At 39.4% G+C, this 72,089-nt stretch overlaps 2 protein-coding genes across 2 annotated transcripts; one reads left to right on the forward strand and one right to left on the reverse strand.

Moving 5' to 3' along the window:
• The first annotated feature begins 12,939 nt into the window (after window positions 1-12,939).
• Window positions 12,940-29,375, forward strand: LOC142160663 (pancreatic lipase-related protein 2-like). The gene is made up of 13 exons (XM_075215522.1): window positions 12,940-13,082; window positions 14,928-15,031; window positions 16,984-17,135; window positions 17,404-17,529; window positions 19,080-19,214; window positions 19,807-19,915; window positions 20,760-20,879; window positions 22,122-22,241; window positions 22,577-22,695; window positions 25,604-25,727; window positions 26,326-26,437; window positions 28,672-28,839; window positions 29,303-29,375. Exons 1-13 carry the CDS (start codon window positions 12,940-12,942, stop codon window positions 29,373-29,375), a joined length of 1,605 nt encoding a protein of 534 aa, XP_075071623.1.
• Window positions 29,376-37,778: 8,403 nt separating this feature from the next.
• On the reverse strand, window positions 37,779-58,297 carry LOC142160709 (pancreatic lipase-related protein 2-like). The gene is made up of 13 exons (XM_075215589.1): window positions 58,269-58,297; window positions 56,454-56,502; window positions 55,279-55,430; window positions 54,407-54,532; window positions 54,191-54,325; window positions 46,747-46,855; window positions 45,971-46,090; window positions 45,104-45,232; window positions 43,169-43,287; window positions 42,869-42,995; window positions 41,205-41,316; window positions 38,562-38,723; window positions 37,779-37,948 (listed from the first exon to the last, which is right to left on the reverse strand). Exons 1-13 carry the CDS (start codon window positions 58,287-58,289, stop codon window positions 37,867-37,869), a joined length of 1,443 nt encoding a protein of 480 aa, XP_075071690.1. The 5' UTR covers window positions 58,290-58,297; the 3' UTR covers window positions 37,779-37,866.
• Window positions 58,298-72,089: the final 13,792 nt, after the last annotated feature.

The raw sequence follows: 72,089 nt of genomic DNA on the forward strand, positions 1-72,089 counted from the left end.
CAGGGAGCAGGTTCACAGGAGTCAGGACACAGGAACTGTAGCCAGGAACAGGAAACACATTGCTCTGACACAGGCAGCGTGTCAGAGCAGGGGAGATATAGGATTTTGAATTCCCCGCCCAGGAGTCACATGATCAGCAGCAGAGAGAACCCGGAAGTGCGGCAGCGCTAACAGAAGAAGCGCTGAAGAGATGGACACCGCTGTCAGCTCCCGCTGACAGCGCAGCGGAACGGGAACAAGGTAAGTTCCTAACATTCAAAAAATATAGAACGGCTTCCCTCCCTTGGTTATGATCTATAACGGTGTACAGGGAACTCACATCTGCTGTAACCAACTTATAGTTAGTTTCCCAAGTAATATCATTAAGTTTATTAAGTAAATCCATTGTATCTCTCAAATACGATGGAATAAACTTCATATAACCTTGCAGATGATGATCTATATATTGGGAGAGGTTTGATGTTACGGACTCCGTACCAGCAACAATGGGTCTCCCTGGGGGATGTGATCTATCCTTATGAATCTTGGATAGGGTATAAAAAACAGGAATAGAGGGATTTGGAACAATAATAAAATCTTTGATGTCTTTAGATATAACTCCCTCCTCCATATATGTACTTAGCAGATTCTTCAACTTGTTCTCAATTTGGATGGAGGGATCTCCTTTTAGTACTTTATATGTATTAATATCCCTCAATTGTCTCATAATCTTATCGTTATATTGATCCTTCCCCTGAATGACCACACTCCCCCCTTTATCTGCTGGTTTTATAACTATACATTTATTTTCTTTCAAATTCTTCAATGCTATCCGTTCCTTTTTATTTAAATTCAACCCTTGCTTGCCCTTTTTTAATTTGATTTTTTTCAAATCATCTTTGACAAGATTTTCAAAAGTCTCCACTAGGTGACCCTTACAAAACGTGGGAAAAAATGTTGATTTAGATTTAAAAAAATCCCTTTCTTTCTCACTCTCTCGGCAGATACTTCCTTATTATTCTTTTTAAAAAACTTTTTAAGGGCTATCTTTCTTATGAACTTTTGGAGGTCTATGAATATATCAAAACCATCCGGTTTACTGGAGGGGGCAAATTTAAGGCCCCTTTGTAGTACACACTCCTCATCTTTTGACAACTGATGTGTGCTCAAATTATATATTTTGACTCCCTTTTCAGTAATGGATTCTTTATCCCTTAAAGGAACCTTCCTTTTCTTTCTATCTTCACCCCTCCTATTCCCATTGTTTAGTCCTCCCCTCTTTCCCCGCTTTCTTTTACGGTTGGTAAATTTATTTAATAATCAAATTTTCCTAAAAAAAATTCCTGTCTCTCCTGACTCCTTCTTTGATATCCTCTTCTTCTTACATGATTCCTTGGAGTAAAGTTCTTTCTTTTATACACCTCCTCTTCTCCCCATCTTCTCCTCTCTCTATCAAAACATCTCTTTCTTTATTCCGAAAATCATATCTCTCTCCCCTATATTTATCAGACTGAGTGTTTCTATCTTCAAAATCTCTCCTTCCTCTATTACGTACATTCTCCCGAAATCTTTCTTCCTCCCTATTTTCCTTCCAACTTTCCCTCCTTTGTTTCTTTCCCTGTTTTTTTTCCTTCTTAAATTTATCCCCTTTTACATCTCTCTTATCATTTGTCGTTGGCGGAAGCATCCTACCCATCTGGGAGTCTTGTTTGTCCCTCAGGTATTTTTTCTGTTTCTTTTCCTGAATCGTTTTTTCTTGTTTCCTTAATTTAACGACAGCCAATTCGTCTAATTGTCTAAAATCCTCCAACTCGCTAAAAGGGGAGATTAAAGATTTCAAAACCTCAATTTCCTGACTAATCTCCTTCAAATCCTTTCTCCTTTCATTCACCAACAACTCCATCAAAGAAAATGAGCAATTTTCCAAAATTCTTTGCCACTTTTCCATGAAATCCCTTGAATATGTCTTTAATGATGGGCCTTTAATAATCCTCAAGCCCCTAGGGATTACATTTTCTGCTAAATATTTTTCTAATGTGGCCTTTAATAATCCTCAAGCCCCTAGGGATTAAATTAAATTTTCTGCTAAATATTTTTCTAATGTGGCAATTTCCCACCAGAGTTTACTTTCTTTGATTCATTTTCTTTCCAATCTCACCATAATTCCCTCCAAATCATCTTCAAAGAAATCAAAATTTTCTCTACTTTCCAAACCTTTAAATACTCGATCTAATTGGGACTGACGATTGTCCCTGTATCTAAACATATTGTTTGCAGCAGACTACACCCCAGATGGAAATATACAAAATACACAATAGGATGGGGTTAAGCCAGCGCTGACTATAGACAGCAGCCACCTATGATCCTACATACACTCCACCCAGGTAGGTAAACATATAAATCACACACACTATGGACAATAGGAACGGCGCTATCTAAAAAATACCAATCAATTTCTATTACCAAATGGAGTGGACCTCAATAAATGTCTTTAAACATGTAGTCCATAAATCCCAAATTTGAACATAAAATCCTCTCCTTGGGAATAGTTCAAAACAGTATGTTGAATGTTGAGATTTCTAAATACTATGTAGTTTTTAAGGAAATGATCTATAATGTATTGTTCCGGATTCGGGGCGGTATCCGTGGCAACCATATGCTAATTTGAAGAATCTGATTGGTTGGAGGAAGTTTAAAACAACGGAGATGTGCTTGTGACCGCTATGCCTTGATAAAGATATGCAATATTGAAACGCGTTGCCTAATATAACCTTTTCAGAGGTTACAAATTAGTTTAGTGATTTTATTTAATTAAGAGGAAAAAGAGTTAAGAGGATTACAGTATGTGTTAGTTGGTATTGATATGTTTTGGTGGGATGAGGCCTAGTTAACTGCCTCAGACATAGTGCAACTTATTGCTAAGAAAATTTTGCCAGAATTTGTATGTAGATGTAGTTCACCCAGAGAGTGAACTCATTTCAGAGAAAAAGTGTTTTAAAGAATGTGTAATATGAAGGGAATATATTCAAAACTATATACACTATATCATTCTCAAGCTTCAGAGAAAGTTGAAATAATAAATGGAGTAATTAAAGAATAACTAAGCTTACTAAAGAAACAGGAATGACACTTCTTTAGTTTATCATGGTATTAGAATCACTTCTAAACCTCTTTTTAATCTCTCTCCATATGAACTGTTATTGGACTTCAGCCAAGATATGTTTTTAATCCATAAACTGACTTGAAGCTGCATCATGATCTAACTGTTCAATATGTCATACAGTTGTCTGAACAGTTGCAGAAGCTTCAGAAGGCCCAGAAGAACACTTGAACTAGGACATTTAAACAGAAGCAGCTCTTGGGCCTGTGCACAGAAGATACAACCTAGAGACTATGTTATGGTAAGAAATCTCTTACATTCTGGTTCCCTTACAGATCGATGGGATGGTCCTACTAAAGACAAGTTCTATAACGACTGATACTGCCATAGAGGTTGCAGAGAAAGACACTTGGATCCACAGTTCCCATTGCAAACAGGTCAAAGACCCAAGCTTAAAGAAACCAAAGGACTCAGAACTGAACACAGATAAAGAGACAGAGTTATGTTTAAAAGAACTCTTCAATCAAGATGGAAGTGATGATGTATAATCAGCTACAAGGCTATCGACTTATGACGCAAAGAAAATTGAGCCTTGTTGCCTTTCTTATAGGAACAACGATATTTGAAGCCTCAACACGTTATTTATATATTTTGGAAAGGAATTGAGGAGAAGTTGGTAAGGTGATAGCCCATCTGAAATAGTAGATGAGGATGATTTTAATAAGACCATTTCTGCTTCTTTTCTTAACAGGAAAGCCAGGAAATTGAGAAATTGTAAAGGATTACCACCAATTCCAAAATGTATTTGTGAGTATTGTGGTATTCCACCAAGAGAAAGGTGTTTAATATGGTGGTCTGATAATAATGAATATTGCTAGAGAGAATATCCAGTTGACCGATTGCGTGTTATGCTAAGTGAAATGTTAGGAGTAACAAATTGTTGGATGTGAACTAAAACTCCTTTATTGAGTAAAAATATGCCAATGTTACCATTTCCAGTACCTTATGAGGAATGACACATATTAGTCCTGATATAATATGTCAAGAACAAAATTGAGATCTTAGTGATTATGGTCGAATTGTTGAAAGTACATAAAACTTATCTAAACCTCCGGTTATAGGTTTAGCACCGCATATAACTGAATAAATGTCTTTTTTGTTTACTAAAGCAATAAATGAGATTAAAACGATAACTCCTCAGATAAAGGACAGCATCAGGTATATACATTGCTGCCGTAAAACAATAAGTACTTCAAGTTGTAAGAGTAGCATGAATAAGTGTGACACAGTGGTTACAGTGCTTAAAACATATGGGCCAGAATATAAAGAACATTGTACGTTTGATGTAGACAGAAATTTAGAAAATTACATAAAATGAGAAAGCTAAACTAAAGATAGAACTTCAAACAGATGTAACGAAGTGTTAAATATATGTCATCATATCTCTTAAGAGTAAAATATGTACACAATGCACTTTGTATTAGTATAATCGACTTTTTAAGTATACACTACCAGAACCAGACTCATACGAGGAGAACACAATACCAGATACAAAAAAATAAATGTCACGTGGGTATGATAATCTCAATAATGCTGTTAGAATATTGTGGTTCATTTCTTTTACCAGGAAAACATATATACATATATGGAAAATATGCATTTAAATTAATTATGAATTATGTTGTTTAGGAAAAATGGTTCCTCAGTTTTATACAGTGTAGTACGATGAGTTGAAAAATATATTATTAATAAAAATATGTTCTACTCCTTAATAAGTCAGTAACACATACATTGGGTATAAATATTGATAATATGTTTACTTATGGAAATTATGAATTTATGACTAATCAATATGAAATTGTCAGGATTTAATTGATAAAGTGCCTGAAATTTATCATGATACTTTTCATTATGTTGGACTTGAATTGCAGGTATTTAAATATGAACTTTTACAACATTGAGTTAGTTTTGGACTATTGAACGACTCAAATAGGAGGATAAAGTTTAATCCTTGAGACTGAACTTGGAATCCATTGTTTATTACCTAATCAACGACACTTCCAATCCAGAAGCTATAATTACACGTTATATAAACAACGCCCATAATATGAAGAAGGATTTTGATGACAAAATTATTATAAAGACTTTTAAAATGATTCATCATGGACATGGTTATAGCCAAAGCATATGGTTCTTTGGACTTGAAAAGTGGAGATTTAACCTAATGTATATTTACATGAAATTTATTGTGATAATAATTGGGGCAATATTGTTTCTGTACACTTGTTTAAAGTATGGTTTGTATTGTATACAAATATTTGCGAGAGTCAAACCAATCCGAGAACATCAGAGCTGATAGAAATATATACTTCCATTCAATTAATTATAGTCTTATAGTCACATGAAAAAGTACCTTTTTATGTGTATATAAAAGGGTGGGAAACTGTTGAAGTAAATATTAACAAAAAAAACCCTATATTACCAATTAGTTCAATAGAATGAACCAATGAACTTGAATTTTGTTTCTGTGCTTTAAGAGAATGGAAAAACACATATTGTACAATACTTAAATTACATAACAAGAGACATGTTTTTAGTAAATTTCCATTATTGCACAATATCTGGATATGGCCAAAGAAATATTGGCTCAAAATATAGGGTCAAGATGACCGTCCAAGATGAACATGTCATTTTAATTATAGAGACTTAAATTGGCAGCAGTGATGTAAGCTGGGAAGGTGTGTTTTAAACTAAGGAGTAACATATTCTATAAAAGAATGAGTTAATCAAATATAGAGTGTCAATTGGCATTTGATACCCCGGGCGTATGCCTGGTTCGTCCAGTATGGCTGTATCTATGTATAGTATCATTTTAATAATAAACTATAAAAATATTATATATTTTGGAAACCTGCTCATCTCATTTATTATTTAAAGAGATGAAAAGAGAATATCTTATACAGTACGTAAGTGTATATATATATATATATATATATATATATATATATATATATATATATATATGTCTATATCTATATCAGAGCTTTGAATACTGCTGATCTCCTGGCATGATGCTTTGTAAGTTAAATTGTGGTTTACAATTTGCTAAGTTTGATGGTAGTGACTACTTTGGATATATTTCTGTCATTATTTCCATCCTAATGCTCTCTATCTTTTACTGTAGTAATAGTTTTACTATTAATGGGTAAAGATTTAGAGAAGAGGCAAATTTCACGGTTTTATGAATATCAGCGTTTTGCAGTTTGCTGAGATCACATTTCGGAATTAGGAACAAATGTTTTTTTAAGATTGGATTTTTAACTTAGATTTTCCATTCCATCACTAATAAAATTTCCACTTCAAGCCCTGTATATAAATATAGATAAAACTTGTACCAAGCCATCTCCTACTCCGCAGAGTTGTCTGTGTTGTGTGAACTGGAAGGAGTTTTAACAGATAAACAAGTCTCTCTAATAGGTTTTTTCATTATATGTGGAACGTCTCAGTTTGTCTGTCTTGAAAAACCACTTTTTCCCCAGCGAGACAACGATTATTACAGTCTAAGAGTAAAGGTCATTGATCTGGTTTAGCTGCTCACATTTTCACATGTAAATTAAGGCTGAATTTGCACGTATATAATTAATTGGATGAATTAGTATTGTGTGAGGATGATGTACACACTGATGAGGGCGAATATGATGACAGTGTAGATTGCAGGTGCTGAGATCTAGCTGAGAGAAGGGAGCTAGCTGATGTTGGTATGCTTGGTAATATTTTGGGTAGAATGACATGTTGGCAATTTTATGTTTTTCGACAGTAAACTTTCACATTTATTAGAGAGGTGTTTTTTTTTTATCAATGTAAAAGCTTGTTTTATGGATTTCAGTTTCCCTGATTTAAACCCACTGTGTCCTTGAGCAGAGGCTTTATTAGATGACGAAGAAGGACGAGTATCATCATGACTGGTGCCAGCAGCTGGTTGCCATATTGATGCCGCTGAGCTGTGGCACTGGAGACTGACAAGAACACTGCTACCAATCCTGTTTCTCTATGAGCAATGGCACAGAGCAATGTCAGCGGAGACTTATAAGAACACTACCACCCTCCTGTTTCTGTGTGAGCTATGTCACAATAAAATGTCACTGGAGACTGCCAAGAACACTGCCACCCCTGCTCTTTCTCTTTCATTAATGACACTGGCCAACTCCACTGGAGACTGCCAACAACTCTGCTACCCCTTCTGTGTCTCTCTGTGAGATGGCGCTGGATCTCCATGGAGGGCGGTACTTTTAGGATCCAAAAGTTGCGAGATCCGATGACACAACAATGACATTTTGCCTCGTTTACAGTTCAGAGGGCGTGAAATTACCGAGCCGGCTTGGCTCGGTATTTGGATCTGTGATGTTCGGGTGGCAAGACATATTGTTAGGTTTATTGGCTTCTGATAAAAGAGACCCTAATGTGTACGGTAATTTACAATGTAAGTTACAATGGGGCAGAGTGATGTGAGTGATTATTTTCTGTACAGTGTTGCGTAATATGATTGGAGCTAAATAAACAGAAAGAGCCGGCAGCCCCTTGGACAGGTAAACTGTCTGTAGATGCTGTGTGACTGTGTCTATCAGACCACTGTACACTCATGTGAGCTCTGTCTTTGTTTTCTTAAATGAAGTACATTTTTTTTTCAAACAAGCAGACAACAAAGCAAAATACAAAAACATAGGAATCACCTTACAAATACAAAGTAATAACTTGATATACAAGATGTATTACATTATAAAATAATACAATATAAGTATTATAACAGCAAACACATCTTTACAAGAACTTATAGATCATAAGTATTGTAGAAATATTAAAAGAATCACATTAACATGTTCTTAATGGAATACAATAAGTAAACACCTATAGGTCTGAGCACTCAGTAGAATGACCAGAAGAAACAAAGCTTGTAACATAATTTTAACATTTCCAAATCAGGTGCCAAAAAGTACCCAAAACCCACTCTACACTTAGGACAAGTTAAGCTTCAGCACTCTCCAAATCTCAGTCTGTGTAAAATATATATCTGAATTATACTGCTGATACTTTGCTCATAACATCGAAACATGAGCTAAACCCAAGATATCGGTCTGCACTTGGTCTAAAACAGATCCTATATCATCTTCCCTTTTCATCCAAAACAATTGAAGTTTTTCCACATCCAAGTCCCTCAGCAAAACTATATATATATATATAATCATTTATTGTCTTTTGACTTATACTTTAGAGACTAATTTTCATTGGCGATGCCATGAACTTGGGTTTACCATTTTCAAATTGAATTTTTATGTGTGGAAGTTGGAGACATTTGAAAAATTCTGTTTTGGAGCATTGAATTCCAACTGTATTTCTATAAAAAATATATATATATTTTGCATATAAAGCTAATATAATTGCTAGACAGACTCTCCAAATTGTAATAGTTTCTTCATTTTCCCTTTGTTCCCAATAGGATGGTCCTGATCCACACCTAGACCACCTAAACGTGTATGTACTGTACCCCAAATACAGAGTTGAACAATAAGAGGGGCCTTGTGGCTTCAGTTTCCTACTAAATGAGCCTGTAGTGGTGTATGACGGAGTCCTGCCTGGTCCAATAACAAATGTTTTAATAGACTAACTCAGTCTCACAATGTGATGCTCAATATTATAATTTAAAACATGGAATGGATGACCCTCCAAAAGCACAAGGTCTATGTAAGATTTTTTATTTCATTCTCACCCTTTTATCTGCCAATGATAAAGAGAAGGTATGTTGGTCAAGTGTAATAAACATCTGCCCTGTTATATAGCTAGGTGAATATTATAATACATACATCCAATACACAAATACATACAAGTAACATATAATATACACATTTTAGTTGGATGAACTTCTTGACTAAGTAAAATCTACATGTTACTATAGGAGGCAATTTCTTCCATATGGGATTAACACATAAGTGATCAATTAATGCAACAGAATTGTCAGTAATATAATCTGTCAGAGTTTTTGAGATCCAAATACCTAAGTACTTGAATTTGGTCAGCCATGGTGGAGAATAAAGTGTAAGATATCTTGCGGACAATTACTATGAATAGGCAGCATAGTTAATTAAGACCAATTGTTTTTGAAGCCTGAATAAAATCTAAATTTCAGGCAGGTTTCTGAAAGAGTAATTTGCATCCGGAAAAAATAATAAAATGTCATTTGAAAATATAAGAATGACATTTTATAATTATACACACCAGAGGTTCTATTGCCAGTGCCAATAACGTTGATGATAATGGGCAGCCTTGACGTACCCCTACCTAAAGAAAATGTATTGGTAACATAGCCATTTATACTGACTAGCAATATTAGGACCAATAACAAAGTTTTGTAAAACCTTCCAAAGATAAGGCCACGCCCCTGGATCAAAATCTGAAGGCGTTTCAAGAGATTCAACCACTTCATGGTCACTCTCATGTTTCAATTGAAATTTGTAAATAAACACCTAATGTTTGTAGAAGTGGAGCTACCAGGTATAATACCACATTGATCAGGGCTTACAATTTCATTAGTTATATTATTTAAACAAGGAGCTAATTATTTTGCTCATATCTTAACATCCATTGCCAACAAAGATTGTGGTCTGCATGAGTCTGGATATACCAGATTTGTACCAGTCTTGGGAAGGACGATTATAAGAGCTTCCGACATGGATGAAGTCAGAGCTTTCTCATTATAAAACAAATTGAATGTTTCTAGCAATTTACTGAGAACAATCTGTTGATGCTTCTTGTAAATCTCTGTTGCTATCGAGTCCTGGGGCCTTACCATTTGGTAATGAATCCTTCCCCGCTAATGCCAACCAAAAACAGATTGAGTTTCCAAAATGTATTACCCTTTGTTAATGTGCAGTCTAATGTAAATATAATGAAAGAGGGATCAGAATTTCCTCTAGGCAAATATTCTATAGATTGATTTTCCTTGCAACCTGTGTTTTTTACAATTCTCTAGAAACGGTTAAGTTATCCTAGATGAAATTACCACTAATGCTAACTAAATACTAACTAATGCAAAGCTTACCCTCACCCGGTATACATAACCCCAACTCAAGTGTACGTTATTATCCCCGACCAGAGCTCTTATTAATCCTTGTAAAAAAAACAAAACAAAAAATAACACTGCTCCGAAACCTGACTCTAAAGAGGGGATGATCTTTAATTAATTAATGTGCTTCATGCTTTAAATAAGTTGAACTTTGTTTTAATTAGACAAATAACTAATGAATAAATCCCATTTAAAGATATTGGTATATAGTCCACAATCGTGCTGAAAACATCATAAAATAGGTTATTTGAAGGTCACTTTCTCTGCATGGAATATGTACAATATCTTTGCACTTCTCAAAATTGTATTCCTGTAACAAAAATTTTAAGCAATTATAGTGCGTAGAGATGCTTCTGGCTGTGGAGCGTGGAACGGAATGTAAAGTGCTCTTTGGTTTGCAAAATCTGTTACTTACCTGTGTAGACCTCATAGCACCAATACCTGAGTTACCTTATCCCTTTTTTTTCTTTTACAAAATACTATTATGTTTTGTACTTGTCATTTGTGCTATTAGCTATCTAGTTGCAGAAATACCCAGGTCATTCGTTGCATTCACCAGCAGTATATTATTTCCAAAACACTGACTGTTTCCAAACACATTTTTCGGTACTTACCATTAATGCCAGTGCCCTAGCTATGTGATAGTATACACAGGAATTTAGTTGTGATATAAACCAGTGTATTTATGAAAATGTTATAAATGGAAAACATTTTTGCCAGGAGTAAATGGTCGCACATTACCAAGAAACATTTACTCAAAGTCTTTAGTGATTCTTACAGCGATAACATAATGTCCGAGAGAAAAATGTGTCAGAACTTGTACAGCAACCTCATGTCGGTGCTAATGAATGTAATTATTAAATCAGCAAACTGACACCGAAAACCCTCCATGGAAAGAGAAAATATGTTCACAACAAGTCCTAAAAATGTTTCTTACATGAAGAGCCGACCAGTTCTACCATTTTTGAGCAGATAACCATGGAAGCACCCGTATTACAATGTAGTATCTCCAACTGACTGAGATCGGCTGGAGTCTTGGAAAAACCTTGACCAGTGGGTAAAATGATCAAACTCTATCAGCTAAAATCTTTTCCAGCTCAAGTTTAGTTCAATTACTCTCACAAAACACAGTCAAATACCCCATAAAAATTGCATAAGTGCTGACATTGCTAAAAATGTAGCAACAATGGATAATCCCAAAGTTTTAGGATTAAGTTAAACAGTAAATCAGTTATAAGAGAAATATTCTGTACTATGTTAAGTGTATTTTTATAAGGATTTAGAACACAGATAAATTCAGTGACAAATATAAAAAGGTTTCATAATATATTAAACATCAATAATATGTCATTAATTATTCATTTTTCAGTTTGCGGTAATGCGTCTTGTTCTCAGCCAGAATACGTGAGTTTCCGAGGAAAGTTGGTGACATTTGTAAAGCTGTTACCTTTGGTATCGGCCAATGGGAGGAGATGTGCAGAGCACAGTCAGTCCTTGGTAAGAGCATTGGTTCGTCTAAACCACACAGCTGACCACTGCCAAATGCATTCATTTATAAATCTGCAAGTGCTGCTTTTTCTGCCTTCGTATAGAACAGAACCCTGCGCTGTATTTGTACATTCATAACCCACATTTCACAGAATCTATAGTGTATAGAGAGGGGACAATGATGGTGGTGATTCTGTCTGTGGTGTGTTTGGGGTATAACAGGGGAGAAGTCCAAACAGAACATAAATTATGAGGGGAAATGTGTGCAGAACACTGATGGACAATGTGCCAAAAAAATTGCAGCCAACTCATTTTATAATTTCATAGTCTGTGGAACAGTTTTCAAAATTTTGCCAGGGACAGAGACAATCTATTAACCAATCCAAAAATAAATCAGAATTGATGGGAACAGTGTCTAAAATACTTGTCTGTTGACTTTATCGGGTAAGTCTATAAACACAACTACATGTGTTCATATTGTTACTATGTTATACTTTTTGATACAATTTCAAAAATTGCATTGTCATTTTTAAACAATTTTTTTTTTTTAATTCAGAACTTTTTTTGTGTCGTTGAGATCGTTTACGGCAACCAAACCCAATATGTATTTCTGCCATCTCCTGCCCTCCTGTTTCCCAATTATCTACTTCAGAAACTCCTGGATTCCCTCAATAGAAATCTTCTGAAACACTCATGGATCCTGTGAGTTACGTGATTCAGTGAAACACGATCATATAAATATTACAGAGTTTTATTTCCTCTGCTGAGTCTCTCTGTCAGTCTCTACACTGGTTGCCTCTTGTTCAAGGAATCCAATATAAAATTCTGCTACTAACATTCAAGGCCATTGTTTGTTGCACCAACATACATCTCCTCACTTGTCTCAAAATATCTTCCAACTCGGCACTGAATATGTTTTACCTTTGTATTCTAGCTGGACCAATGTACAATATGATGTAGCACGTACCTTTGTGTATCAAACCATTGTCCCATAGATTGTAAGCTGTGAGCAGGGCCCTCTTACCTCTCTGGCTGTATTTATCACCCAGTAGTGTTTTATTACTGTTTGTTCCCAATTGTACAGCGCTACGGAATCTGCTGGCGCTATATAAATAAATGTTGATGATGATGATTGGCAAAATAAAGAATGTAGTTTACAGTGTGATCCAACTGCATGGATCTCTGTTCTTTAATAAACAAATTATCCTACAAACATATAGCAGATGCAGGCATATTAGTCCAGACCGAATAGGTGATGACTCCTGATGTGCGAGAGCGTCTTAATCTCCTTGGTTCAAACGAACGTTCGGTGACCGTCCCTCAGTTTGTTGGAGTGATGTCGGTAATATATGCGTACTATACGCTTACCTCCGTGGACGAACAGATGCCTAGCGGATGGTAAAGACCGATCGGTGGATCCACTCTGAGCCCTCCTGGTTTGCGGGAACTTCTCTCTCCTTCTGGTTACAGGTTGAAGCTTGACAAAGATTGGCAGTGGTCCCGTCGTGAGGGGGCGTGTACAGGCTGTGAGCTGGTCTCCATAGAGCAGTGTCTGTGATTGGTTATAAGATATAGATGTTCTAGCATGGAGACCGTGGAGAGGTGGAGACTATATCTCCCTCATCTCGAAAGAAGAAGCCAGATGGACTTTCAACCTCAAGACTTTGACCCCAATAGGACTAAATGTAGATTTTGATTTGGGCAACTTTTTAAACTCCTAGTATACACAGGATTTCATTCTGCTTCCCCAACTTGATACATTGGGATCAATATGTTAGTTTTAATTATACCCCTGTCCATAGTGACACCACCACCTGCCCTGACACATGTATTTTAGATTTGTTTAGTTCAGTTTATTTGTGAATCTCATTCACTGATTCGCTGCCATTTATGTCCATCTATATTTATGTATATCATTTTTTTTACGCACAATCCAATCAGATCATTGCTCATGATATATTGTTCCATTTTACCATTTGTCCTAGCTGTGTCTATACATTCAACAATACAGCTGCCGGATTACTCAGACAATCAGTATGATTATTTGGACAATCAGCAGCGTTCAACTGTTTGATCGTTTGATTGTTTAAGTGTTTAATTGTCCAATTGGGATATCTGGACCTCATAAATACTGGTTAGAAAGACCAGTTGGACTTTATTAATCCCTGAGGAAGCCCACTGGCTGTAGCCACGGGCGAAACGCGTTGGAATACTGGCCGATTACCACCACTGCCTCTTATCATCTCCACGCAGTTAGTGCACTGTTTGCACTATCTAGCATGCTAGAACATCTATATCTTATGACCAATCACAGACACTGCTCTACGGAGACCAGCTCACAGCGTGTACACGCCCCCTCACGACGGGACCGCCACCAATCATTGTCAAGCTCCAACCTGTAACCAGAAGGAGAGAGAAGTTCCCACAAACCAGGAGGGTTCAGAGTGGATCCACCCACTGGTATCTACCATCCGCTAGGCATCTGTTCATCCACGGAGGTAAGCGTATAGTACGCATACATCACCAGCATCACTCCAACAGGCTGCGGGACGGTCACCGAGCGTTCGTTTGAACCAAGGGGATTAAGACGCTCTCGCACATCAAGAGTCATGACCTATTCGGTCTGGACTAATATGCCTGCATCTGTCATGTAAGTCTCTTTTGGACTTCTCTTATATATTTGCATTTTTGAACATTCATTTCAACTGGACATTAGCACCCTCTTGTGCATCTACACTATACGTTGCATCCCGTTGTTATACCAAGTGAACTTCACAGCCCCGCAGTGGGTTATAGCACACACTTGTGTGCACTTTGCTCGGTGTATCCCACACCTTGTTCTATTGTTGCATTTTTCTTTATACACAATCACAAGCGCCCGGAACCTGCATATATCTATGCATAAATCTAGTCTTCGGCTGGGAGTTTAGGGATCTCCCCACACTCCTTTTCAGGTTCCCATTTGGCTGCTGTATATATTTGGAAGACGCGCAACCCATCCCATTTTTATAATCTATAAACATATAGCAGATAAGATGGGGCCTCAGACATAGGTCATGCGGGTTACTGAATGTTTGCTAAAAATGAGGTGTAAAATGAAATGAGGCTCTGACACACCTTATATACAGTAAGATTTACCCTGGTGCAGTGTAGCGGGTTCAGAGCCGTCTGTTTTAGGCACTAGAACGGTTAATGGAGCTCAACCAGCTTATCCTGTTTCAGCATTTGAAGATCTTTTGACAGCTGTCAGTTACAGCTGAGGACACTCCCACTCACAGGAGTAACTGAGTCTGATCACCTCTATCTGGGAGCATCCTACAAGATTCAGATGTGGAATCAGCTACAAGGTGAGTAGAACAGAAACCACCGAACTTCTGCCTGATTGTGAAAAGAATTGAAGAGTAGGAAAGGAAATATTTCTTTATTCCACATATGATCAATATTTGGGGACACATTGGAGGTTATTTAAATGTCCGTCAGTTTAAAAGAAACTTTGGACTTGCCCAAGTGTGCCTAGGAGTGTGGGTTTATGGTGGAATATTGGGGTTTGACCCATTTTGCATTTCCTTTTGTGAAGTGATATTATTGCAGCAGCTTATGGGGATGGAGATGGGGCATTTGTGGGGTGTTCCATGTCACGTGGAGGGCATGTAGTCATTTTTGCTCCACAAAGTAAATTTATTTTGCACCATCTCAGAGCCAGCCGTCTTCATGCTCTGAGCTATACTTTTAATGCCTCCCATTATATACCTCTGTTTTGGGAGAATAGTTTCAGGTGCTCTCTGAATAATGTAAGTAAAAGAATCACACACAACCAGCAACCTAGTCCTGGTGACCACTCGCTCTCTGATTATTTTGAGCCATTAATGAAGTTAAACTGAGGAGTAAAAAGAGAAAAGTTTTAATTAATGAAAGTTCTGATTTTAAAGTATTTGGAGGTTGGAGGGAACTCTACACTTTTACCCTTCTTGGTCGCTCCAGCACACCCCCCGAGAGGAGAGCAGGCTCCCATACTTATACAACACGTCTCACTGTGCACATTAATTACCTCCATAACTACACACAGACCAATGACATCTAACTCTTTATATGTAAATTACAGTTTTCAAATATCTTGTAATAATCTTTATAAATGTGGTGACCTGATGTCTGGATTAATAACAATGTCTTAAATATTTCGAGCCCTAATAATAAAATAGATCTGTGAAAAATGATGATGATCGGGGAAGATCTTGGAAACATTTTGTATGGATATAACGGCTTGGACAAGAAAGTTGGCCACTTAGCATTATATTATTATTAGGCTAAGGTTGGTATGTTAGGTAGATAACACCCGATTTGCAATGTGTTCATGTTACATGGTACTTTGAACAGCAAATTACAGAACATACGATGCAACATGTATATTACATCACTCACCATGTGATATGTCTGTTCCCAGATGCTGGACAGTTTGGTCTCCATCTTCTCCATGTTATCATTTCTACAAGGTAAGAGATCTTGTCTTACAGCCAGATAGGTCATCATCATATCAAATATTGTAATACAAACCTGTAGATTCACTTAAGAAAGACATTTTCTCGGTACATGAGACTCTTCAAATGTGATCATTTTATTTAGATTAATGTTCTTACATTGCTGTAGACCTCTGTATCAATATAATATTTTTTCAAGAAGAAGGGACAGTGCAGTGTGAAATGCTGATATAAATGAGATTATTACATGTGACGAGTTGGACTCATGGTGCATTTGTGCTCCTTACATAAATATCTCAGGCTGCAGTTATCCCTATTTTACCAGACCCTGCTGTGAGTGTATTTTCAGTGTATTACATATACAATATTTTCAATATAATAATGTTTTGAGAAAAAGGGACTGTGCCATTGTGAGCCGCATTCTGGGCACTTTTTGTTCCTTACGTAAGTTGATCAGGCTGAATTAGTCCCTGTCTTTACTAGGCCCTGGTGCGAATGTGTTTTCAGAGTATTATATATCACCCTCTCCTGTGATTTATTATGGAGTACATGGTATAACCAGAGTTACGGAAAATCAAAAATCAAATACAACATTCTCAGTGTTATAATATTGGATAATTAATCTTTGTGCACTTCAGTAAAGAGTGACCCTTCAACAGCTAAATGACCCTATATATATATATATATACATGTACTGCAATGTATATGATCACTATAAACACATCTTCCAAATCCTCAGACTCTCCATACCTAGAGGACATGTAGATAGGACCTGCTCTATACATTCATAGAAACATACTGTATATTTTGTATCGTCTTTTTAGGAGAGGTCTGTTACGACAGGCTGGGGTGCTTCACAAATAAAGCTCCGTGGTCTGCGACACTACAGAGGCCAATAAGCTTCTTACCATGGACCCCTGAGCATATTAATACACGCTTCCTGCTGTACACTCGAGAAAGTAATAACTATTTTCAAGTAAGTTCAATAAATAACTTGCCTCCCCCATCCCTGCCCCATCCCACCTCTCTAAACAGAAGGAGTCACAAGTGTAAGATGCGCACAGATCTGAACATGGAAATATACAGCATTATAGACGCATGCGCAGAACGGAACTGCGCATTCTACTATAGAAGATGGACATAGTTCCCATTCTGCATTAGCCCCAACTTATTCAATCATTTTCTTTGCCATACAGAATATTGAAGAGTGAACAGTACTTAGTCCTGATCATTGTTTTATTTAGGAAGTCAGCGCTACTGAACTTGACACGATCTCTGCATCACATTTCCAAACCACCCGGAAATCTCGATTCATTATCCATGGATTTGCTGGCAGTGGGGAGAGGACCTGGCTGGCTGACATGTGTCAGGTGAGCGTGTTACTAGGAATTGTAACATGAGTAAAACATATTTTGCTATTAGATAAAGACAGGGTCCAAAATACCATGAAGTCCAAAATAACATTTTATGTAGAGAACATATTTTGCACAATAAATACACAATGGAAATATGGACTTTTTGTGATTTTGTGCTTCATCATGAAGTTTAAAATCAGAAAGTTAATGGTTTTCTGCAGCTTAAAGCATTAAACATTAAACCTTGTGATTTACTCCACCTACCTCATCTCAGCTGATGGTCTCCTCCGAGGTCTCCTGATTCTATGAACAGCTGCTGCTGTCCCCATACTGACCTCCCGCCTGAACACTGAGACCCAGATTTGGTCCCCCATCCTATCTTGTATTGCTACTAAGGCACTGACGGGGAGAGAGGGAACAGCACTAACTCTCCGGGCATCAGGTTTACGGAGAAGAGGACGGTTCATGGACTGGAGAGGCAGTGGGATCAGTTAGGGACAGTAAAACTGGATGAAGGTAGGTAGTCCAGGTGGTGACTGACCTTAGGTACTTTAGTACTTGGGGCAGCAGCAGTTGATGTTCGGTCCAGGAGTACAGTCATTGAGGTTAGTAGTCCTGCAGGTGGGGGGAGAAGGGCAAATGATAACGTTTGCCTCCTCAATCCAAGGTAAACACGTTACTATTATTCTTTATTTATAAATTGTCTCATATTGTGCAGCTCTGTACACTGAAGGAATCATGATACAAATAAATATTAAACAACTTAAAATAAAACAAAAGATACAAGTGGCCCTGCCCAGAGGAGCTTACAATCTAAGTGATGCGGGGAACAACTGATCCAATGTAGCTGTTGGTGAGTAAAGTGGGTGCTGTAAGTCAGCAGCGTTATCAGACCCCAATATTAAACCAGCGTTTGACAACACATCTGTCTGTGCAGCTATCGGTGGGTTGGGACGGTTGGAATGAGAGACAGTGGAGGGTGGGAAGAAGATATTAAAGTGTCTTCAACTTTCTATGTATGTTTTCTGCTTAAGGCCGTGCAACATTTATCTTCCTGTGAATATTCTGCAGTTTGATCATCTTCTGGAGATGAGGGGTCTGATTCATTAAGGAAAGTTAAGTAAAAAAAAATTGAGTAAGTAGTCTCCTGGACAAAACCATGTTACAATGCAAGGGGTGCAAATTAGTTTTCTATTTTGCACATAAGTGAAATACTGACTGTTTTTCATGTAGCACACAAATACTTGATAGCTTATTTGGACACTGAAATTTAAAGATGATATTTGTGTGCTACATGAAAAAACAGTCAGTATTTCACTTATGTGCAAAATAGAAAACTAATTTGCACCCCTTGCATTGTAACATGGTTTTGTCCAGGAGACTACTTACTCAATTTTTTTTACTTAACTTTCCTTAATGAATCAGGGCCGTGGCCTTTAGATTTAAACATGGAAACACCTGTGTTGTCCTAACTAGATCTGTATTGTGGAATGTCGGGCTCCCTACCTTACTAATGGTAATGATACAAGAAGTTGTATGTTCCCCTTTACTCCCCCTGTTTCTAGGCCATGTTACAGGTGGAAGACGTGAATTGTTTCTGTGTGGATTGGAAAGGTGGTTCCCAGACGTTATACACTCAGGCAACTAATAATGTTCGTGTTGTAGGGGCAGAAGTTGCCTATTTCATCAACACTCTCTTGGTATGTAACAATGGAATATATCTCTCTCTTTCAGAATAATGTCTGTTTTACCCAGTTTGTTTATTAGTTTACTGTGTTTGTCCCCAATTGTAAAGTGCAACGGAATATGTTGGCGCTATATAAATAAATGATGATAATGATGATGATGATGAAGTAAAGGAGACACAGATTTATCTCTCTCTCTTCTCATTGACCCAAATACATTCTGGATTTCCTTTCTCCAGTCACATAATTACATTTTATGGTCTTATTTATAAGAATTTTCATAAGTTTATTTTGTGTGAGAACGAATTTAAAGTGTTACAGGAGACAATTGTTTTTACAAACTGTTCCAGGCTCCAACTTCTACATTAATAAAGAAAAGAAAATGTCTGTTGTGTAATCTGCTGTTATACACAGAGCACTGAAGTCACTCGAACTTTTTACACTAAAGAGAAATTGTGTTTATTCCTGTGTGTGAAATCTGTCACCTTTAAATTATTAAAATACTCAATATTTTTATTTATTCATTAACTACTTAAAGTGTTAATTTTTTTTTTCAGATTGGCATAGAATGTAACATTTTTGGATTTATTCTTTCTTATTTTTAAAGGAGAAGTTTGACTACCCTCTGTCTAATTTGCACCTCATCGGACACAGTCTGGGGGCTCACGTAGCTGGGGAGGCTGGGAAGAGACGACCCGGAATTGCCAGAATAACCGGTAGGTCCTGGTCAGTCTACAGATATTTGAGTATTATTCTGTCATTGAGAGATTTATGCAAAAAAATAACCAAGTGTGACAATTTCTATTTAGGCCTCACAGGAGGGGGCCGGGGGTTGGGAAATTCCTTCCTGGCCCCAAAATAGTAATAAGATAAATGCTTTCGATCAATCATAAACCCCATAATGTCCTCTATTGATAGCTACATAATCCATTCTTGTAGGAATGGCATCAAATCCATTTTTACATGATGTTAGTGAATCTCCCATCACTGTCTCATGAGATCAGGAATTCCACAACTTAATCACTCTTACAGTGTAGAATCCTTCCTATCGCTCTTACAGTAAAGAACCCTTCCTAGGCTGAAGGTGGAACCATCTTTCTTTCATTTGAAATTGAAAACCCCTTTTAATCTGTATGGCCCTCATATGAAAAGTTGACTAGACAAATCTTTGCATTGACTTATTATATTGATTATATTTATATACAGTATATTAGGTCACATTTAGACTCCTTTGTTCCAAAGTAAACAGACCTCGTTATTCTCACCTCTTTATTTAATGTAATTTTCCATTCCCTTTATTGATGATGTTTGTCATCTCTGAACCCTAATATGTCCTTCATACTGTGAGGTGCTCAAAACCGTACCCCATATTCACCATGTGGTCTAACCAGTGAAGTTTATGATACTATCGTTGCGTCACTTCTTTAACCATTTTTGTGCATCCCAGGATTTATTTTGCTCTTCCTGCCACTGCCTGACACTAGGATTGTACGTACGATGGTGCGGAGTCCTATACATAGGAATCATAACTATTTACCCATGTCATGAATCTGTATACAGGACTGGATCCAGCTCAGCCGTACTTCCAGGACACCCCCGCGGAGGTCAGACTGGACCCGTCGGACGCTCTTTTTGTTGACGCCATTCACACAGATGGATCTTCAACAATTGCAAACCTAGGTAATGTGGCCAATAAACTGTACGGTTTGGTGTAATATTTATGTGTATATATGTAATGTGATGATACCGGACAAATAGCTCGTTAAATTCTATAGTAAATTATTATTTTATTCACTTAAATCATCAACATTCCAGGTATTCCTATGATACAAATATATAAATACAGTCTGCTTTCTATACACTGTTTTATACCATCAGGTTTGTATACTATGAATGTAGCAGTGGTTTCTTATCTCCACATTACTTGCAAATAAAGACGTATATTGTACATTTGTATCTGTAAAGGCAGCGCAACCATTCATATGTGTAATATGTGCAAGCATGTGTAATATGTCTACCTCAGGTACTCCAGACGTCCTAGAGAAAGTAATAAACATCTCTTGTTACGGACCAGGCAGAATTCCGAGACATCCATCTTAACGGAAAAGCGGGAATGGACTTATGCTGTCCGACGGATATCCCTCAATATGCTAGCATATAAAGAATACAAAATAATGGTCATAAACTAGTAAAAACCATATTAGTATTAGCAAAGCTGTTAAAAAGGGAACTCAACAGCACAACCAATATACACAGTTCATATAACATTCCCCCCTGATTAGCAGCAGTTCCCTATGTCCCATGAGAGTTTTCATTGTCCCAACAAAGTTGAGGCTTTAAATAAACACTGAAAAGGGTGATATGTGGATTATGGACATAAGTCAGTATAAGAATGGGTCCAGATAATAGCAGTAACTGGAAGGATGAAGCTGCTCCTTAGTGTAACGTCCCCAACAAGGCCCAATCATGGATAGCGAATAGTGATGTTGATGTCTGCCTATATAATCTTGGCTGGAGAACAATTTTCATCATCATCTGGTTCTTTGTGATGACTTCAAAGGAGAACAGGGCATGATTATCTTGAGACTTACAATTCAATCCCAACCCTCTAACAAGCATGAATACACATGGAGGAGTTATGGCAACAGAAACGTTTAGTAAGATACATATATGATTCACACAGTTCCTGGGTGGTGGTGACAGGAACCAGGTGAGAAGTAGATCGAAGATAATCATCTCACGTGCCCCCAACTAGCCAGATCCATGACCTGTGTAAGTTATATTTGACTCTTTTTAAACTGATGAAGTGACAACATATTGCATGAAGTCCTACTGACATTAAAACAATTTCCAATGAAACCAGAGAAAAGTTCCTAACCTACATAAATATAATATCTTTTTCTATCTATGTAGGTTTGGGAGGCTATGGAATGAGCCACTCAGTCGGGCACCTAGATTTCTATCCAAATGGAGGAGAACAAATGCCAGGATGCCAAAAAACTCAAGTTTTGGCACATGGAAATATTGATGAAATTATGGATGGTAATTATGATTCATTATAAAGCAATTATGAAATAATGTTTGAGATCTTCAGCCAACAATAACACTAAGATTAATGAATTTCATGTAGTATATATATTAGGTTGGATGTGGAAAAATGTATCCCGTGGTGTAAATTATATGGATTTATAAATTGGCCACCTAATTACACTTGGCCTTGTCTACGTAATTCTCAATGAATGCTTTGTTAGTAACTAATATATTACTTTTATTATACTAAGAATTTGCAACGTTTTTGCATAAATATGTTATACAGGTATTATGCACAGGCTTTATACACTTGTTTATTATAAGCATATTATTTAAACTGTTCTTAGTTCCTGGAGACTTAGCTGCCTGCAATCATCTCAGAAGCTACAAGTATTACACAGAAAGTATCCTTATCCATGACGGATTCATCGGGTACCCAGCAACATCATATAGAGCTTTTTTGGGAGTAAGTTACAAGCAATATCTTCAGCACATTGGAAATAAAATAGTCCTATTTAAGAAGTTACCTTCTACCATCTGTTACGGGTGTTTTTTGGACATACATGCAGGGGAGGGCTGACAGACTTCAACCTGGGGGGCAAGCGCACAGCACTGGCCAATAAGTGGCGGCCCATCCTTAAAGGGTGTTTTTTGGTACAGTATATATTTATCTATATAAAAAGAGGCTATTTTAATGTTGCTTAATCCATATATATATATATATATATATATATATATATATATATATATATATATATATTTATGACCAGACCAAGAGCTGGATTAAGGCTCTGGGGGGCCTGGGCATTTTAGACAGGGTAACCCCCTATGATGTTGCATGGTTATCATTTTAGACACATAAACAGGCAATACTGTGTGCACTACTGTTAGGTGCACACAGTTCTCCCTTCACGAGCAGTACACGGTGAAGCGGGACATACCTCCCAAATGTCCTAAGTAAAACAGTCACCCAAATTCGGGACTGTCTCACCAGATTCAGGACAGTTGGCAGACTGTCCTGCTCTCTCCTACCTGTCTTGTCACTGTGACCACTTGTGGCTGCTGGTTACTTTAGCTCATTTGCTGGTTTTCTGGATCCTGGAATGTTGGAGGACCTATTTGAAAAACAAATGGGTATATGAAATTTAGAAAACTCCAACCAGTTCCAGTGTTAAATCAATAGCACTCACGTTTTATAATTAGGCCTCCCTCCAGCCACAACATTAAAATAATATTCACATTTGCTAAATAGATCTCTTTCTCTCAAACCAACCCTGACATTGGATAGCAAACACATTTAATATACAAACCTATTTCCCTCCCTCCAAACATCCCCAACAATAATTTAAATATCATTTACATTTAACAAATATTACCATTTCCCACAACAATCGCAGGCATTAAAAAAAACAATCACATTTAAAAAATAGACCTCATTTCCACAACCAGCCCACAATTAATAAATAGCTCCCAAGCCACCCAGCATTAAATTAAAGGTCTAATTACCCCATTATAAATTCATAGGCCCAACTATTAAATGAAATTGCCCCACCATCACCCCACAAATAAAATAGCACCCAATAATTAGCCCCCACCTGCACGCCACAATTATATTAATAGCCTACCTCCCACATTATATTAAGATGCCCCCTCCCTCCCACACTACAGTCATTTACTGACCCCCCCCCTCCCCACACACAAACACAAGATTCATTTACTGGCCCCTCACTTTCTCTCTCACACACAACACACAATATACTGGCCCCATACTCATATATATATATATACACACACACACACAACATGCTGACACACACACACATACAAGATGCTGCTGACTCACACACACGATGCTACTGACACACATACATACATACATACACACACACATACAAGATGCTGCTGACTCACACACACACACGATGCTACTGACACACATACATACATACATACATACAAGATGCTACTGACACTGACACACACACACATACATGATGCTACTGACACACATACATACATACAAATTGCTACTGACATACATACATACATACAAGATGCTACTGACACTGACTCACACACACACACACAAGATGCTGCTGAGACTGACACACATACATACATACATACATACATACATGCATACAAGAGGCTACGGACACAAACACACACAGCCCCGCACTTACCTTGTTCTATCCGCGCTGCACGCTCTGCTCTGCAGTCTTCTGACATGGGACGGCACCTATCACGTGGTGCGCGTCCCATGTCACAACAGAATCCGGCTTATTGGGAGGGAGGATGTGCTTTCGGCAGCCGGCCAATGAGAAGGTGGCTGGTCCTGGAGAAGGGGCCAGCCACGGAGCACCAAGTAAGTGAAATTAGGGCCGGCCCAAAATAGTGTTTTTGGGTCCGGCCCGGGGGACATCTGCCCCCCCCCCGCCCCCGCCCCTGCATACATGTATTTATGTGCTATTTCGGGATATATGGCTTCCACATAGGTTTACACGGTTTCATGGATGTAACATTCCATTGATGGGCCCATAACAAAACTTGTGGGATGTGATGGCGATCTATCCCCCGGGGGCCCCTGCTTGGCTCTTCTGAGTGTGCATAGGGGTCAGTGTACACCCAGTGAAGTGTTTGGGCTTTCAGTTCACAGCAGTGGCCCAAGAGCAGATGGACTTATTGTGCCCTAACCTACAGGCCCAATAATCACCACACAACGACTATAGTTCCTCCACTAGTAGTGTGGATGAAGATAAAAACTTATTGTGTACATATTGTAGCAAAGGGAGGTATTTATCTGACAATCTGCGGAGAAAGAATGCAAACAGTGTTACACATTTATGCAGCAGTGCACTTAGGTTGAAGATAAACAGAAGAAGGACATATGTGTGACAAAATAAAAGTATACAGTCTGAATAACTTACATGCTTTGGAAGTGTCTTTTCATACAGCTACATGATATGTCTGTAGTAAGAGTAATCAAACAGAGCAGGTGATAAGAACTCCCTTTTAATGGGAAGGTGTCATCTGCCCATCAAGCTAGGGCTGTAGGAGGAGTGTCAAGTATAAAAACCTGTTTGTTTCGGTGTTCAGGGTGACCGATGCTAGAATAGCTAGCTGGTGTCTAGAGAGCTGGTCTCTGATCATTTAGTGTTTAGGGCCACAAGAAACTGTATAGAATCTTTATGGTGTCAAGTACTTTAACATCCTAACATTAAAAAAGTAGAAAGCAAGAAGTTGTTGGCGTGTGTTTCACCAGAAGGGTGCTCTTGCCACAATACATGCAGTTACCGGTGTAGATATGAAGTGGTGAGAACGGTATAAGGTCCATTCTGCAGTATTATGATTGAAAATGTCTTGTTTTTCCCCAGGGTGCTGGATTCCCCTGCCCTAGTGGATGCCCACTGATGGGACATTATGCTGATATGTATTCTGGAGTCACATCGACCAGTCAGACGTTTTACTTAAACACTGGAGATGTACCAACCTTTTCACGTAAGTTAAAACATATTTTTTGGCCTGTTGTATATACATAATACTAGACTTCCTAAAAACGTGACCAAACACGTAGATTTGTATGTCAGGCAAATGCCGGACCGCATTCAACAAGAAGCGGATGTGAAGATACGTCTGGTGATGAATACAGGTCTAGGTCCACAATACACTGCAGGATACATCTAATATATATATATGAGGAATATAAAGTCCCAAAACGCATAGGAAAAAAAACTATTAAATGTTTGTCACTTGGTAATATAGTCATTAATGACAAGACATTATAACTTTTTTTCCATTTTTTTATTCCATTGAAAACATTTATTAGGATGTTATGACTGTACATAAAATGCATTTGTTTATACAAAGTGGATGTTTTTCTCCCATTGAATTCAAGGTTGAGTTCATAGAGACCGGTCAATAGGATGTAATGAGATTATTTGTTATCATAACATTGGGTGGACGGATGAGCTCTGAGCCTACTTCATGGCTCTGAAGCTGGACATTCCCCTTGCGGGCAGTGTCTACGGACATCTACGGACACACTTTGGCCATTAGCTCCACAATAAATCTTATAACTATTGTAATCTCTCTGCAGGCTGGAGATACAAGGTGACCGTACAAACAGCCGGTACTGGGAATGTTCTTGGATCGTTTGCTATATCTTTGCAAGGATCGAATCAAAAGACTCTTGATCACAAAATAAAGAAGTACGTAAAAATAGACAAAATAATAAAAGAGTAACTTATAGCTGAAACACGACATGCACCTGGTAAATCCACAATTTGTTGACGTGTTCTATTTGGAGACCCTAAATAACTTCTAGATTATGATTTCTGTTATTTTGGAAAGAAAAACTGGGTCACCCATATGTCCTGAAGTTTGTTTAAACCACAACATACACCAGGGGTGGGCAAACCAGTCCTCAAGGGCCAACAACAGTTCATGTTTTTAGGATTTCTGTCTGTAGAAACAGCTGGGATAATTACTGACCCAGCCAAATAGATTAACTCAGCTGTGCATGATTAAAGAAATCCTAAAAACATGAACTGTTGATGGCCCTTGAGGACTGGTTTGCCCACCCCTGACATACACCCTATATGTCCTCTTAGGTCCTGAGAGTTTTATGAACTTATTCTCCATGCAACATAATAAATTGGATGCATGAGGAATTAAGCATTATGAGTTGCAGATTTTGGGTGTAAAAAAGAGGACCCTACAGGGAGAACATGGAAGCTGTATTCTAGATGGGTGTAAAGGGTGATCCTAGGGTGTCTGATCTCTCTAATAGTCTGGTAAATGTATGGATTACAATGTAATAACGTTACTTAGGACTATTACCATCGACCCACTCCTCACAAAGGTAATTCTGATTTAACCTAACAAATATAATCCTTATTTTCCTTTATATCCACAAGACCAATATTCATATAATAACTGATGCTTATCTCTTTAAGAAAAATGGCACAAGATGTTGCTTCATTTAAAACGTTCTGTATTATTAACATTCTAATTGTAAAACCTCATATATATTATAATACAGTATAACAGTGTAGTATTTTATACAAATTTAAGAGATTTTGTTTAATTTTCTAACATAGGTGGTATAGCATAGATTTACGTACATTACATTCATTGTCTGTTTTATGAATATAGAAGTCATTGTGTGTGTTTTGACTAACTATTGTGTAGTATATCAGATAGTGTATGGCTATGGGTGTATGAGCTTCACCTATTGTCTAAAGGTGTGTGACTATTGTGTGTGGGGAGGACCTGTGTGCTGTGTTGTGGGGGGGGGAAGGGACAGACAGGCCAGTGTCCATTTTAAAACCCACTTTTCAGCCTTCCAAATATTCTCACATTTATCTCACATATAAACGTCCACCATTTATTATTCTATTATTTCATTTCACTTATCTCAAAGTCCAAAATGTGTAGTATAAATGTCATCATGCTTTGCACCAGTCATTATTCACATTCACATGATCCTACTAGATGGCAGCCATTTTACAAGCATGGTTGCTTCTAAATCACCTCCATGTTCTGTATTGTCTATAAACTCAGCCTGTTCTAAACACATTGTATCAATGAACAGGGCCCAGTTCTTAAACCTCTAGCAATATACTTGTAAGTTCACCACAAATATCTATTTTACACCAAAGTCATCTATTTAGTGAGAGCCAGCGAGGCATATTACTCAAAACACATCTGTTCCAAATAACTTTTGCAACAAAACACAAATGCTACCATATACAATCTATATATACACTGACAAAAATCTCATTAACTCCATTTTATCTGAATTCAGACAATTCCATTCAAATAACCTTAATACAAACTCTCATAGACACATATACACTTACACATCTTTACAGTTACACATTTTAACTATATTCCATTCAATCCATTCACAACTCCATTATAGCATTCATTTTCACATATATCCAGTTTTTATATAAAATTGCCTTCCCGGCCACATATACGGACCTCCATGACATTAAGCTTACAGTCTCCATCAGCTAAATCCTCTCACCTTGGGAGCAGGACAGGAAAAGGACCTTTCTGCCTCGTCATACAGGATATCAAAAACGTTTCTTCTGGGTGGAGTTTACCTTTGTACAGGAAATCAATCTCAGCATTTGATGTGCTAATCCTGAGCAGCTAAACAGACGTGCGCAAGCATTCACCAACCTCATGTTTGTATTGGGGGAGGAGAGTTTGGTTCAGAGCCACTTCTCTGATTCAAGCGTGGCAGAATTCTGATATATTATGTTAGAAAATGGAATATCCTTATCATTGGGAGTGTAAGAAACAAGCATTCTGGGAACTACCAGTTGAAGAAGACTTGTACGGTCTTGCTCATGTATGCATTATCGTCAATAGGACATGTAGACAGATACTGTAAATGTACTTTTAAGGCCTAATATGTATTTTCATTATCCAGAGGAATAATTAAAACAGACAGATCATACACAGAGTTTATGGATGCAGAGATCTTTGTCGGAGATATTGAGCAAGTGACATTTGTCTGGCACAGTGATATACCCAACATTTTCCATAGAAAGCTGGGTGCCTCCGCCATAACCGTACAGTATGGGAAGGATGGATCAATGTATGTATTTTATCTATTGTTTCTACCATTGAAAATAGATTGGAAGACATCAATGTACACGTTACTAACATTTATTAATTAAACTGACCGTAAAATATGTCTTCAAATATTTGTATTTAGTATAAAACAGACTTTACCACATTATTACTTTTCTACAGTACATTTAATACATTTGTATTATATCTTGCTCACATTTTGTGCTGTTTAACTTATTGGAAAATTTAGCAGATTCTAATTTCAGCTTGTGATTACTGCCACACATTGCACAAATTTGATTGGTCAGCTTAAGTCAACTTGACCACATGACCCACCAGTTATGTGGGTAACAATCTAAATATGCCATCAAAATCCCTCCCTGAGAAATAAGATGTATTTTGTCATTTGAATGTGTTGTATATTATACTTTCTAGGTATTAGTGTGACACATATTAGAAGTAATTAATAAACCCGTTATTCTTTTTAGGTACTCATTCTGTGACCGTACAACCGTGGCGGACAACATCCATCAGTTTCTCAGCCCCTGTTCCTCTCATTGACCTGTGTAACTGAGAAGATAATATACATGTACACATTCATACTGCTAATGATGTGAATAGTTTACCACCATACCTATGTACATAGTACTACTGTACAATATAAGGATATCTGTGACTCTATAAAAGCACAAGGCCATAGGGTGAATGCTTTAATACAGATCCCAAGGTGACTTACTATCCTCATATTGTACATCAAGGAAAATATTCAAACATACAACACAAGTGACATCTCTCCTTACCTAATATAAGAGTATAATTCATACCAGTGACATCACTACTCACCAAATATAAGAATATGTTTTACAGACGCTTTTACATATATTCTTGGCACTTGTGTATTATAATGGAATAAAATAAATCACTTTTTGAGAAACAATCTTTGTTGAGTGTTACGGCTATCGGCTATTGACATGAGCTGTCACAACAGGAGACAGAGGTCTTCGCCTATAGCAGCCGCCTTTCCCATAGGGCTTGTCGCGCTCACAGGTACTCGGATGCCCCGAGGTCTTAACTCTTAGCGGAATGAAAGCTTATATACTATAACACAGCAGGTAGGTAGCAGGCAGGAGCCAAGACAGGAGCAAGTGGTCAGAAACTGTCTGGGGTCAGGAGTCTATAGCTAGTAGATTAATTATGGACAGGCCAAAGGGTCACGGCAATCAAAGTACAAGCAGGGTCCAGAAACAAGCCAGGGGTCACAACAGAGGTCAACAGTTCAGCAGAGTATCCACACAGCAGGTCAGCAGAGCACAGCATACATAGTAACACTGACCAATCAGGAGTCATTGCTCCAGCGAGTAATAATTAGCCCCAGGAATTAGTTAATTAATACACTACTAATGTGCCGTGGCCCACGGCGCTGATTAAGATGAGGCAGGAGGAAGTGATGTCCCGGCTGTTGCCATGACAGCAGGAACGCGGGCAGAGGAAGGGAGACGCAGACCGCCGCAGCTCGTAACATTGAGTATTTCTTGACCCATGTTGAGATCTCCCATTGGTTGGATCCCAATCTTCCCTCCGTTCTATGTTAGCATCTCCTCATATATCGCTATTTTTTATTATTTACAAAGTAATTTGTTGTCTGTATTTAAGTAGTGGAAATAAAATAGTTATTATTAGTAATAGTACCATTAGTAAATAATAGTCAAATACTTAAAAATACTACAAATTACTTGAAAGAGTGAAAACCTGATCAGTATAAGGAAACAAAAAGTAATTAGATAATAAATTAGGACACTTATTAGCAAGGGAGGGCTGGCAGCTTTTGGCCTGGGGGGCAAACACAAGCAAGTGGGCTTTTCTACCAGCGTGTCTCAATGGAAAAATGGGAGTGGCTTTTTTCCTTATGTGGGTGTAGTTTTGCATAGCCAATAATATATATAAAAAAAGTCATGTTAAAGTTATATAATCCTATAGAACAAAGCACCATTTTACTAATTTCCAATACAGAGAGCATTCTAGTGACATCTACACAACATTTGTAATGACTGACATACAATATAGAGAGCATCTTAGTAAACATTATATAATACAGAGAACATTATTATTATTATTAGTCTTTATTTATAAATCACCAACATATTATATAGCTCTATATATTGAGAGGTCACCTTCAATCTAAGAGGTATAGGAAACAATTGTAGCTGCAGATAGAGAACAGTTCATGTAGTTATTGTAAGGCAGCCGCATTATCAGCCATGTATGTTAAAGCAATAATTTGTGTCTGGCACTTCTCTGTGGCTACCGGTGGTGTGACATTGTTAGAAAGAGAAGAGACAGAACAAGATGGAGACACGAAACATGAACCAGTCACTGCAGAAATCTGTAAACAGACATCTGCTGATAACCATAACTGGCCCTCAACATTCATCTGAACTGAACCCCCCTCCTCTTATGGTTGTAGAGAAGGCTCTCGTGGTTATCTGTGGCCTGGTGTTTGTGGTAGTCTCGTACTCACAGAGGACATCTTCACAATGTTTGTCAGCAGCAGAGATAACCAAAGGGGGGACAGAGATGGCAACACCAATGGCAGATATTCTCACTGCGTCCATCACCTGAACTGTGATGTTATTCCAGAAGATCTTCAACCAACCCTGTGCTGAGTGTGGTGACTCTGATATGTACAGACATTTGTCACTGTATCACAAGTGTCTCTCTCCCATATTCAAAGGGCCAATATGTAATTTATATCTACTTCTAATTTATATCTACCAACAATCCACTTAACCCTTACCTCGTTGCACCTTCGCAAACATCCTTCTCTTGTTCTCCCCTCTCTCCACCAGCCCCACCCTTCTCTCCCTTACTTTAATGGCTCCCTCCTGTACCTGTTTGTCCACCCTCCCTTAGGATGTGAGCTCGTATGAGCAGGGCCCCTCTCCCCTCCTGTCTCCATACCTGTTCTTCTACTCCATCTTCACTCATATGTCTGCCCGGAGTTCTGAAGTATTGGTACTTTGTGTTTATTGCTGTGTACTATGTCACCCTGTATGGTCTCCTGTTTGTATTATGTACGGCGCTGCGGAAACCTTGTGGCGCCTAACAAATAAATGATAATAATAATAATACTTTGATGATATTTAATAATAAGATGTGTTTTAATTAAGATTGATGTATTCTTCTTCATGTTTTGTCATGATGCCCCCTTCCATATTCTGTTCCCTTATTAAACATGAATGGAATAAAATAAAATGGCATTGCATATTTGGGGAAAAGGTCTATTTATTTACTCTGAATGCTATTTATTTTATGTCAGGTTGGTTGCCGGGAGAGAGGCCTAATTATTAAGTTCAGGTTCTATTGATTGAACATCAGGCCTGGCTGGAGGACTACAGGGCTCTCTCATTGTTAGACTTTACATATTTCATGTATTTATCCTTTTTTTTTCCCCCCAGACAGGGACCCAGGATCCAGACAAGCAGCAAATAAGCAGAGTTAGGGGAGCAGCACAATCTGCCAACTGTCCTGATGCTGGTGAGACAGTCCCAATTTTGGGTGAGTGTCCCATTCAGTCTGGACGTTGTCCTCACTACAAGGATAGTTGGAAGGTATGCCCCACTTCACACTGCACTGTCCTCGTATATGAATTGGATGGGAAGGGATGGAAGCCCCCCCTCCTTTAGAAATCCTAAAACAAGTTAAAAGGGAAAGAAATGTCACCACTCTAAAACATAGTAAAAAAAAAATAATTGAAACATAACACCGAAGACTAAAAAAGGTCCTTGTCATCCACGTAGTGGTACTTTAGAGCAAGTGAGGGGCACGTGGTAGGATTTTGGGATGAATGACGTGGTTCTACCAAAGTCATTTGCGGAGGGGGGGGGGGGGGGGGGGAGGTACTGCTTACCAGTTATACAGTACATACCACTGACTTCATACATTAGCCTGACGCTCTCTATTTTGTTTCAGCTTGGAAAATTGGTGTTGCTAAAAATATGGCAGGAATCCATCGTTATGAAATAATGATGCCTCACATATTGCTTAAATGTGACATCTGGTGGTAGAAAAAGTGTTCTGCATGCAAAAAAAGTTAGTGATTTGTGCTATGCCATGTGCTTCCATTAAATGTAGAAAAAAGCTCCAGGTATCCTATTAACACCCCCTATATCTATGGATAGATAGACGCTAAGGTAACGGTGGGCCAGACGTGGAAGGAAGGATGTGACTGCAGCAGCAGACATGAGTATAACAATTGACTGACATTAAAAAAACAAAAAAAACATGTAAAGCGGACATAATAAATGAAACAGGAAAACTTCTCCAGCAAATAGATCATTTTCGAAAACAGGACCGCAGAAGAAGAGCCCAGAGGACCAGGAGAGTAGAAGCTGGACACAAGGACGCTGCAGGAGTAATAAATGTGGGACGAGTGAAGGAAAAGTTGCAGAAGAAGCGCAGTGAGGTGACAAATCATCATCATCTTAGTTTATTGATAAAGCGCCACAGAATCCGCAATAACAGAACAATATGCAAATTCGTAAGAGATGAGATAAACAAGTGCCTAGTTAGCCTAGTGGTAAATCTGGGCCTGAGTATAAGGTGGAGATAGGAGAGGAGATAACAGAGTAGTTGGATTGGGAGGAGATAAGGGTTCGGTGGTAAGGGCAACTTTAATTGTTTTCTGGAGGGAATGGGAAGCCAATGGGGGAGTTGCAGGGAGGCACATTGAAAGAGGAACAGAAGGAGGAGAAGATTAGTTGCAATGCCACATTCAGGAAAAAGAAAAATATTGATAAAGTAGAGACAGCTGACTAAAGTCCAGAGTTTATTCACACAAGAGAGTTATATTTTTATTGCTCTGTTGCCTACAGAATCCATTTCAGATTTTGCTGAATGTCAGAGTTGTTGTGTTTCTTTGCTGGAGGTTTCTAAGCCATCCTACTCGCCCGGCTTCCTGAGCTGCTAACAGGGATTCCACATAACAGCTGATTTATCAACTCTTGCAGGCTCATCCCTGCTCACTACTTAGCAGATGATCATGCAACACTTTCTGCGCACATGATTTCTACCCAGCTGCTGATTGGCCAGGACTTACATAAACACACTTATTGCCATATGGCGTCAGGTTTACTTAATAGTTTCTGCATGTGTCCTATATAGGTTGGTTTACATTAGTAAATACTTCAACAGATATGAAAGAAAGCAATATCAGAGAACCTGGAATTAAAAAGTTACAAAATTGAGATCACAGAATCCACAGACCACAAATACAGGAAACGATAGACCATCATCCAGCACAGGATAAGTATTTATATCCACAATGTAAGTCACACACCCTATTTCTATAACCCTCTTATTTTATTCTCCAGCCCCCATTTTATTCACGAGTTTCTCCTTAATATTATATTAACTCTTCCCACACCATTAGCATACAGAGCATAAAGAGTCACCATCAGTGCAGTAAGGAGAGAGTAAGAGCTATAAGCACCCACATTGTGTTTGGGAAATATTCTACAGCATTTGGTAAAAGCAAAAGCGCTATAACACAGTGAATACGTTCAGAGGCCGCACCTGACGGTGCCTTGACGTTCCTCAAGATCTTAGAGATGGTTGGTTCCTCTACCTGTTCCAAAACACAGCAGATGAAGACACAAGAAACTGCACAATAATGCAGGTGGTCCACACTCATTCACCGGATTCTAAATTGAATATACATAAATACACCGATTACTGTCAGGTGAGATTCAGATGTAGCAAAGGTAGAAGTGATTGGAGATCTATACTTGGAGACGAAAGAGGAAAGATGGGTAGATACAAATCTATTTGTGTAGTTGTTCAAGAAGTTGATCGACTTCTAGAAAAATTGTAAGTGCTCAAATGTTACTGTGACTAAACCAATTTTATAAAACATTGTAACTAATATCGGTTGTTCAAACAACCTGATACTCTTACAACATATTTCGCTGACCCAGCAGCAAAATCTTTGTGAATTGTTACAATTGAAAATATCACAAACTGAAAAGTGGGCGATTAAGTTGTTGCTAATCAGGTTCTCTTGGCCAAGATGAGCCTTAAAGCAATGAAACAATCACTGTATTTATACGTTTATATGAATGTATACAAACAATTTTCAGATGTATCATGCAAACAGTTGAAGTCATTTCTTTTTATAATAACTAGAGATATCTAGATAACCATTTTATTCTTTCCTTAATAAAAATTCATATATCCACGCTTTAGTCTTATTTTGTAAAGATGTTGCCTTTTCTGGATGGAGATCAATTTAAATATTTAAGGACAGTTGTAAGAAACGTAACTCTACTGTTCTGTTTGTTTCACAGACTGAGTGAGCGATTTGGAACCTCAGAGAACGGACCCATTTCATAGTAATAATTTGAGCGATTAGGGTCATTTCCTCTTTAAAAGTCATGTTTTACTTTTCTACATTATAGAAAGTGACCAGAATCCTACTGGGGTCAGGTTATGTAAAACATGTACTAAACCTTCTTCTATTCCAGTAGCTTTTTTCCCCCAGGAAACTGGAACATGAGTAGAGTTAATTTGTCCTGAAAAAAAACACTTTAAATCCCATAAAGTCAACTTTTATTAGAGTCTGGGCGTAGGGGTCACTGATCTGGTTAAACTGCTCACATTTATACCTACACATTAAGGTTCACATCAAACCATTTGCTTTACTTCCTTTTTATATTTGTTTTCTTATATAACTTGCTCTGCAGCCTAATTATCTTGCTGGATTTCATGGCTTCAAAAGAGCAGAATAAAGATATTTACACAGGGTGATGGGGACTTGTGAGAGGAGCATTGTTATACTCTGCCCTTGAGCAGACTACAACCTTACTGTATGATATAATAGACATCAGAGGTTTGAGCGGTGTCACTTTATTGATCTAAAATGTAGTATAAATAAATATGGGTACAAGATTCTTGAACATATTGTCCATTATGTTAATCAAACTCTTGTATTTTCCTCTGGTAGTCTCTATAAACCAGGTGGAATAAAAATCTCAGCATGACCAAAACATCGTATTAGTTGCATTTAAAGAAAAAGTTCTTAGATATTAAAAATGTCTGAGATATGAGATGTTACAGCATTACACTATACCAGACACTAGAGATTGAGGAACTGTTTGACCAATTTGGAAACTTGGACGAAATTAACAAATTTATCATTGATGAACTAATCCGCTAGAGATTTGCTCAAAGTTCAGTGAATAACTGATGTCTGCTGGAGGATCAGGCCGATCACAGCACATAAAACGTAAACAGTATCAACAAATGTCCCATAGGCTCACAGTGACACAGTGGTTAGCATTGTTGCCTGCCAGCACTAGGTTAATGAGTTTGATTCCAACCAGGGCCCTATCTGTGTGAAGTGTCAGCTTTCTCCATGTTTAGAGGTTTCCTCTGGGTGCTTCAGTTTCTTCCTAAAGACGTACTATTAGGTCAACTGGTCTGACAAATGGACTGTAGGGTGTGTGGTACAGAATATAAGGAATTGCTCACCTGTGGATATGGTCAGAAGTACAGATTACTAGGGAATAATATAAAGAGTACAGAAAATGATTGTGGCTAATGGAATCCCTGATCACTTGACAATCCCATCGGCTGTAAACCAGAATATAGTAAATAAACCTATATACAAACAATTGATCCATCTCATATTACAACTAATACTGTTTCTGTACAGTTGGTGAATGACTGCAGAGGGTGGGAGCAGCCAATAGAAACAGAACAGATAATTACTGCAGTATAACCTATGTACATCGTTAGATTTCAATTAAGTCATTAATTTCATGGAAAGGTATGTATTGGCTAATGGAAGGTCACACTCTGGTCATATATAAATACATTTATAAACAACCTTTCGTTAGACTACAAGGTCATGTATCTGACACATACAGAATTCCTGTATAACCAGAAGAGCCTCTGTCAGCAAAGCCACATTACCATTATTTGCATATGGTACTAAAAATATGTTTTTTTTGTGGGGTTCCTCCAACATTTCTATATATATCTCACACTAAGCCAATATAGTCCTCTGTCAGTGGATGGATCATCGCTATAGTTATATAGAACCTTCCTCCTAATAAAACTCACAGCACTTTATATTGTTGCAGGGGGGCGTCACCTTGTATGTGCTCAGTTTCTGCCCCTTTGGATCTTAGATTCTATATTCCCCACCACACACTGCTCCATTTCTGGTGGAAGCACACTAAGAACCACACTACCCTGTAAGGTATATTCATTTGGAGCAAGAGAATCAGAAGAACAGGTCTATAGTGAAAAGTGTATAAAACCCTGGAGAGCTAGAGCAGGTCTGTCACCTCCCCTGGTCCCTCCAGTAAATGAGATTTCTTTGGGTTTGAAAGGAACTGTAACCAATACCCTCACATCCAGCTTACAGCATGAGGCCAAAACGTTTTTGGTCAGAAATAGAGTGTTTGGGGATTATAAGTGTTCTGTTATAAGTGTTCTGTAGCTCTGAGGAAAAGCTTTGCCAGAGTATGTTTCACAGCAGACTAATTAAGAGTCATACCTGAGTGGAGCGTATAAAAAGGTTGCAACCTGGTCACTATCTCTCAGACCTGGGGAGGAGGCTGTATGACTCCTGCGAGGACTTGCTAAGGGTGAGCAAATATCCTTTGTTTGGCGTTTGCGTCCGAGACCTTGTGTCCCAGACTCAAAGGGGCCTCTAAGAAATGTTTAGTTAGGGTCAGACAGGAAAGGCTTTTGTTTTGCACATGCTCAATAAAACTGAGCTGAAGACAGTTGTACCAGAAACCCTGCATTTACGTGATTTATTGCTGGTCTTTAAAGCCATCTATCCCAGGTGATTGTACCTATTCCCCTGATTAGGTCACAGTTACCATTTCGTACATGTACAATTTAAGTCTGCCTTACTTTTAGGGCCATGTGCTTGAAATGAGAATTACACATCATGAAAACAGTTTGTAAAATATTTATTTTTGTTATGAAATTCTCCAATAAGGATTCCTGGCCTCCTTTTAGCTTTAAAGGTTTTTATTTTTATTTATACTAGTGATTTGGAGACACAGGGATATAAAGTCTGAGTTACATCAAGTGTATCTTCTCCTCTGGAGCAGAATGAATACCTGGAAATGAAACAGTTTAAGGATTTTGTCAGTATTATTTAGATTAATACATTTTTAATAAAAATCTTGTAACTAATGAGAATCTGTGGCATAGTGAATTATGCCGCTCTTCACAAATTTTAATATATTGTAATTAAAAAAGGCAGTGGGTGGGGGGAGGGGGTCGTCGTCCCTTTGGGGAGCCTAGAACTTGCATATTGGCCAAGAGGATAGACCCCAACCTGTATTCCGCTCTGGGAATGGGGGAGCGGAAATCTCTAATCCCGGAGTCCATTGAATGGTCAAAACAGATTGATTTTTAAAAAAAAAAACAAAAACAAAAAAAACAACTCAAATCATAAAATCGATAATATTGCACATATAATTGTAATATTGCAAGTAATTGTTTAGCATAATGATTGTCATGGGTTGGGTAATTGGCCAATCACATACAGTGACAACCTTACAAAGCTGCAGTGATCATAGTGGATGTGGGTAGGGTTAAGTAGGGATTGAAATTTTCCCTTAAGAATATTTTACATTTACAACTTATAATTGAACATGTGATAACGCTTCATTTAGAACACACAGAATTAGGGTTTACAAGTCTTGTTAGTGTTTATGGAATACGTACGTTATCCCGTTCTTCCCATTCTGCACGGTGGCAGCTGAAGCTCTGAGTTTTGAATTTAGGATGTTGCTACTCTGCCAGATAAAGGTCACTGTCCTGAGATATCCAAGGTCGATCTCCGAATCAATGTATTTTGTGTAGGACGTGTCAGTTTTAATGATCCCCCTTTATGGATGAGAACACAAGATGATCATGTGCATTTCATTTGTACTAGATGCAAATACACCGCAGTAAATACACTTTGTTAGAAATCCTAATCCTCTTTTGTAGAAAATTAAGAGGCAGGGACCACTGAGGGGTCCAGAAATTGAGCAGCCAGATTTTATTAACGCTGTTTGACTCATTCATGGTTCACAGTGTCCATGGAATTGTCAGTGTGTACAGAGATCGTGTGCTATAAAAACTAATGATCTCACAGCCAGGTATAGTGTGTAGCCTCATGGCAGAATGCTAAGCGGTGCTGCTGTAGCCTCCTGCCCTCTCCTCCCCGCCTGGGACAAAACAGGAGGTCTCTCCCCCCTGCAACCTATCACTGCTCACAGCCGTTCCAACTACAATGACGCAATGATATGCAACAGGGTAGACACCAGGGGGTAAAACAAATGATTGATGATCTAGGTAGACTAGAGGAATGGTCAGGGGAGTGGTAACTAGAGGTTAATGCCAAAAAGATGCAAAATCATGCACTCAAGTCTCAAAAACCCAAAGGCTAATTACAGTATTAATGGCATTATAATGGAAACTACTGAGGAAAGGGATCTAGGAGTTACTACTTTAGGTGACTTACAGGCAGGTAAGTAATGTAACAAAGCAATGAGGAAGGCAAGTCAGATGCTTGGTTGTATAGGGAGAGGAACCAGTAGCAGAAAAAAAGTAATAATACCACCACTGTATAGGTCATTGGTACGGCCTCATCTAGAATACTGTGTTCAGTTCTGGAGGCCATATCTCCAGAAGGATATAAATACATTACAGACTGTACAAAGAAGGGCAACTAAAATGGTGCATGGCCTACAGCACAAAACTTACCTGGAAAGACTCAAAGATCTTAATATGTATAGTTTGGAGCAGAGAAGGGGACATGATAGAAAGTTTCATATATATCCAGGGTTATAACAAGGTACAGGAGGGAAACCTTCTACAATGGAAGAGAAGTATTCGAACACGATCACATGTACTGACACTGGGGGGGGGGGGGGGGGGGGGGGGGGGGGGGGGGGGAGTAGGTTCAGAGAAAATGTGAGGAAAAACTACATCACAGAAAGGGTAGTGGATACGTGGAATAGCCTCCATCAGAGGTGGTAGAGGCGAATACAGTAGAGCAATTTAAGCATGCTTGGGATAGACATAAGGATATCCTTATAAAGAACTAAGGATCAAATAGGGTTTGAGGTTACCATAGGTTAATAAAACAGGTAGACTAGGTGGCCTTTATCCAACGTCAAATTCTATGTTTCTATGTTTTTATGTAATGATGGCAGCATGGACTGAAGGTACCACAGATGGAGGACAAGCACCTGATTGTACCTACCCTTCATTAGTAAGGTGGCCCTTTACAGCTAGGATAGAGCAGACAAGGGGACATCATCCTGCCCTCCCCGACCTTGTCAGTTATTCCCATAGACACACCCAGTCATGTATTTTTGTTGTCTAGACCAAGTATGATAAGAACAGGACATTCTCAGTCTAAGAGTACAAGAGCTTCCTTATTGGAGTCAATGCTGTAAGACGAAATCAATCAATAGCACTAAACCTATTAATAGAGACATCTAGGAAGTGAACAAACATCCGTTGGCTCTTTCCCACATGAATGTGAGCCCAATAGTTTTATTCTTTACTCTCATCTGGTTTCAGACCATCTAGCCAGGAACTTTGAACCCTTTGCATCACTTTCTTTTACACTAGGTCTAGGGTTGAAGTTACTGGATGTAATATCTCGAGACACAGGTCAGCTACTATAGCCAGACTAGAGGTAGTCTTTGCCTATAGCAGTTCCTGGTACTTCATCTCCAGGTCCTCTGCATTTAGCTATGATATGGCCAAATAGCGGCCAATGAAAGGATGAGAGAGGCCACATCAAACAAGAGCAGTACAGAGTCACCAGGTTCAATGAAGGTCTAAACAGGGAAAATGTCAGAGCAGGAAGCTAGAAGGTATGGCCAGGAATGATGGTGTTCAATAAAGGTAAATCCATCGACCATATCAGTCACGTTAGGAAGCAAACCCTATAAAGGGTTTCAAAGTGATGCCAGCCCTAGACTTAAATGGATAACTGTCACTGACATATACAAGACTCACTACAGCAGGCAGCAACAAACCCACACCGGGCAGGTAGTAACTTACTATTGATTGCCACAAGTAAACATCTTCAGTATTTTTACAGAAATAAATTCTAAAAGCACCATCACCCAAAAATTCAACAATTTAGGGGAATGAATAGTTTCACTAATCTCTATAAATAAAAGAATTCCAATAAAAGTAACAGCACGAAGACAGGACTGAATTATCCTGAAAAACGAGGACACATGAACCAGTATGCAAGAAATAAATTATAAACATGAAAATTATTTAATTAGCTGTTGTGTTTGGATTTTAAAATATTTTTTTAAAATAAAAACATTCCTATATTATTGTGGGTCAACATACCTAGAAATCTCATAAGAATTACTATTTCCGTTTGCTCCGTTTAATGACAACTTCATAGAACCCAGAACATTCCTGGAACCATTAGTGTGAACTGTCAACTTGTATCTCCATCCTGCAGAAATACCAGAGACAAAGGTTTAAAAGTCACCATATAGGTGGGCTCACAGAAATCCCATTTTGTAATGTAGTATAACCAAGTCATGGACGTACAAAGTCATGCTACAGTTATACATTAACAGCAAAAACAACCTGCAGGTCCTTGTAGGCTGTCCCTCCGGAAGGGTTTAGTCTGCTACTGAGAACAATGTTACCCGGTGTAAAAGCAAAACATCCAGACTGATTCACATGCAATATATGCCAACATGTGTAGAAACTGTTTAAGAGAAGGCAGTAGAGACCATGTAGTGTAGTGTGTACCATCTTGTAGTGCTGGGTCATCATCACCATCACATATCCTCATAAGGACTACATCTGAGAACTAAACACTACTCTTCCCACCAAATCCTGCATGGTGATCATCAGTTGTAATCCTGGGACCTACAGAAAGCTTGAACACTAATCTGTTCCTGAGCTGTCCTGTGTTAATCCCAGGGCCCAGAGTCAATGCTACCCTGCAGTCCTGATCCAAAGTATGTGGTCAGGAAGAATCAGCCATAGTCATCAGCAAAGAGGCGCTGCAACAGCTATACACAACACCCAGAAGCAAGCGGTTCTAGGTGCGGGTGAAGTAGATTGTAGGCAGAGACTACGTTCCTACAACTGGTCTACAGATGGATTGAACAATCAGCCAATGACTGTGGGCCAAGTAACAACAGGTTACTGATAAGGGAACAAGATGGTTCAGTAAACTACCGATAAAGAACAAGTGGACGAGTTGGCAAAGTAAACCATTCACTGGATTACTTCTTTAATCTATACAATTCCTCATATTGACTTAATCTATTCACCTTCATTCATCTTGTTCCCATTAAAGAAACCTCTCACCAGCTTCTAGAGTTACCCAAAGACTCAACCCTTTGTGCAGTGCCCTGAATGAAGGTTTCTTTTAGCCTTTTCTTTACATAGAAAAGAGCTTCATCTCCATTTCCTTGGCGTTATTGTACCAAGAATCAGTAATTGCCATAAGATCTAAACTGTCCCTGGACATAATTGAAATTTTAGAAAGTTTATTTTCTAAACAAATGACCTCATTTAAAAAAACATTCATCTTCTCTCCCCCCCCCCACTTCCTTTACAAGTTTAAGCACCAACGAAACATCCGATGCTCTATTCCCCTACATCCAGGTTACAAGCAGTCTTTTTTGAACAAGTCCTATTGTTCTAAATGCCTGTCTTGTGGCCGACTAATTAGCACTTCCACTGTTTCCGTAACCAAGTGATAACATGTTTGATGCAAACCTTCCCCTCAGCCGACCAGCATATAAACAGGCAGAATGTCTGAGAAGGAGGCTGCCCATCCAAGCGCCTTTACTAACCTACAAAGCTCTCTGTACTGTATTGAGCATCCCTAAATTTCCTGGCTGTTATGAAATGTGACCGTCCTTAATTTCCCACTACTACTAGGATACACAATTTGTATTGGACTTTCTGGTCAATGACAGGATGACACTGAATGGTACAGTGAGAAAAGGTTACGTACATATACTTCAAATAATAAAACTTACGTGAATAGGGCTGAACATCTCCAGTATTCAAGTAAAATGTTTGAGTAGTTGGTGTGACCCCATTATATTCATCAGCGTAGTGTCCCATCAGCGGACATCCAGCACTAGGGCAGGGGAATCCAGTCCCCTGTGTAAGGACAGGAAGTCACAATTTACTAGTACAAAGTAAATGGTCATTCCCCACACGTAGCATAAGAAACCCTCAATTCTAAAAATGGGGCGGTCGGGGGGGGGGGGGGGGGGGGGGGGAAACAGAAGCAGAATCATTCCTCTACACAAGTGTATTAACCTTCAACGTACTTCTTGGAATGACCTGTAGGAAGTACTGGGATAACCAATTAAGCCGCCAGGATTAGCGATACTGTCAGTATAGTACTTGAAGCTTCTATGATGATTACAAAATACTGTTTCAAGAACTCCTGTGGCAAGTACAAAAAAATAAATAGATTAGTAGAATTAATAACCCCAAATGATCTGCCATTTCTACACAACTCATGGACATTAACACTCATTTAGAGGACTCTTTTGGATATACACACACTGTATATAACAGTTATTCGTTAAATGAAAGTCACATTTCCATAAAAAATGAAAAAATACAAACAACTCCATATTTGAGGTTAAGTTGAAAGATCAAATAGAAATCTTTCTTGCAGTAGTCCACATGGAAACGTCAATGAAGTAATTGTGAATTACACTGGGCAGCACAGTGGCTCAGTGGTTAGCACTTCTGCCTCTCAGCACTAGGGTCATGAGTTTGATTCCCAACCATGGCCTTATCTGTGTGAAGTTTGTATGTTCTCCCCGTGTTTACTACGGTTTCCTCCAACATACTGGTTAGGTTAATTGGCTGCTATTAAAGTTTCCCTTAGTCTCTCGGTCTGTCTGTGTGTGTTAGGGGATTTAGACGGTAAGAGCCAATGGGGCAGTGACTAATGTGAGTGAGTTCTCTGTACAGCGCTGCAGAATTTGTATCAATAAATTAATGATCATGAATTGATGGCCATGATTTGACATAACCATCACTAATAGTTTAAACCAATCAGATGCAGCTGGTTAGTGTTGTTGATCATCATTGTGCACATCTTTGCATCAGTCATCAAGTATCCACAAGAGATGCATCATACGTGGCATATCTGGGGGGTATTCAGGTCCAATTACGTCTCATTAAAACATCCTTACTAAATTCTGCTTATGCTTGCTCGTCCTTCCCAACCCTTTTTGCCTTATCCAGGTGTGAGAACATAAGTCAACAATATGCAGATATGAATATACGGATGTATGAAAAAAAAATTGTGACCACATGCGGAGTATGGAAGAACTTCTTACAGAAAAAACAAAGCATAAAAGACAACAAAAGACCCATGACACGTGTCCAGCTCTGAGCCCCGTAATGTACTTCATCATTGCATTATATTTTGTAGTTTATAAGATATATTAAAAGTCCACAACTTGCACAAAAGCAGTCGGCGGGCATCTTCATTTTTATATAGTCACAGAACTCTATTGACGGCTTATAATATCATTGTGACATACAGAGAGGACTCCATGTACTACAGCTTCACATTACTCAATTAAATTTCAAAGATAAATTATATTTCTCATAACAGATTATGGCAGGTCTAATGACTGCTGAAACCCCATTTTGACATCAGTACTTTCATGGGTGTATTACTTTAAATCCTTATATAACAAGTGATTTCGCAATGCATATATAATAAAGGTCAAACCAGAGACGTCTTCACATATTTAGCTAGCATGGTGTCTGTGCCTACTGCTCATGTGCAAACTTCTTATCAGTAAAGTACTAATAGAAAGTCCAAAAATCATGTTTGTACCTTCTATGCAAATGATCCTGAGGGCCCTTACTCCCCGGTCAATAAAGGGAAAAACCTGCTTCAGCTTGGACCACTGCAGAGGTGCCAAATACCATTTCTAATTTGTTCAACCTAGCTTTCGAGATAACATGTGGTCAGAGGCTGGGAGAAAGAGGGGGCCCTAGGATAATTGGTGATTAAAACATATCTACTGGAACAATCGATTGGCAGCAGATAAGTATTTTCTTATATTTACTGTTTTTTTGTATTCGATTTACTCTTCATATTATATCTTTGAAAAAACAATACACTTGTTTGACAGCCTTAGTGTCATGGGTTATTAATCCACTGTAACCTGAACCTGCCATTTTCCACTGGGAACACAGACGATTATAATAGAACAGATAAGTGTAATTACCTTCTACTAGGTTATCAAGTCCTTCAAGTGTCAAAAATTGGGGTTTACCACAGCCTGGCATCTGCTCTCCTCCATTTGGAAAGAAATCTAAATGGCCGACCAATTGGCTCATTCCGAAACCGGTAAATCCTACAATGTAAAAAAGTAAAGGTCTTGTATTTACTTCTAGTATAGCAATACATTGAGCTCAATTTTCATTCTCAGCTGATCCATACTAAGGCAATGAAATCATAAAACGTAGGCATTTATTCTTTAAGAAAAACTAAACCGATTGCATACCATCAAATAGGTCTCTAGAGCCAAAATTATAACGCGTTGATGAAAGCAACCGTGTGTGTTCCACTTTGTTAGAATCGATAAAGAATTGGACATCTTCCTATCTGCAGGGTCTGCCGTTACCAGGTTCATGCATTCTCAACGTTTACACTAAAGAACCCTTTTCATAGCTTCATTATAAGTCTTTTATCATCAACATTTATTTATATAGCGCCAGCAGATTCCATAGTGCTTTACAATTGGGAATAAATAGTAATAAAATACTGGGTAATACATACACATAGCGGTAAGAGGGCCCTGCTCACAAGCTTACAGTCTATGGGACAATAACCAGTGTCCCGTTATCGCTAACACTATTATGCGTACATATAGCAGCTTGATGCTTTGTAGGCACAGAATATATTTAGCTGCAGATTTCCCATTGTCTGTTTTTTTTTTTTGGGGGGGGGGGGGTTGGGGAGTGGGTGAGGTCCAACATGTTCATGTCCTGCCATGTTTCAATGACACCAATATCAATACCAACTCTTCATATGTTCTAAGTATTGTTTCTATAAAGCTAAATGTAGCCAATTGCGTGAATGAACAATGTACCTAGATGGCCAATGAGTGATGATCCATCGGTGTGGATGACATCTACAAGTGTGGCATCTGAAATGTCCAGCCTCACTTCAGCTGGGGTGTCCTGGAAATACAGCTTTGCAGGGTCCAATCCTGTGGATTATAAATCTTTATTTTGATGCCAACTACACAGAATATCTGTATCATTTACCAACTTCTAGTCACAATGAAACAGATCACAAGGTCAGTAGAGGTGGTGAGACAGCTAAAGGCCTGGAGGAGACAGGGGCCCAGCAATGCTGGGAAACCCCCCTCCAGGGCCTCACTACCCCCAAGGCCCCTGTTCGGCTTTCAGCAGAGTGGTCCTTTTCTGAACTCTGCTCTATGGAGAGAAGAACATGGAGTCTGAAGCCAAAAAGCCATCTACCAAATTTTGCTATGAGCCCAGCAAGCCACTGTTCTGCCCCAGATTATAAATAAAAATCAATTCAATACCTAAGCCATATAAATTATCTGCAGCCACACCTGAGTGACCGATCTACAAATGAGAACGGGGCTCCACTGACCCTTGTATGTAAATTAAGCTAAGAGCAAATGGGGTGTTTACACAATGAAACATATGGTACAGATTATAAATATATATATATATATATATATATATATATATATATATATATATATATATATACACACACACGATAATATACATGACGAAATCTGTCTTAATAAAACATTTCGGTGTCGGATTTCCATGGTCAGTACTGGCAAATAAGACCCCTCGATGTAAGTGACCAATCAGAGGAACCAACCTGTTATCCTTGAAATCCCAGGACGTCTCTTTCCAGCTTCCCCAGCAGCATGTGCCCCCAGACTGTGTCCGATTACATGTATGCGAGACAGGGAGTAGTCAAACTGATCCTAAAATAATGGTATAATATACATGTGCATATCAAACATTTCTAAATACTTAAACCACACTAAAATTGTATAATTTCAGAAGTAAAAATGTATAGAAGTATTGTCAGAAGATACTGTACCAAATCAATATTTTCAGGGCATGCTGGATTTTATCCAGTTAATATTAGGGGTGTGCACCGGCCACTTTTGGTGTTTTGATTAGCTTAAGGTTTTGGGTTCTGATTTGTTTTTCCAAAACACCCCACGAAAGGTTTTGGTTCTGATTTTTTTTTAAAAAAAGCATAAGTGCTAAAATCCATATTTGTTTTTTTTCACTCCTACACTATTATTAACCCCAATAACATTCATTTCCACTAATTTCCAGTCTATTCTGAACACCTCACAATATTGTTTTTAGTTTAAAAGGTTGCACCGAGGTAGCTGAATGTCTAAGTTAAGCAACACAAGTGGGCGGCACAAACACGTGGCCCATCTAGGAGTGGCACTGCAGTGGCAGACAGGATGGCAGTTTGCAAGAGTCTGCTAGAGGTGCAAGATGGAATTGTCCTTGGGCCCTCCCACCCACCACTTCCTCCTAATGCTGAAGCTGCTGCCACTAGTCATAACATAGACGATGAAATGCCATCAACGTCGTCTGCCAAGGCTGATGCCCAATCTCCTTGTAGAGAGCATGTAAAATCCAAAAAGCAAAAGTTCACTACAATTAGTAAAAAAAGAAAATTGAAAACATCTGAGGAGAAACGTAAACTTGCCAATATGCCCTTTACGACACGGAGTGGCAAGGAACGGCTTAGGCCCTGCCCCGTGTTCAGCACTAGTGGTTCAGCTTCACCCAAGGATCTAAGCCCTCCTCCTCCCCACCTCTCCAAAAAAATTTAAAAGCGTTATGCCGTCAACAACAACACAGCAAACAACTCTGCCTTCTAAACAGATGACATCACAAATCCCCAAGGTGAGTCCAAGGGTGTTGGTGGTTGCGAAGCCTGACCTTCCCATCACTGTACGGGAAGAGGTGACTCCATCCACCATTTGCAGCACACCCTCTGCATATGCTGGAAGGATGACCCACAGTGTCACTTCAGATTTGGATAATCAAGGTGTCAAGGAGGCTATTGATGTAGCTGGCGTTGTGGAGGAACTTGATGAGGAGGATGCTGATGTGGTTATTTTAAATGAGGCACCAGGGGGGAAAAAAGTGGATTTCCATGGGATGAAAAAGCCCATCATCATGCCTGGTCAGAAGACCAAGAAATGCACCTCTTCTGTCTGGAGTTATTTTTACCCCAATCTGGATAACAAATGTCTGGCCATATGTAGCTTATGTAAAGCTCAAATAAGCAGGGGTAAGGATCTTGGCCACCTAGGGACATCCTCCCTTATACGTCACCTGAATAACCTTCATAGTTCAGTGGTTAGTACAGGAACTGGGGCTAGGACCGTCATCAGTCCAGGGACACCTAAATCCCTTGGTCCTGTTGGATACACACCACCAACACCCTCCTCGTAAACCTCTTCCACGATCTCCATCAGATTTAGTCCTGCAGGCCATGTCAGCAGCCAGACTGAGTCCTCTTCAATACGGGATTCATCTGAGGAATCCTGCAGCGGTACGCCTACTACTGCCGCTGGTAGTCGGTCATCTTCCCAGAGGGGAAGTCGCAAGAACGCTACGTCTTTCACCAAACAGTTGACCGCCAAACAATCATTTGCCATGAGCACCAAGTACGACACTAGTCATCCTATGGCAAAGCGGATAACTGTGTCAATAACAGCAATGTTGGTGTTAGACGTGCGTCCGGTGTCCACCATCAGTGGAGTTGGATTTAGACGGTTGATGGAGGTATTGTGTCCCCGGTACCAAATCCCGTCGAGATTCCACTTCACTAGGCAGGCGATACCAAAGATGTACGAACAAGTGTCCTCAGTGCTCTTAAAAATGCGGTTGTACCCACTGTCCACTTAACCACGGACATGTGGACAAGTGGTTCAGGGCAAACGAAGGACTATATGACTGACAGCCCACTGGGTAGATGCATCGCCTTCCGCAGCAACAGCAGCAGCATCTCCACAACGGCTGCTCGTGCCAAGGCAGGCAACATTGTGTATCACAGGTTTTAATAAGAGGCACAACGCTGACAACCTCTTAGAGAAACTGGGGGAAATCTCAGTGGCTTACCCCACTTAGACTCTCCAGGGGATTTGTGGTGTCAGACAACGCCAGTAACATTGTGCGGGCATTACATATGGGCAATTTCCAGCACGTCCCATGTTTTGCCCACACCATTAATTTGGTGGTGAAGAGTGACAGGGGTGTGCAGGAGATGCTTGCGGTGGCCCGCAAAATTGCTGGACACTTTAGGCATTCTGCCAGTGCCTACCGCAGACTCAAGATACATCAAAAAAGTCTGAACCTGCCCTGCCATCACCTCAAACAAGAGGTTGTGACGCGCTGGAGCTCCACCCTCTATATGCTGCAGAGGATGGAGGAGCAGCAAAAAGGCCATTCAAGCCTATACAGCCACCTACGACATAGGAAAAGGAGTGGGGATGCGCCTGAGTCAAGCGCACTGGAGACTGATTTCCGTGTTGTGCAAGGTTCTGCAGCCGTTTGAACTTGCCACACGAGAAGTCAGTTCCAACACTGCCAGCTTGAGTCAGGTGATTCCCCTGATCAGGCTGTTGCAGAAGCAGCTGGAGAAAGTGAGGGAGGAGCTGGTAAACCATTGCAATTCCACCAAGCACGTAGCTCTTGTGGATGAAGCCTTTCGTACGCTTTGCCAGGATGCGAGGGTGGTCACTCTTTTAAAGTCAGAGGAATACATTCTGGCCACTGTGCTCGATCCTCGGTTTAAAGCATATGTTGTGTCTCTGTTTCCGGCGGACACAAGTCCACAGCGGTGCAAAGACCTGCTGGTCAGGAAATTGTCCTCTGAAGAGGACCGTGACATGCCACCAGCTCCTCCATCAGTTTCTTCCACACCTGTGACTGCGAGGAAAAAGCTCAGGTTTTCCCACAAGACCCCCTGGCGGGGATGCTGAGAACATCTGGTCCGGACTGAAGGACCTGCCAACCATTGCAGACATGTCTACTCTCGCTGCATTTGATGCTGTCACAATTGAAAAAATGGTGGAGGATTATTTTGCCGACACCATCCAAGTAGACATGTCAGACAGTCCATATTGTTACTGGCAGGAAAAAAAGGCAGTTTGGAAGCCCCTGTACAAACTGGCTCTATTTTACCTGAGTTGTCCCCCCTCCAGTGTGTACTCGGAAAGAGTTTTTAGTGCAGCGGGGAACCTGGTCAGTGAGCGGCGAATGAGGTTGCTTCCTCAGAAAGTTGAAAAAATGATGTTCATAAAAATGAATTCTCAAGTCCTCAATCAAGCACAGCACTGCCCTCCAGATCCTACAGAGGGACCTGTGGTTGTGGAGTCCAGTGGGGACGAATTGATAATGTGTGAGGATGAGGAAGTACACACTGAAGGGGGACAGGTATCAGAGGATGAGGACGACATCTTGCCTTAGTAGAGCCAGTTTAATTCTATATGTAGTTCCCAAAAAGAGGAACTGCCATTTCTATTACTACTTTCTTTCCATCTGTATTTCCCAAAAAATATAACTGCGGCCTTAACTGCTATGTTGGTGTTAGATGTACATCCGGTGTCCTCACTTGACCTCTTCCAGTGGATTGAATCTGCTACTCATCAGGATGGCCACTGTCTTGATCTTGTTTTCTCTAGACTATGCTCAGTTTCTTATTTTCTTAACACTCCTTTCCCCCTCTCGGATCATCACCTTATTAGCTACTCGCTCACCCCCAGTTCCTTACCCTCCCCAGTGTCAAACTCTCACACCCTCAAGAATATTAACTATTGATTTTCAACAGTTTTCCACCACTCTTCAAAACAGTCTCTCCCCAATTTCTACATTTTCCTCCTGATTGGGCAGCACCCCATTGTCACCAAACCCTAGCAACTACCCTTGGTCAATGGCTCCAGCGACTCTTCACACTCCGCGTAGACTTTGCTGTCAACCGTGGCACACTAAAGCAGCACGAAATCTACAACAACTCTCATAATGCAGAACGTCACTGGCGTAAATCTTGTACCTCTAATGATTTCATCACATATACTGGTACCTACCACTCCTACAGAAATGCTCTGGACACTGCAAAACAGTCAATTCCAATCTCATCTATGTTCAGGCTTCTAACCCCAAGCGCCTTTTTAACATTTCAATCTTTTCTAAATCCTCCCATCCCAAACCCTCCAGTTACCATCAGTGCCCAGGATCTCTCTTCTTATTTCAAGGACAAAATAGATAAGATCAGACTTGAAATGGTGTCATCTCCCTCGACTAGCAATCTGCTCAATTCCTTCCCAGCACCCTCTAACACTCTTCATTTGATCCCACAAATGAAGAGGAAGTTTCCACTCATCTTCCTACTCTACCTCCTGTCCTCTTGATCCCATACCCCTACAAATTAGTAGGTCCCTGTCTCATGTGCTCATTCCACCTCTAACTGAAATCTCTCTCTACTAGTATTTTTCCATCACTATACAAGCATGCAGTGATTACTCCTATTTTGAAATAACAAATTTCTGACCCAAACTCCCATGCCCCTCCATACTTTGAGAGAATTGCCTACACTCACCTCACACTTGGTTACAGCAAACAACCTACTGGATTCTCTTTAGTCAGGCTTTCGCTCTCAACAATCCAGAGACTGCGCTGACCAAGGTGGTCGATGATTTGATCACAGCAATAATTGAAGACCATTACTCTCTTCTAATTCTCCTGGATCTCTCTGCTGCATTTGACACTGTTCACCACGCTCTCCTCAAACGCTACAATCCCTAGGTCTTGAAGGCACTGTCCTATCCTGGTTCTCATCCTACCTATCCAATTGCTCTTTCAGTGTTAATTTCTCTGGATCCACCTCTGCTACGCTTCCTTTATCAGTTGGAGACCACAAAGCTCAGTTCTAGGTCCTCTGCTGTTCTCTATCTACAACACTTCTCTTGGAAAACTAATAAGATCCTTTGGATTTCAGTATCATCTCTATGCGGATGATACACAAATCTATCTATCCTCTCCTGATCTCTCACCATCTGTGTTGTCTCTCGTTACAGATTGTCTTTCTGCCATTCCATCTTGGATGTCTTCTCGCCAACTCAAACTCAATATTTCAAATGATACACAGAAGCCTCCTGTCTAAGATTTCTATTGATAACATGACCATAAATCCCACCTTGCAAGCTCGCTGCCTAGGTGTAATCCTTGACTCACAACTATCCTTTGTTTCCCACATTAATCTAAATCATGTTACAAACATCTAAAGATCATGTCCAGAATATGCACATCTCACAAGATACTGCAAAAACCTTAATTCATGCACTCATCTCCCACATCGACTATTGCAAATTTCCCCCTTACTGGTCTTCCCAAATTCAGACTTGAACCCCTACAATCTATTTTGCATGCAGCAGCTAGATTGATTTTCCTTGCAAACTGTTCTTCCTCTGCAGAGCCACTCTGTCAGTCTCTACATTGGCTGCCTGTATTTCAACGAATCCAATATAAAATTCTTCTACTAACATACAAGACCATCAACAAAATTGCACCGACATACATTTCCTCACTTGTCTCAAAATATCTCAGCTCGAAACCTCTGCATCTCTTTTCCACTCATCACATCCTCCCATTCCTTACAGGACTTTTTTTTGGGCTGCACCCACTTTGTGGAATTCCCTCCCTCGCACAATAAGTCTTCAAAAGTTGTCTGAAAACCCACCTCTTCAGACAAGCTTATAATATTCCTCTACCACCCTCTTACCCTCCCTAGATTACCCTATTACCACCCTCTACACAGCTAACACAAGACAACATCCCTCTGACCAACACAATACTGTTTACCTTTGCATTCTAGCTGGACCAATGTGCAATATGATGTAGCACATACCCTTGTGTTTCAAACTCCCATTGTCCCATAGATTGTAAGCTGTGAGCAGGGCCCTCTTACCTCTATGTATTACCCAGTATTGTTTTATTAATGTTTGACCCCAAATGCAGACAGCTACGGATTTTGCTGGCGCTATATAAATAAATGATGGTCCAAAACGTCCTTTGCTCAGATTACCTGAACACTGTCACCTCCCCTAACATTATCTTCATGTCTGCTATACTCATCATACTGACCGAGATTTAGCACAGACCCCAGCCAACTGGTCAGTGAAGACCCAATATAGGGTTTGTTCTGGTCACTTTGAATATGTTCCAGGCATGGAGAACAGTGACCAGAGGGGGCAAAGGTGGTGAAAATTTTGAGCATGATGTTCCCCTAATTGGAAGTGAGCAAAGCTGAATGAGTGACAATGGGATGTACTTTGTTTGAATAATTCCAGCATGGAGCACAAGCAGTGTCTGCTTCTTAACTGTGTAGCTGCCACACCTCCTCCATGTCTTGTACACACTGGTGCCCATTGCCATTCTTCTAGTTTGAGGAACTGGAAATGCCACCCCCTACCTGCTAAGGTCAAAAAAAGTTGACGTGGGGGAGGATTGTATAATTCACTCCAATGGAAGCAAGGAGCCACCTTGGACATCCACATTGCTTCTCCCAGAGTACAGGACAAATATGCTTTATTTCTATCTCCACTAGCTTGGGCTGTGTTTACAATTAAAGTTTGAATTAGGGCATGAGCCAACGTTAACCCTAGTATGAAAAATATGCACTAACGCAAGTTATGGCTTGGTCTAGTGTTACAGCTGTGCAAGAGATGTTTTATTTTTACAATCACTTTTATTAAAAGATTAAGTAACTCATTGAAGATTTTTGCTTTGAAACAAGCGGCTTCTTTCCTAGAACCCCAGTGTATCGAGATTGAATCTACTCTGTAACCCAACCTCCATTACTAGGAAGTCCTTGTCGGTTCAGGGTAACTGCCCCTATTAACCTCCTATTAGAACATTCCAGTTATGATGTTATTGGTGACTGGAGTCCTCTGTAGAGGGTTATATTGTGATGGTGAAGGTTGTAGTACAGTAACTAGGAATCCAGTCTTCTGCAGAGCACTTACTACATTATTCTGGTTTGTAAGTCAGAAACCACATCAAGGGGTAAATGTATCAAGCAGAGAGTTTTCCGGCAGGTTTGAAAAGTGGAGATGTTGCCTATAGCAACCAATCAGATTCTAGATATCATTTTGTTTAACTAAATGAAAAGTTATAATCTGATTGGTTTTTCAAACCCGCTGGAAAACTCAGCTTGATACATTTACCCCCAAGTCTCTGAACCCCATCCCACAATCTAAGCATCACAATTCCTCACATACCAGCAATGTGTTAATAAAATACGCCACTTCTGCTCCCACAACGCGGACGTTGTTCGCAGCCTGTGTGTAGAAAGCGTACGCACCACCGCTCCAATCAACGCACAAACAATTCACGTCCTCCACTTCCAGCATCGCCTAAAACAAGAACATTCATTAATTACACAAATATTACTCATGTAGTGGACGGTGAGGCGTGTCCTCTGTACATGTATGTACCTTACACATGTCCACCAACCAGTACTTTTCACCTTTCTCAATTAATCCGTGGATTATGAAGCGAGATTTCCTGGAGGATTTAAAGTTTGATGAGGAAATGGTTGCTGGATTTATTGCACTGATTTTCTAGAAGATACAAAATAAAGAAAAACTAATTTGCAATAAATGTAGAAAGTTATTAAAAAAAAATAAAAAAAAAATGACGACATGAAATATTGTGATGAAGACAACCCTACTGTAAGCCATGTGTATGTATCTTTATATCACTGCAGATCTATTCAGAATATACGCATGTTCCCCTCGCGATAAAAGTATTTTATTTTTATTGCGGCATTGAAAAGTACAAGAAGGAAAACATTACATAAAGGAGAAAATGAGCAGATAGGAAACAAATATGAGTGACAGAATGTTATCTAATTGACGAGTCAGTCTGAGCATAGTGGGTGGGGATAGAAGAACCTGTATCAGATCATGTTTACAGCACAGAGTGTTTCAGGAAAGGAGTGCATTACTCATGTGTGAGGTCATTACTTGCCCACTCTTGTGATGTTACCGATGACAGGGCTACAGGGGAAGGGTCATGATGTAAGGGGGGGGTGTGGTCATAAGGAGGTGCCACAGACTGAGAGTTACATAGTGGAAGAAGCAGGGTCCTCCAACAGTAGCAGTCATGTGAAGCTCGTGTCAAATGTATGTGGGAAGATTTCTATATGAAATAACATTCATACACCAAACATTCTATTCATTATATACTTTTACATAATAATTGGTTGTCCCACATAGAATAGAAGAAATCAAATGTAAAATGTGTTAATAAATACTAAAGTAATATGTTACAGTATTCCAGTTTCAGGCAGAAGACGTGTTCTTACCTGATAGTTACTGGGGTTCTCTCTAGTGAATAGCAGGAATTGGGTATTAATTTTCTCTGGGGTCCACGGAGTTCGGCCGATTGGTCGCTGCAATGTATTTGCGTAAGGGGCTTCATCTGAGAAACATCCCAGTCTCTCATAGCAGACATTTCCTGGTGGACACAACATTTATAAATCAGCTGCATCTTCTACACAAACCAATTAAACCGAGCAGCATTATGAAGTGACAAGAGGCGCTTCCTAACTTCTTAAAGAAGAAAAACACAATCTTCTATCTCCTACTCATTGGAAGAACAGTTTTCCACCAAACCTCATTTCTCTCCTAGTTTCCCAGCATCCAGCTACAGGTTATACAAGAAGTATGGGAGACTCAATGGAGGAGACTACTTCTATAAAACCACCCGTATCTGTAGTGTATAAATAGTAGATTGTTCTGTCCATTAATAGAGATACAAGTACTGCGGGTGACCCACCTCCTGCATTCAGAGTGACAGCCGGAGAACCCCTATACGGAGGGCTCTCAGGACTCTGGGAGTTGTGGAGAAAATTTTAGTAACAACTTTAACATAACAAGTTGTTATAAATCTGTGGTTGTTGGTAGAAATATTAAGAGGTAACTTCTGCAGTGTACAATACTCTATTATAAATGCTTAATATAGTTTGTATATATTGCTCAGATGACACCTAAGGCAACATAAAGGGTCCCTCAATAGTGACAATTTATATAAAGACTTTTAAAAACAACAGCAAACACTATAAACAAACACATCAGAATTACAAACCAGGAAGTAATATAGACAATATATAATCCAGAGAAACCAAACAGAACTGTCATTCTTTAGTGTATTGTAAACTGCAAAAGTAATATAAGATTTGAGAGTTGGACGCTTTCGTGCACCACAAGAGTATGTCCCCCCCCCCCGTCTTACTGCAGTGGAGGCAGTATGTGGGGGGTATTTAACTGGTGCACCTAACAGAAACACCCAATATGCCCCAAGCCTACAATGTCTCCGCTCTGCACCATCAGATACTTATCCTACAAACCCTAACAAGAGAGTTAGAAGCATAGTATGGAAGCGACACCGATTCTTCAATATATGCAGAATACTTCTTGTACTTCTCTAGCACAGTAAATATCACTGGTCTCCTATGAACACAGGACAGAGAGTATTTACCATTTACAGCCGCTGTGAGGGAGATCACTAGTAACAAAGCGACAATCATCTAGAAGTAAAGGAAAATATAACTTTAATCATGAGCATATTCCAGTAATATATTACATGCTATACTTAGACCTCACATGTGTCCTGAGCACCCACTATAGCCCCAAGCTTACAGTCCATAGGAAAATAGGCATTTGGTACAAGCCAAGTGCCACATAATGTAATCTGGTCCAGCCAGAGGCAGGATGGGGGATGGAAGTAGATTTGTTTGGCAATGTCCAGCGGTTTGAGGTCATCAGAAGGACGACACTTTTGTCATTTACTTCTACTTGCAGGACGTATTTTGGGTTTTGTGACATAACTGGAGCCACATGATCGAGGGCTGTTTACAAGGCGTGATGAAGGTATGGTGCGGACAGATCACAGGAGAATGTGGGAGTCTGGGACAGTGGATACTGCAGACAAGGGTGAGAATGAGCAGAAGAGAGGATTCTGTCGGTAAGAGGCGGCTTAGATGGTGCACACAGGTTAGAGATGGAGGACAGAATACAGTCATCATGGTCTGGTTAGAGGGGAAAACAAGGGGCAGCTCAGAAGCTGAACAAATTTGGAAGGAATCAGGATAATGAAGGGAGAGAGCGAGAGACTTATACTGCAGGATTATTACAATATAAAATGAATGACAGACATCATATTACCAAGGATCTGGTCGAGCTACTAAAATATGAAACAATCTTCAGATCATATAAAATGAGCAACGCAGACATTAGAATAAAAACAAAAGAAATGTAGTTTCAGTTTAGTTACAGTATCATACTACAGATAATATGTAATGATCTTTTTATAGTTTGACAACTTTTTCTTCAATGCAAGAAAACATAAATCAGTCCCAGAAGTGGCTGGTAATACCCATCTGTACAAGACTGCGCAGGGCGGTGAGCACAGCACTGCTGTCTGTATAGGCTGCTAGGGCTCTTGTATTGGGCTCTCAGGTGATGGGTGCACCTGAACGTAAGAGCAGTCACACTCCAAGCCAGGGAGCTATGACTCCAACAGTTGTGGAACTACAGGTCCCACGCTGACCCTTCAGGTTCTGACATCCTTCTAGCCACAGATTTCCAACATTGGTCTTAAGCTCCTCTGGTATCACCAAACTTTACCCAGCAGTAACATAACTCTGTATATTGTGGTGTCAGGAGATGTATATACTGCAGTTCTGGTTTATCTCAGAGATCCACAGAACAGGAATAATAGTCATATATAATAAACTGCTGCTGGTCAGTTTATAAAGAATGTGGTATACGGTCTGCTCAGAGAGATGGAGGGGGGCGCGGTGTGAGGTGTATTATATTACTACAAGACAACATGAATTACAATGATTCCCTTGGGTGTGACTCTCAGCTGGAGGGGGATTACCTGCTCACTGTCAGCACCAAACAGGCAGAGCCCTCAGTACAAGTGAAATACCCTGAAGGAAAATCTTATGCAGGTCCTGGACTGTAAGTCACTGGCCAGAGAGATGATCAGCTCATGTCATCCTTTGAAGACTAATAAAAGCATACAGCCAGTTTTATTTTCAAGTGACCTAAAAACAGAGTTTGTCCCAGATAGTGACAGGAGAGTTAAAAATCTAAAATGAATTTCACGCTATCAAAATCTCTAGAGCATCTGGGATCCCAGGCAGCCCCCAGCCAGTCACTTCCTTTCAATACCAGAACTTCAACCACCGATAATATAAACTTGATACTGATTCCAAAACAACACTCGACCTATCCTTGAACACACACTATATATATATATACATATGCACATTTTATTTTTATTTACCTCTTCTGTTGCACTACCCATAGACAGCTGCCACAGCTCCCTCTACATGTGAGGCAGCTCTCCCCCAGCTCTTATATACACTGGTAAGTGGGCGGAGAAACTTAAATTAAAAAATTAAGACAACTAATTGTCTGACAATTACAGATCAACTGAAAGAATCTCAATCTCTTTATCCCTAATAAAACTGTTTCACACATTGTAAGTTACATATTTAACATAACCCACAGTCCACAGATGATTTCTAATGACACAAAACAGGTGAATTGTTACATTCTGGGACTGATGTTGAGTTCAGGAAAAAAAACACTTATCATTCAAATCTTCTATAAAGAGTAATATTATTAATATTATTATTATTATTATCGTTTATTTGTTAGGCGCCACATGGTTTCCGCAGCGCCGTACACAGTACAAACAGTAGACTATACAGGGCAAAACAGTACAGAACATTAAACATAAAATACCAATACTTTGTAAACTCCGGGAGGGCAGATACAGTAGAGACGGAGTAGAAGAACAGGTATGGAGACTGGAGGAAAGAGGGCCCTGCTCATACGAGCTTACATCCTAAGGGAGGGTGGACAGAATCAGGCACAGAAGGGAGCCAGTGAGGCAAAGGGGAGAACCGAAGAGATGAGAGGTTAAGTGGATGGTTGGTAGGTCTTAAGAAACAGGTGAGTTTTAAGTGCCCGTTTGAAGGAGCACAGTAATAAATCCTGTTCTAATGCTGCCGCCTTACAATGACTATACCACTGTCCTGACAGGCAGCTGCAATTGATATTTTACTACTTTATTTATCAACGGTTCCTCACACCTCTTAGATTGTGAGCTCATTGGGGCAGAATCATTCTCACCCTGTGTTTCATGTCATTATTTGTAATTTCTTTATATCATGATCCACTCAGAGTACAGCGCTGCACAGTATGTCAGTGCTTTATAGTTACAAGATAATATTAAATACAAAAAAACATATTTATAATAAATGCAATATTGCTGTGTAATCTAGATTCTGGAATGCAGATTAGGTTCTTAATGGACATCTAGAACAAGTTATGGATGCTACATTGTGACCTCACTCAGCTGGGTGCGTAGAATAACAATTATTGCCTTTCTGCTATCAGACCTGTCTGCACAGTTTATCTAAATGCTTCAGAAATCATAGTGAACTTTTCCATCAATAAGTGGAGATGCTAAATCTGTTCATATTGTGGTCAATAGTTTGATAAATATTTGCAAATGTCCATAAGTCACAACCTGGACATGTAATAAATATCTTTATGTTCATCTTACTGGTAATTCCAACTACTGGTCTTTAATCAAAAAACAAATAACAGAATTCCTAAAGAAAAAACAAACCATTATAAATAAACCTTTCAGATGCTGTTTGATGAATACTCTAAGGCAGGGGTGGGCAAACCAGTCCTCAAGGGCCATCAACAGTTCATGTTTTTAGGATTTCTTTAATCATGCACAGGTGAGTTAATCTATTTGGCTGGGTCAGTAATTATCCCAGCTGTTTCTACAGACAGAAATCCTAAAAACATGAACTGTTGTTGGCCCTTGAGGACTGGTTTGCCCACCCCTGCTCTAAGGGCTAGATTTACTAAACGGTGGGTTTGAAAAAGAAGAGATCTTGCCTATGGCAACCAATCAGATTCTAGCTTTCATTTATTTAGTGCATTCTACAAAATGACAGCTGGAATCTGATTGGTTGCTATAGGCAACATCTCCACTTTTTCAAACTCGCAGTTTAGAAAAAATACCCCTAAGACTCCTATTTAAAAATCTGCAACGCTAGAAAATGAATTGTCACTGCAATTTACTAAGAAAATATTGGAGAGGCAGCGAGTGATAGTCGCGGGTACTGGCGTGGAGTGATAGTCGCGGGTACTGGCGTGGAGTGATAGTCGCGGGTACTGGCGTGGAGTGATAAGGCTTACTTAAAAAATCAAAAAATATATTTTAAAAAATACATATCCTCTAAAATAATAACCGTATGAGAAAGTGATTTATTTAAATAATAAAGCAGTTTTCGCTGAATTTCTCCTGGCGTTAGCAGAAGAAGGATTGCAGTGATACGTGTACCGCCACGGTCCTTGTTATATAGGCTTCACCAAAGCTAGATCCAGGGGGAGCTTTTATCACCGGCTCTGGTAACCTCCAGAGATTGCAGATCGCCATTATCAGTTCCTTGATAAAAAGGGAGAAGCCTATTTCTGGCGAAAAAACACACGTTTTTTCGATGGAGATGGAGGATAAATGTAACTCTCAGAGGTGATGCTAAGAACATATAGAAGCAAAACCTGCGACAGAATTTGTTCCCCAATATTTTATGTCCCCCAAAACAATGGACTATCGCATCATAAGTTGTGAGATAGGGATCAAAATTAGATTCATAATAATTGATGACGATATTCATACATCTGCGGACTGATAGGAGGAGGGGTGTTTGCCAGTATTGTTTTCAATGTTTGCAGTTTAAAAATACACTTAAAACTTAAAGTTACAAGTTTAAATGAAAAGATTTATGTGAGCGAAAAAGTGGTATTTATTACACTATTTTCTGTTACAAGTAAAATAAAGTAAATAATTAGCCAGTGTCACCCCAGAGTGATCTTTCAGGCCAATCATGTATATATCAGGACAATGTAAGGGACCTTACTATGTAATGGGATCTGGCAGAACCAGTTATAATGACCTCCTATGTCACTATGAAGCCACCAATGCCAGAGGCTAGATCCCGGGAGAAGAGAGAACTTGTGTTCTGACCTTTCTGTCCCCATTACCAGTAATTCTGAGGTTGTGAAATATCTAATGACAGACAGGTCACAAGTCGTCCTGATTTGTCCATTTTGGTCCTGTCATGTGCGGTTTCCATTCCTACATTGGCTGCAGCTCCACCATTGAAGTTACTAATCCCACTAAACTTTCTCAGAGAAGGTTCAATGTTACATCCCAGCCCACTGAGTCTGTTCCCGATGGAATGGTAATAATACAGTGAGCTTCCCTAATCCACGGCCTCCTGGAATCTATAGTTCACACTCTTGTGAGGGTGAGAAGAACAACACACTCTACAGCAGGCCTGTCCAACCTGCGGCCCTCCAGATATTGTGAAACTACAAGTCCCAGCATGCCCTTCCAGCTATCAACTGGTTGTCTACCAGCAAAGCATGCTGGGGCTTGCAGTTTCACAACACCTGGAGGGCCGCAGGTTGGACAGGCCTGCTCTACAGTGTACAACTAAATATAACACACTTTGCTTTATATGCATCTGGACAAGGACTTAATGCGCAGAATATACTAATCTACCAGACTGGACTGTTTTATATAAGTTCATGTATCAGGCATCCTAGTGGTCACCAATTTTCAATGGTCCAACATCATCATCATCATCATCATCATTTGTTTATATAGCACCACTAATTCCACAGCGCTGTACAGAGATCTCACATCAGACCCTGGCACGATCCAAGCAACTAACAGCCCATTTTATTACTATCTGAGAGCCGCTCAGGTCCCTGAACTGTACAGAAAACTGGTTGTTGCAGAGCAGGAATCTGCAGTGAGCAGACAGAGGTAGGAGGAAGGAGATATTGTCAGTGAGTGGGAGTCAGTAAGTACAGTCTCTATATGATAGATATGGCACTAGATGTGGCCCACATATTAGTCTTGGCACCAATATAACTGTTAGACTTGTCACTATATAGGTCACGCTATATTGGATTTGGATCCAGATAATGCTCTGCATATAGTAGACTTTTCACAACATCTATATTACTTGGCACCAGAAGCTGTTCTGTACATTAGGGTTGGCACAAGATAAGACTCTGCACATTTTACTTGGCACCAACATGTCGCTCATCATACTCGGTTTTCTTGGGATAATCATTTTCTTCCCTGGGAAATTCTTAGCTGTCAATGGTTATTGTTGTATAATTCAGACTCACATTAACAGGATAAGTGGGAACACGTGGATTTTAGGGCCTGAGAAAACTTGAGGTCACATGAGTATCCCCATTGTACTTTCCAAATGATGGGATCCCTGAGCATAGATCTGGCTCTGCACACTGGACTTGGCAAAACAGAAATAAAAGTTGCACAATCAATTTTACAGGCTCACAGTAGGTGTTTGGAAGGGAGGGGTTATCCAGAGGGGGGGGGGGCTATCTCTGTATTTTATCCCTAAAAGTGGCTTATTATATTATACTTAGCATCTCTTAGATCTGTTTCAGCTACACGTGTTTGCCACCAGATATGGATCAGATATGAAGGACTAGTTCTAACTTTTCTAGTTTCCTAGATTTTGGACACATTTGTTCCTCCACTCCAGCTGCTAATCGCCCTGGCACTAAGGATGGCCTGGGGAGCAGAGGTTCCACTCTATTGATTGCATTTAGAACATACAAAACAAATAATAGGAAGGGGTGTGATCTGGAAAGGCGTACAGCCTCTCCTAGTATTCACTCAGAGTGAGAGTCTCTGGGCATTGCTAGGTCCTTGTACCATGGGCCCAGGCCCTGAGTTCCAGACACAGGTGCTCAAGTTTTAAACCTCATTTTTGTTTTTTTTAATTTACTGAATGTAAACTATTTGATATAATTGAACCTTTCAGTGGTTCCCAAACTAGAGTTTCTTTGCTATTGTGCATTTCTTGTGCTTTAAGGGTTAACCTTTAAAGCACAAGAAATGCACAATAGCAGCACCTCTGGACATCAGAGGTACTGCTGCAAACACATAAAAAGAACAAATACAAATAATAAAGTCCAAACGGTAGGAGCAGCCAGGCGGATCATGACAGAAAGTGGTTGTGTACTACTGCGCCATATAAGGGGCGTGGTCACATAGTGATGGGGCGTGGTCACATAGTGATTGGGGCGTGGTCACATAGTGATGGGGCGTGACCAACAATGGCTGTGGCTGCACCTCTTTAGACATAACATTGTGGGGGGAATTCAATGAGCCACAAAGTGTCTCCAGAACATCCGTGAGACACTTCACGGCGGAGATTTTGTAAGAAATTCCCATCATTATGTATTAAAACAGTGTCGCTCTCACCTTCCTGTTATTGCAGCTTTCACAGCCTGGTTCTGGATTTTTGTCTGGATCCTGTTTGAAAAATGTACATGAAAAATGGAATATAATTAGTGAACCCAGCACAGATCACGTAGTATATAATTATATAACAAGTAAAATATGTGTGATAAAAATAATCACAGATATCTATATGTTTGGAATAATGAAACACAAGTGCAAATGTATAAGAGAAATGTCTGCTTCTAGGGGCTCTGCAACCCCAGACAGAGATAAATACAAAATAACAATTAAGAGCCGCTCAAAAACCCTTCAACATAAACTCAATAATGATGAGAGAAAATTACATAACTCCAAACTAATTTATTAAAAAAGTAACAATATGGGGGGATCAAATTGCTGGTGACGTTGCACGTGAACATTGCGCTGCGCACAACGCCAACAATTACAGTTGTTATCTCCGCTGCGAGGTGGCCCATGGACGTTCCTGAGACACCTAGCATCTAAATAAATCTCCCCCTATGTATCACAATACAAAAAACTATATGTATTATATAAAAATTAAGAGGTGCTCAAAAAAACCTTCAATATGTTTATATATATATATTTATCTAAGTTTTTTTTAACGCCTCTTAATTCTTGGCAAGCAGTGTATAGGACATACACTATTATTAAGCCTAATAGTTAACGCGCCACATCACACCACCCCACAGGAACATCATACCCCCCCCCCCGGGATACATCATAACCCCCGAACTTATCATAAGCTCCCCAGACAAATCATAACCTCCCAAGAAACATCATTAGCCCCCCCCCAGCAGATACATCATAACCCCCCACCCCATAACCTCAGCCCAGGATACTTACCTAAGCTGAGCGGGTGCAGAGCTGTACCTCCCCCTCCTCCTCCTCCTCGCTCTCCAGGCTGCTGGGGCCATGTGTGACGTCACTGTCCGGGGAATGGGAGCTGCTGTCATCTCGCTCCCTCCCTCCCCCATAACACCCCCCATACCCCCAATTTGCGGATAGGAGAAACAAAATAAATACTGGACTGTGGGCCCCGGGCCCCCCTGGCAGGCTGGGCCCTGATAATTTGCACCTGCCCCCCTCCCCCTCTCTGCGCCTCTGAATATAATGAAACGTGTATTTGTTGAAGAATCTAAGATTAAGTAGAACATATATACAGGCGAAATATTTACTAAAATAATGCAATACATTTTAAAAGTATATTAAAGCACAAGGAGGCACTGTGAGGAAATAAAAGATAGCTTAAAGCGGGATTCAATGAAGTGGATTCACAGAAGGAAAACCGTGCAGACAAGAACATATTAAACTACTATATAATACAAGGTAAGAGACACAAGGACCATGCCGTAGGCTGGGTACATACTGCAGAACATTTCTCCCAATGCCAAATCAGTAACGATTTTACCAACAATAAAAACAAAACAAACAACATCCTGACTAGCAGCAGATTCCTGTGTACACACTATACACGTGTTACATGATTTACCATTAGATCGGTCATAACCATCAGCTGAAAAGATCATGACACTGCACACTCCATAGAGATCTATGGACACTGCCGGTCCTGAGTACACTGCACACTCCATAGAGATCTATGGACACTGCCGGTCCTGAGTACACTGCAGAACCGACATCGGTCCATCGTTTATAGAGATTTTTAGTCCGGTTTAAAAATCCAATGAAAAGATAAGGGGTCTGATTCATTAAGGTACTCAAATTAAGAAACTCCTTATTTAAGTCTCCTGGACAAAACCATGTTACAATGCAAGGGGTGCAAACTAGTTTTCTGTTTTGCACATAAGTTAAATACTGACTGTTTTTTCATGTAGGACACAAATACTTGATAACTTATTTGTACACTGAAATGTAAAGTTGATATTTGTGTACTACATGAAAAAACAGTCAGTATTTAACTTATGTGCAAAACAGAAAACTAGTTTGCACCCCTTGTATTGTAACATGGTTTTGTCCAGGAGACTTAAATAAGGAGTTTCTTAATTTGAGTACCTTAATGAATCAGGCCATGATGAGCTCCGGGAAGATAATCATTCATCGCTGCAGAGTACACACCAATGTGATATTTGGTCGAAAAGTTGTTTATCGTGTGATTGGCCCAATAATGGGGTGAAAACCCTGTAGTGTGCTCCTAAATAAGTAGTCTATTATAACTCACAAATTGTTAGGACTCATAATGGCTTTTATCAAACTAAGATCATTAAACCTCATTGTTTATCCAGTTCTACTGCAGAATTGTTACATAATAATATACCATTACCATTCTCGATTGCTTAGATGTACTATTATCATCATCATCCTCACCATTTATTTATATAGCACCAATGATTCTCCAGCGCTGTACAGAGAACTCACTGACATCAGTCCCTGCCCCATTGGAGCTTACAGTCTAAATTCCCCAACACACAGAGAGAGAGATAGAGAGACAGAGACCAGGGTCAATTTTGATAGCAGCCAATTAACCTACTAGTATGTTTTTGGAGTGTGGGAGGAAACCAGAGCACCTGAAGGAAACCCACGCAAACACTAGAACAAATTGTGAATTTGTGGAATATGAAAATGTCACCAAAAATCTTATAACATAATAATTGTTGCCCTAGTTTTATCAAATGTACTTTACTTCAATCATTTCACCTTATTTGGTGATATTTTCGGTCATTTTAGTAGATATCAGAATTAATTGCTAAAACATTTGCACAGTATAATTTTCAGAATAAGTGGTAGATAACTGTTTGACTTTTAGTAAATGTTTCCTTCATCCCAGAGGAAATATTGCCAAATCTTTAAGTTACTTTATTTTAATATCTCTTCAGTTCTACATAATTATACACTTGTGTATTCCACCTGTGTAACTGATTAAGTGTTGACTGTTGCACAATAATTACAAGTCAAACACGCACAGACTACTGAGGACTACAAACAACATGAAGCTGATTAACGAGATTTTCCACTTACTCAGAGACGTCACCTGTTACAGTTACTGAGCTGCTGGGACCTGTTAGTATAACGCTGCTAAATCCATGAGCGGAACATTTGGGGACAGGTTTCTAACTTTTCTTTGAAGGAAATTTTTCTAAATTATACTTAATAGATCCAAATTGTCAATTTTATAAATAGCCCTAATCTGTTTAACTAGTTGAACACAGCAACTATAAGATATATTCACCCACTTTGGCCTTTTTCGAATTTTATTTGTTTACATCATGGAATCAAAATGGATTTAGTGTCAAAAACACCTAAAAACCACACATATAAAATGGTTTTCTAGTTAATTAGATATAAAATACATGATATATAATAATTAATTACATAAGTATTTACTCTCTTAATACTTGGTAGAAGTCCTTTCAGAAACATAGAAACATAGAATTTGACGGCAGATAAGAACACTTGGCCCACTTTAACATATGATAACCCCGAAGAACTATTTGGTCCTTTATTCTTTATATGGATATCCTTATGCCTATCCTAAGCATGTTTACACTGCTCTACTGCATTAGCCTCTACCACCTCTGATGGAGGCTATTCCACTTATCCACTACTCTTTCTGTGAAGTAGTTTCCTCTGAACCTACGTCCCCCCAGTGTCAGTACATGTCCTCATGTTCTAATACTTCTCTTCCTTTGTAGAATGTTTCCCTCCGGCACCTTGTTATAACCCTGGATATATATGAAAGTTTCAATCATGTCCCCCCTTTCCCTTCTCTGCTCCAAACTATACATATTAAGGTATTTTAATCTTTCCTGGTAAGTTTTGTGCTGTAGACCATGCACCATTTTAGCAGTAACTATAGCTCTAAATATATTTGTGTCTCTACTAACTTTGTACAGGTGGACCCTGAAATTTGCAGCCTTTTTTAGTTAGTTAAAAGTGGGCAGCACGGTGGTCTAGTGGTTAGCACTACTGCCTCACAGCACTGGGGTCACGAGTTCGATTCCCAACCATGACCTTATCTGTGTGGAGTTTGTATGTTCTCCCCGTGTTTGCATGGGTTTCCTCAGGGTGCTCCAGTTTCCTCCCACACTCCAAAAACATACTAGTAGGTTAATTGGCTGCTATCAAAATTGACCCTAGTCTCTCCCTGTCTGTCTGTATGTGAGTGTGTGTGTATGTTAGGGAATTTAGACTGTAAGCTCCAATGGGGCAGGGACTGATGTGAGTTCTCTGTACAGCGCTGTGGAATTAGTGGCGCTATATAAATAAATGGTGATGATGATGATGAAGGTACCCTTATTTAAATAATGAAATGTGTACAAGTGAATACAATTTTTGAAAACATGCAATCAGAACAATTAAAACTACTGTGTATGTGAGAGCAAAATATAGTCCGGCTCTCTAAGACAAACAATATATAAATCACTATGTACAGCGTATACATAGAGGAGAATTATGGGCCCCATATAGCTGTATGGGGATGGGATCACCTGCCAACGTCAAGGCATCTCCTGTAGGTGAGTTACTAGCATGTGAAACATATGGGTAACACATTTAAAACCTTCCAGGAGCCTCCATTTTCAAAAGCTTGCAGCACCTGAGGGGAGCGGTCTGACTCCCTAAGAACAAACATCTGGGGGTAAATGTATCGTACTCCGGTTTTTTCAAGTCGCCAGGTGACAGCTAAAATGTAAAGCGGCGCTGCCTTGTAAAGGGAAAGTTTCTTTAAATTTTAGCTGTCAACTCGCCGATTTCCGGCAACTTGTACAAATCAGAGTATGATACATTTACCCCCTGGACCCTGCAATTTCCGCCCTTTGCAGTATTTCTGGATTTCCATCAGACAGGATGGGGACCGTTGGTGAACAACAATTTTCAAATATTTTCACAGCTTCTCGATGGGATTTGGGATGAGGGTTCAAATTTTGACTTTGCTATTTTTGGACACTGATTTTTTTTTTTAAATTGTCAGTAAAGCCACAATTATATACATACATATATAATATACATTCACATATATGAAACGTATGAAATTGGGCACTGAGGATGTGACGTGTATCCCACAGTAATACAGAGCTGGTTGTGAAACAGACTTTGATATAAATGCAGCATGAACGTGTTCATAACACGTACAAATGTCTCACACATATGATATCAGTGAATACACAATAGATACATGTAGGGAGATAACTTCTGGCTGTTTGGTTCTGTTCATAAGTTAACAGTGTAAATAATAAATAGTCCATTTGGCTGTGAATTTATAGGTATTCTACATCTACTATTTAAACATTTGGGGCCTGATTCATTAAGGAAAGTAAAGCAAAAGAAATGAGTAACTTTGGACCTTGGCAAAACCATGTGGCATTGAGGAGGGGGGTAAATTTAAAATGTGAGGACAGATTTATAGTTGGGGTAGGACATGTCCTAGATCAACTTTTAATGTCAGTGTAAAAATAAAGCTATCAAGTATTTGTGTCCTACAAGAAGAAACAGACAGTATTTATCTTATGTGCAAAATAATAAACTAATTTGCACCCCTTGTATTGTAACATGGTTTTTCCAAAGTTACTAATGTTCTTGCTTTACTTTCCTTAATGATTCGGACCCTTGCTCTGCCGATCTGGACTGTGTATATTTGTTGAATCATGTGTTCAAAGGGCGGGGCCAATGATGTCACTGTTATTGAAATGACCGGAGAATCTGCTTTTTTCACTTGTATGAGGTGATGTCAGGACATTATGCTCCAAACATCGTGGAGATAGTGTTCTTAGGATGATACGTAGTGTAGGTGTGGACCCTGCACTGAGGCCAAACCTCCACCCTTGGTATCATCAGACTATAGAATCTTCTACCACTTGCTATGAGCATCTCCCACATGATGGTCAATTCTAGATACAACTTCATCTGCATTCCCATAAGGCACAGATTGGTGAAGTGCTTGGGCTATTGTTGTCCTGTGCCGCTGAATACTAACTGTACTCAGAGTTGTCTATTGCCTATTGGTAGCCTTCCCTTTAGAAGATGGTCTGATCTGGACAAATTCACAGTTGTACCTTCCTCTTTCTATATCTTTATTATGTACTATTATTGTTCTGGGATTTTAAACGTATGTAAATTCTTTCTATAACATTGATGTTTTTCAATTAAAAAATTCTTGGAATTGCTGTAAATGTTTGTTGATCTTCATGATGAATCACTTGCTGCACCAACCACATACAGGTGGATTCAGTTCAGAATCAATGGAACACTGTGTGTCAGTCACCACCCTCAACAGCAGGGACAAGGATGTATATAGTGTTCTACAACTTAACACGTCCATCTGTATTTGTGGAGACAATGAAGCATTTCTATATGTTGGATGAGGGCTGTAGTCTCTGGTGACCAAGATACTAATCGCTTAACCACTGCATGTCATCCATGACACTCTCGATTTTTGACCTCTAACAGTGACTGGTCTTTTAGATAATCTATGTGTATATGGTAATTGTGAACTTTCCTGGCACTGTTTAGCATGTAGCTTATGATACTTTAAATTTGACTTCAAAGTATATGTTTAAGGGAATGTTATGGAAAGTTGTGCTTCTGGGATGCGGTTAGTGCTCTTACATGTATCTACTGAAAGACAACTGCATCTATTTCATACTTGCCAACTCTCCCGGATTGTCCGGGAGACTCCCGCATTTTGCGAGAGTCTCCCGGACGAGTGTGGCAATCTCCCTGATAGGAAGGGGGAAAAATTTAGTTTAAACGCCGCGATTCACCCGGAATCGCGGCGTTTAGCCCCGCCCCCACTGTAAAATGACGCGATTTATGTCATTCCGTCACGGGGGCGGGGCCAAAATGACGCGATTTCGCAGCCCTGCCCCCTGCACGCCCACGTCCCAGCCGGCATCTCCCGGAAAAAGAAAAAAAAATGTTGGCAAGTATGATCTATTTGAACAATTAATCTCTGTTTCTCTTCATCGTCACCACTTGATACAACTTTGCAAGCAGTATAAAAAACAGGTTGTCTAATGTAATTTAATTTTGTGAGGGATGTCACCAGAATTTACAGACACAGATTGCTTTGCATTGCACACAGCAGAAAAATATTTGCCACTGATACAATTTTTTTTTATTCTAAGTAAGTGGAATGAGGATGAAGATGTATCAGCACACTTTTCTTTGCTTCATTGCCACTGACACTAGCATTGTTTCTTTTCTTGTAAATATACTTGTAATAATAATAGTAACAATAATAATAATAATAGTAATAATAATATGGGTTGTTTGGGTTTATTTCTTTGGCAACAGTAAATGTTGTGGCTATTTGCATGTGATCACTATTTTGAAGCTACATATATTTATTATATTAAGTTATGGGATTTAGACTGTAAGCTCCAATGGGGCAGAGACTGATGTGAGTTCTTTGTACAGCGCTGCGGAATTAGTGGCGCCATATAAATAAAAGGTGATGATGATAAGCTTGATCTTGTTGTACAAAGGAGTAAACTTTGGTGCAGCCCACAAAGAGGCTTTTCTTGGTAAACCACAACCCTCTGCTTAATAAACTATTCTCCTTAAGCTTCAACACAGATTGTTTTATAAGCTATTTATCAGATGGGAAACATACTGTATTTTTCAAGTTTCCACCATTTAAATTGCACTATCTCAGGGATCCACACTTCAGGGTACATTTATCAAACCTTCTAACAAGGAGAAGTGGAGATGTTGCCCATAGCAACCAATCAGACTTTAGCTGTCATTTTCTAGAATGTACAAGATAAATGATAGCTAGAATCTGATTGGTTGATTGGTTGTTATTGGCAACACCTCCACATTTCCTCTTTAGATAGTTTGATAAATCTACCCATAGGCCATCACTTATCACCCCTGACACTAAACTGCACATCTCTGCTATGTGCTGAGGACCTAGTTATTTATCTATGTACTAAACATGCTACTAGCATAAATCATACTCTTCCTTCTGTACACTAAAAAAATATACTCTACAATCTTTGGCTTGCCTGTCATCTTATAGAGGAAAATTATTGACCTTAAATTATCTAGACCTGGGGCCCTTAAATTATCTTGTCATCCGGAGAAAATCAGATCCTTCAAATATCTAGATGTTACTCTGAATTAATCAATAGATTTTGACTTTTACATCACTGCAATCTATAAATACAAAGTTAGATAGTGCCTACAGGGCAATCTATGCCCTCTACTCCGTCAGCTAGAGTAGTGTGGCACAAGCCCTTGTCTATAACACAGTCACTTTCATCTCTCAAAATCCTCTATAATGCTCTGCTGCTGTGTGTGTCCGTTCCCATGGCAAACGCACCATCGTCAACTCTACGCCGACCTACAGTGGCCCAACCGATCCAGCTACCAATCACTACCTATTGGAGCTAAAATTGGCAAGATGGAACCATGTGGCCAGATCAGGCCTCCCCTTATCCCCTGTCACTCTGTTGCAGTCACATCTCTCTCCTGTGCTTTATGGAACAAGCACCTCTTCACATTCCTAAAAACAGGACCAACATGGAGGTGTGAGCCTTCTTACACCTCCACTAAAGACCGGAACTCAGTGCCTTTCTCAAGTCATAAAATGACCCCTCATGCCAATGGTAAGAACCGTTACTGTAAATATCTGCTCACTTTCAGTCAGTGCAGCTGTTCAATCCAACATAAACCCTCATCTGTCTCTACCCGCATCATAGGATGTTATTCTCCTTGCAGATCTCCTAATTTACTTATCACCTGCTATGTCACTTCCTTTGTGTACCCTGCCTGTTATCTCAGTGCCAAATTGTTTGTTTTGTTTTTTATATT

This window comes from Mixophyes fleayi, chromosome 6, assembly GCF_038048845.1.
Source record: "Mixophyes fleayi isolate aMixFle1 chromosome 6, aMixFle1.hap1, whole genome shotgun sequence".
NCBI classification, from domain to species: Eukaryota; Metazoa; Chordata; class Amphibia; order Anura; family Limnodynastidae; genus Mixophyes; species Mixophyes fleayi.

What these genes read in the sequence shown, in the direction of transcription:
- LOC142160709 (XM_075215589.1), bottom strand. Translation starts at nt 58,289, where the DNA reads ATGGGTAGTGCAACAGAAGAG. An exon ending in TGGGATTTCAAGGATAACAG is followed by an intron (nt 46,091 to 46,746) that starts GTTGGTTCCTCT and finishes TATAATCCACAG; the next exon opens with GATTGGACCCTGCAAAGCTG. An exon ending in AATGGGAAGAACGGGATAAC is followed by an intron (nt 37,949 to 38,561) that starts GTACGTATTCCA and finishes TTTCATTTCCAG; the next exon opens with GTATTCATTCTGCTCCAGAG.
- LOC142160663 (XM_075215522.1), top strand. Translation starts at nt 12,940, where the DNA reads ATGACTCCTGATGTGCGAGAGCGTCTTAATCTCCTTGGTTCAAACGAA. An exon ending in GATGTGGAATCAGCTACAAG is followed by an intron (nt 15,032 to 16,983) that starts GTGAGTAGAACA and finishes TCGTCTTTTTAG; the next exon opens with GAGAGGTCTGTTACGACAGG. An exon ending in TATGGGAAGGATGGATCAAT is followed by an intron (nt 28,840 to 29,302) that starts GTATGTATTTTA and finishes TATTCTTTTTAG; the next exon opens with GTACTCATTCTGTGACCGTA.